Here is a 72,089-nt window from a genome sequence, read left to right on the forward strand (position 1 = left end):
CATCGCTGTCAGAAGAAATATCAATGGATTGAGGCAGTAAAAACATTTTGAGTGCATAGGAGTTGGTTCCTGAGGTGTACAGGCAGAAATTTCAGAGTGGAAGGAAACAGCCTGGACAGACTTATATCGAGTCTGAGAGAGTAAAACAAAGTAATTTTGACCGGTGGATATGGGCATTAAAGGTAGAGACAATATATGCAGCTCTTAGAGAAATAATTCTTTTGGAAGAATTCAAAGATTCAATTCCTTCGGTAGCTAGAACTCATGTGGAGAAACAGAGGGTTAAAACGGTAAGACAAGCAGCAGAGACAGCTGATGGTTATGAGTTAGTTCATGGGCCCAAACCTTTATTTCGTCACCCTTTTAAATCAGAAAAAGATAGAAAGCGGGAAGGTGACAGGAAAGTAGTTGGTCAGGGAACAGGAGGAGCTGTCGGAAATTTTCAGGAAGTTTCTCTTCAGACTAAAAAGGAAGGTGCTGAGGGTAGAAGCGAAACTTGAAAACTGAGCTGTTTTCACTGTAATGAGGTGGGGCACACGAAGTCAATTGCAATAGTTGGAACACAGAAAAGTTCTGGGAAAAGAGTACTGTGGTTTAGGAGATCCAGAAGCAGGAGAAACCAGTGAATTGTGTACAGGTGGAGCAGGAAGAATCAGTAGTAGGTAAAGAAGTGGGAATGTGTTCACAATTTACCCAAGGGAGTTCAGAAGGGCAGGTTACAGAAATGTTTAAAGATTATTTTGTGTGTGAAGGGAAAGTCTTTCCATGTGCGCAGGGTGGAGCAAGTAAAGATGTTAAAATTTTAAGGGATACAGGGGCTGGTTGGTCTTTAATGTTATGGGATAGTGCTATTTATTGTCCAGAAGCAGTATTGCAGGAAAGAATGATAGTAAGTGGAATTCATGGAGATGTTAAACCTATCCCATTGTGGAAGGTAAATTTAAAAAGTAAGTTGAAAACAGGTGAGGTGATTGTTGCAATAGTGGAAAGATTTCCCATTGCAGGGGTTCAATTCATTTTAGGTATTGATACAGCTGGGTCACAGATGGTGGTGATGCCTACTGTAGTTGAAAAGCCTGTGGAGATGCATTCAACAGAGATGTTGCAGGAAGAGCATCCTGGATCGTTTCCAGATTGTGTCATAACGAGACCCCAAACTCACAGGTTGAAACAGGAAGAGGAGATGTCTAAAGACAGGAGAAGGACGCTGACATCCAGTCTGCAGGGTCTGTCTTTGTAAAGATTGTTCAGGAGGAGAATGTTGGAGAGAGTGAGGCTGAAGTGTTTAGCTCAGCGAAATTAGTAGAGTTACAGCAGAATGATTCACGAATAAAGAAGTTATATCAGACAGCTTATTCAGAAACAGAGGCAGAATGTATTCCAGAATGTTATTACCTTAAAAGTAATGTGTTCATGAGGAAGTGGAGACTGTCTCATGTTTCAGCAGATGAGGAATGGGAGCTAGTACATCAAACAATTATACAATTTGGATACAGAAATGAGATATTGAGAGTGGCTCATGTAATTCCAATTAGGAAGTAACGAACATCTTGGGAATAAAACAGTTTAAGTCATCAGCTTATCATCCTGAATCACAGGGTGCTTCAGAGAGATGGCATCAAACTTTAAAAACTATAATGAGAGCGTATAGTCAATACTACCCACAGGACCGGGATCGAGGGATTCCATTCTTGTTATTTGCTATTAGGGATGCCCCTAATGGACCTACAGGATTTAGTCCTTTTGAATTAGTCAATTGTCATGATGTAAGGGGACCACTCAAGTTGATTCAGGAGAAATAGTGGATCAAAGTTCAAAATCTACTTTCCTGGATTATGTGACAAACTTCAGAGAAAGATTGAACAGAGCACGTGAGGTAGTTAAGGATCATTGAAAAATATCACAGCAAGTGATAAAGATAAGTGCAGATAAGAGGGCCAAATCTCATAATTCGTGGTGGGGAAAAGGTGTTAGCTTTGTTATCAATGTTAGGTGAACCATTAAAAGCAAGGTTAAGTGGGCCTTACCGAATTGAAAAGAGACTGAGTGAAGTAAATTATTTAATAAATACCCCAGATAGAAGAAAGAAGCAGAGGGTGTGTCATGTAAATATGTTTAAAAAGTACTTTGACAGGGAAGAGAACCAAAATAAGCTATTAGTTGTGGTAAATAAGGAGAAAGAGGTGGAAATGAAAGATTCTGAAATTGATTTTCCTCTAATCAATCTGGACAAATAGGGGATACTTAAAATTTTAAATGTAATATTGAGTCACCTTCCAGACAGGTGTCAAAGTGATTTGGAAAAGCTATTGCAGTCAGACAAAGCTATTTGTGGGGATAAGCTGGGGAAGACAAATTTAGCTACACATGATGTAGATGTGGGTGATTCAGTTACAATAAGGCAACATCCTTATAGATCAAATCCAGTAAAATTATCTCAAGTACAGAAAGAAATTGAATTCATGCTTCAGAATGACATCATAGAGTCTAGTTGCAGTAACTAGAGTTCACTTATTGTGATGGCACTGAAACCAGATGGAACACAAAGACTGTGTGTGAACTATCGAAAAGTAAACACAGTGACAAAAGCAGATTCATATCCTATTCCATGGTTGAAAGATTGTATTGAGAAAGTGGAACAATCAGAGTTTATCACAAAGATTAACTTGTTGAGAGGTTATTGGCAAGTACCATTATCGGAGGGAACAGAGGAGATATCGGCTTTTGTGATGTCAGATGGACTATATCAGTTTAAAGTCATGCCGTTTGGTATGAAGGATGTACCAGCAACATTTCAAGACTGTCAAGCAAGTTGCAGGGCTGAGCAATTGCGTTGTTTATATTGATGACTTGGGAGTTTTCAGTTAAACATGGGAAGAGCATTTACAACATCAGGAAGAACTGTTTGATCGACTGCAAGAAGATGATTTGATGATGAGCTTGGCTAAGAGTGAGTTTGCAAAAGCGTAAGTTATATATCTATGTCACACCATTGGACATGGTCAGGTGGCCTGACAAGATGTGAAAGTAAAAGCCATCATGAATTTCCCGGTGCCTACAACAAAATGGGAAGTTTTGAGATTTCTGGGCATGAGTGGGTTTAACTGGAAGTTTGTACCAAATTTTAGCAGTGTGGTTGTTCCATTGACTGAACTACCAAAAAGGAACAAGAAATTTCAACGGACACAGGAGTGTCAGAATGCATTTGACAGTTTAAAAATGGAGTTGACCACTACACCAGTTTTGGCAGCACCTAATTATGCCAAGCAGTTTAGGTTGGCAGTGGATGGCAGTGATTTGGGTATTGGTGCTGTGTTGTTGCAAGAAGATGAAGCTTGAATTGAGAAGCCAATAGGATATTTTTCACAGAAGCTGAATGCACATCAAAGAAGATATCCAACCATCGAAAAAGAGACTCTAGGTCTGGTGTTAGCATTGCAGCATTTCAAGGTTTATGTTGCAAGCAATTCTTCAGAAACAATTGTTTATACAGACCACAATCCTTTAAAATATCTGGACAAATTTTGAGACCGAAGTGCAAGACTGGTCAGATGGAGTTTATTATTGCAATCGTTTAATATACAGATTATACATGTGGCTGGACGAGAAAACCTAATCGCAGATGCACTGTCGAGAGTTTAAAGTTCAAAGGAAATTGGACATTTAAAACGTGGACACTGGACTGAAATGACCTCTGTTGATACAAAGGATTTGTATATATATTGTTATGTTAATGTATACAGCTGGTAATGTAATAGTTTGTGTATATAGATAAATAAAGTAATACAAAATGGGTTGAGAAAATGAAGATGTCTTTTAAAATGTTGACAGTTCATTTTTCCACAAGGATGTAGGAATCACAAGCTATCATATTTTTCATAATATTATGATGGGGTATGTAAAATAGGCTTATGTTTGTATGTGTGTGGATGGTTCTGTCTGTGTGGCTGATTTAATTAAACTAGAGAGGGATAGACTGCAAGGTTGACACTATCAAAAGAGTCTAGGTGTAAAAGGGCCAATGAGTGAACTAGGGTAAAGTCAGCAGATAGAGTGTGAATGAAATTTGCATTTTAAGATAAATAGAGAGGTGTTTGGTTTTCAAGATTATGACAGTGAAATTATGACAATAAAATTATGACAGTGAGATTATAACAACGAGATTATGGCAATGAGATTATGGCAATGAGATTATGGCAATAATATTTGACAATGAGATTAGTCCAATAAGGTAATGTCAGTGAAATAATGACAGTGCATACCCACAGATCCCTGAAGGTAGTGGGACAGGTAGATAAGGTGGTTAAGGAGGCAGGTGGGATACCCGCCTTTATTAGCCGAAGCATAGAATTCAAGAGCAGGGAGGTTATTCTGGAACTATAAGATGCTGGTTAGACCACAAATGGAATACTGTGTGCAGTTCTGGCCACCACATTATAGGAAGGATGTGATTGCACTGGAGAGGGTGCAGAGGAGATTTACCAGGATGCTGCCTGGGCTGGAGGGTCTGAGCTATGAGGAAAGATTGGATAGGCTGGGGTTGTTTTCCTTGGAGCAGTCAAGGTTGAGAGGGGACCTGATAGAGGTGTATAAGATTATAAGGGGATAGATAGGGTGGATAGGAAGGCACTTTTTCCATTAGTCGAGGGATCAATAACCAGGAGGCATAGATTTAAGGTAAGAGGTATAAAGCTAAGAGGGGAGTTGAGGATAAATTCTTTCACCCAGAGGGTGGTGGGAGTCTGGAACTCACTGCCTGAAAGGGTGGTTGAGTCAGAAACTCTTGTAACATTTAAGAAGTATTTAGATATTCACTTGCATTGCCATAGCCACCAGGGCTATGGGCCAAGCACTGGAAAATGGGAACAAAAACAAAAAATGCTGGAAAAACTCAGCAGGTCTGACAGCAACAATGGAGAGAAAGACAGAGTTAACGTTTTGAGCCCGTATGACTCTTTTTCTTTGCCTTTAACTGGAAAATTGGATTAGTGTTGTCAGATCTTTGTTGACCAGCACAGACATGATGGGCTGAATGGCCTCCTTCTGTGCTGTAAACATCTATGAGTCTATGAGACAGTGAGATTATCGCCGTGAAATTATCACCATGAGATCATGACAGTGAGATCATGACAGTGAGATTATGACAGTGAGATTATGGCAGTGAGATCATGACAGTGAGGTTATGACAGTGAAATTATAACAGTGAAATTATGACAGTGAGGTTATGACTGTGAGTTTATGACAGTGAGACCGTAATAGTGAGATTATAACAGTGATATTGAAACAGTGAGATTATGACAGTGAGATTATGACAGTAAGATTATAATGTGAGATTATAACAGTGAGATTATGGCAGTGAGATTATGGCAGTGAGATTATAACAGTGAAATTATGACAGTGAGGTTATGACTGTGAGTTTATGACAGTGAGACCGTAATAGTGAGATTATAACAATGATATTGAAACAGTGAGATTATGACAGTGAGATTATGGCAGTGAGATTATGGCAGTGAGGTTATGACAGTGAGATTATGACAGTGAGATTGTAACTGAGATTATGACAGTGAGATTGTAACTGAGGTTGTGACAGTGAGGTTATGGCAGTGAGATTATGGCAGTGAGATTATGGCAGTGAGATTATGACAGTGAGATTGTAACTGAGATTATGACAGTGAGGTTATGGCAGTGAGATAATGACAGTGAGATTGTGGCAGTGAGATTATGACAGTGAGATTGTAAATGAAGTTATGACAGTGAGATTATGGCAGTGAGATAATGACAGTGAGATTGTGGCAGTGAGATTATGACAGTGAGGTTATGACAATGGGATTATGGCGGTGAGATTGTAACTGAGGTTGTGACAGTGAGGTTATGGCAGTGATATTATGGCAGTGAGATAATGACAGTGAGATAGTGGCAGAGCGATAATGGCAATGATATTATGACAGTGAGATTATGGCAGCAAGATTATGACAGTGAGATTGTGGCAGTGAGATTATGACAGTGAGATTGTAACTGAGGTTATGACAGTGAAATTATAACAGTGATATTATAGCAGTGCGATTATGACAGTGAGGTTATGACAGTGGGATTATGGCAGTGAGATTCCAACAGTGATGTTATGACAGTGAGATTATGACAGTGATATTGTAACACTGAGATTATGGCAGTGATATTATGGCAGTGTGATTATGACAGTGAGTTTATAAAAGTGAAGTTATGGCACTGATCCTATAAAAGTGATATTATGACGGTGAGATTATGACTGTGATATTATGACAGTTGGATTATGATAGTGGGATTATGACAGTATGATTATGATACTGTGATTATGACAGTGTCATTATGGGAGTGATATTATGACAGTGTGATTATGATTATGAGATTGTGACAGTGAGATTATGATACTGAGATTATGACAGTGAGATTATGATACTGATATTATGACAGTGTGATTATGACAGTGTGATTATGGCAGTGGGATTATGACAGTGGGATTATGACTATGATATTATGACAGTGAGATTATGATACTGGATCATGACAGTGTCATTATAACAGTGAGATTATGGCACTGAGATTATGATACTGAGATTATGATAGTGTCATTATGACAGTGAGAATATGACAGTGAGATGATGACAGTGTGATTATGGCAGTGTGATTATGATAGTGGGATTATGACTATGAGATTATGATAGTATCATTATGACAGTGTGATTATGGCAGTGGGATTATAACTATGATATTATGACAGTGAGATTATTATACTGAGATCATGACAGTGTCATTATGACAGTGAAATTATGGCAGTGAGATTATGATACTGAGATTATGACAGTGAGATTATGACAGTGTGATTATGACTCTGAGATTATGACAGTGAGATTATAATACTGAGACTATGACAGTGAGATTGTGATACTGAGATTATGAGTGTCATTATGACAGTGTGAGTATGACAGTGTGATTATGATACTGAGATTATGACAGTGTCATTATGACAGTGAGATTATTGCAGTGTGATTATGGCAGTGGTATTATGACAGTGTGATTATGACTATGATATTATGACAGTGAGGTTATGACAGTGTCATTATGACAGTGTGATTATTACTATGAGATTATGACTATGAGATTATGACAGTGAGATTGTGATACTGAGATTATGACTGTGTGATTATGGCAGTATGATTATGGCAGTGGTATTATGACTATGATATTATGACAGTGAGATTATGATACTGAGATTATGACAGTGTCATTATGACGGTGAGATTATGGCAGTGTAATTATGGCAGTGGGATTATGACAGTGTGATTATGACTATGATATTATGACAGTGTCATTATGACAGTGTCATTATGACAGTGTGATTATGACTATGAGATTATGACTATGAGATTATGACAGTGAGATTGTGATACTGATATTATAACAGTGTGATTATGGCAGTGTGATTATGGCAGTGGGATTATGACAGTGGGATTATGACTATGAGATTATGACAGTGATATTATGACAGTGTCATTATGACAGTGAGGTTATGACAGTGTGATTATCGCAGTGGGATTATGACAGTGGGATTATGACTATGAGATTATGACAGTGATATTATGACAGTGTCATTATGACAGTGAGGTTATGACAGTGTGATTATCGCAGTGGGATTATGACAGTGGGATTATGACTATGAGATTATGACAGTGAGATTATGATACTGAGATTATGACAGTGTCATTATGACAGTGAGATTATGACAGTGTGATTATGCCTATGAGATTATGACAGTGAGATTATGATACTGATATTATGACAGTGTCATTATGACAGTGAGATTATGATACTGATATTATGACAGTGTGATTATGGCAGTGGGATTATGATAGTGTGATTATGACTATGATATGATGACAGTGAGATTATGATATTGAGATTATGACAGTGTCATTATGGCAGTGATATTATGACAGTGAGATTATGACAGTGAGATTATGACAGTGTCATTACGGCAGTGATATTATGACAGTGAGATTATGACAGTGTGATTATGGCAGTGAGATTATGACAGTGGGACTATGACTATGATATTATGACAGTGAGATTATGATACTGAGATTATGGCAGTGGGATTATGACTGTGAGAATATGATCGATCTGAGGAACCGTTCCAATAGTTGACTCCTGTCAGAACTCAGCAGGGATAGACAACACACACCAAAAAACAATTTCTGTTTTATTTACATTGTGTAAACATTGGTTGATGGAAAAACAGGAAAAAAAACTCACGGACTGGATAAAAAAATAACAACTTTACAAAAGTGAAATGGTTCTGTAATGAGAGGAGGATGCTGGTAGTAACTGTGTCGAGAACTATTTGAGAAACTAACTGATTAATAGATTGTATAAGAGAGATGTGTCCAAGGTTTTTCCACTCAGTAGCAGATTGTAAACTGTGTGTAAAGTTTAAATCCATGTTCATATGAATTCCCAGGCCTCTTGAGTTTCTGATATGAACAAATCTCAGTGTTGCAATTGAAGAGTAATTCATCAGTGAGGCACCAGGAAAATCTCTTTCCAAAACTGCAGGCCCAGCGAATTCAAACCATCATAAAGTAAGAGCTATATTGACAAATAGGATCGAATTGTTCGCTTGCCTGGAAGCTGATTGGCTGGGCTGTGTAGTTCGGACTCCCCAGATAATACAAATCAAAGCTGTTCAGACCAAATTAGCAAAAACATCTTTTCCTGGTGGAGGGTGAAAGTGACTTTGGATCAAGTAGAGATTAAAAAAAGAATGGTGGAAATAATGCCTTGGGACGTTTCACTGCTAAAGGCGCTATATAAATGCAAGCTGTTGTTGAAACACAGAGTAGGTCTGTCAGCATCTGAGAGAGAGAGGCGCCAAGTTAACATCTCAGGTAAGGTAGTGCCAACTGCATCAGTGCATTCTCACTCAAAACCTTAACATGAGGAACTGGGGAGGACTCTCCAACGTCCTGGTCAATATTTATCACTCAACCAACACCAATAAAAAAGAATTTACCTTGTCATTATCACACTGCTGGTTGTGGGATCTTGCTCCGTGAAAATTGCTTGCCGTGGTTCCTACATTACAACAGTGACTGCAATTCAGAAAAAGCATTTCATTGGCTGTGGAGAACCTTAGGTTGTGAAAGGCGTAATAAAAATGCAAAATCCTCCTTCCTTTCAGATGCTGACTGACCCTCTGTGCATTTCCAATGCTTTCCGCCTTCATTTCAGATTTCCAGCACTGGCAGTTTTCGTTATTGTACTTTGCTGTTTAAACGAGGACATCTCTTGTCCGGAGGCTGAGCTTTTTTTATATAAAAATAAATCAGAAACTCTTCCATTACAGCACTTGGTGCTGGCGGGACTTTTTTTTGTTTTTTGTTTTTTTTCCATTTTAGACATAATTTACACAAGAACTGTAGAAAGTTGATTACAGAAAATATTGATCATAAGTGCATAACTTATTTTGAAAGCTGGGTCCATTTTAAGGAGGGGTCTGCATGCTGGAATATTGTGACTTTCAAACCTTTGCCCAACGAAGATTCCTAGCAGACACACTTAATGTTAACACTGACCTTCAGGAAACAAAATACTTTCATCACTAATTTTTACTATTATTTTATATATTTATATATTTATATATATATTTATATCTATATAAAGGACAGGAAGCTGTCTTGCGCACTTTCACATGTCTTTTAAAGTGTACTCACTATATGTCTTATAGGACAATGAGTCCCATTCCTTGAAGACTAAACAATAGTTTGAATTAAAAAAAAACACATCTTAATGATGAATTGGAACATCACCGACCTTGTGCACTGACTCACCAGTGGTTGAGGGTGGACATACTTTCCCTATATTAAAAAATAGCTGTGTAAACTGTGAAATTCTGGTCTCCCTCTGCACTGGCTTGTTCCATGGACCTCTTAGCCCATGAAACTGAAACCTACTATCGCTAGCAGATCATCGAACTCCGTGTAAAACAACTTGCACTAGAGTGGAATGATTAGATCCAGGCATCAAATTTAGCAACATGGTAATCCCATTCGAGTGTAACGTTTACCATCTTCTTCCTCAGGGGGGTTGCTGTTATTATACATGGTCATGTAGTCCTCATGTTACTGGGCTGATAATTCAGAAAACAGGAATTCAAACCCAACTGCAGCAATTTGAGAATCTGAACTGTAAGAAATTAAATCTGGAATGTGAAGCCTGCCTTGGTAAAAGTGAAGCTGTCAGATTGTCATAAAAACCCAACTCGTTCACTCTTTGCTTATATGAGCTCATTTAGCCTCATGCCCGATAGGGTTAATGATCTATACATATTTCACCTTTGTCTTTTAGCTGAGAAACAGAAGTTTATATTCCCCAATACTCATTGTAGTTTCTCTTTAACCCACTGTACAATCCCCAGGGCCCAGCCTTGAAGTGAAAGCAGCTTGGAGATTGGACAGACAGTTTCTGAGTTGGTGGGTAGGTGAGTGCCGGTCTGGGTATTCACACCCGGACAGTGAGCTGGTACTGGATGGACTTCTCCCTGTTTCCATGTCATTTCATGTTACAACAGGCACTGATCCCCCAGGTCACTGCGTGTGTGTCTAATGTGGCAGCACCTTTAGGTGTTTGTAGATTTCTATCTGTATCTGTTGATAGATATTTGTTAGTCCGTGTCTGTCTCAGTGTCTGTCTCTGTTTGGAGATAACTGCCTGTTTGTGTCTGTCTCTGGGTACCTGTCTGCCTGTGTCTGTATATGGGTAGCTGTCTGTCCGTATCTGTCTATGGATACCTGTCTGCCTGTGTCTGTATATGGGTAGCTGTCTATCTGTATCTGTTTATGGGAACCTGTCTGCTTGTATCTATCTATGGGTACCTGTCTGCCTGTGTCTGTATATGGGTAGCTGTCTATCTGTATCTGTCTATGGGTACCTGTCTGCTTGTATCTATCTATGGGTACCTGTCTGCCTGTGTCTGTCTATGGGTACCTGTCTGCCTGTGTCTGTATATTGATAGCTGTCTATCTGTATCTGTCTATGGATACCTGTCTGCCTGTGTCTGTATATGGGTAGCTGTCTATCTGTATCTGTTTATGGGAACCTGTCTGCTTGTATCTATCTATGGGTACCTGTCTGCCTGTGTCTGTATATGGGTAGCTGTCTATCTGTATCAGTCTATGGGTACCTGTCTGCTTGTATCAATCTATGGGTACCTGTCTGCCTGTGTCTGTCTATGGGTACCCGTCTGCCTGTGTCTGTATATTGATAGCTGTCTATCTGTATCTGTCTATGGGTACCTGTCTGCCTGTGTCTGTATATTGATAGCTGTCTATCTGGGTCTGTATATCTGTCTCAGTGTTTGTCTGTGTCTGTCTCAGTGCCTGTCTGTGTCGGTCTCGGTGTCTGTGTCTGTCTGTAGGTACCTGTCTGTCTGTGTCTGTACCTGACTGTCTCTGCCCAGCTATCTGGCTCTATCTGTGTGTCTGTAGAAATCTGACTCTGTGTCTGTCGGAGTCTTGGTGTTTCTGTCTCTAGGTCTCTGTGTTTTGTAGCATTTGAAAGTCTCCCTTACTTTGCCGGTTGAGTTAATGGAGGGAGTTCTGGGTTTCCCGAATAGCCGCCTTGGCCGCAGGCCCCCCCAAATTGCCTTTGTAACGAGCACCGGGAGGCCGGGGCCCCAGCCGGAGCCCGGCGGGAAAGTGCCAGCGGGTGGGGTGGTGGGTGTTTCAGAGGGAAAGTCTGGAGCTGGGAACTGTGTCTCCCCGGCAGCCGCGGGCGCTGCGTTTTGCCGGAGTTTTCTGTCTCTGAGCGTCTCTCCGCCGCAACCACAACCACAACAACAAAAAGAGAGAGAAATCCGGTTTGTTTTCTTTCTCTGGGACTCCCACGATTTTGCTGAGCCTGTTATTCACAGGACGAGGCCACGGAGGTGACAGAGGCGATCTTGGTGCTGTCGTCAGACCACGGCTGCAGGTTTTGCAGGGCGTACAGGGATGAGTTGTGCAGGCAGATGGGGTCAGGCTGGATGGGCTGGCTGAGGGATTTCTGGAAAGCCTCTTGCTGGAGTTGCATCAGGATGCGGTTCGCTTGCTGTCGCTCCGCCTCTCTCTCCTCCGCTGTCTGCCGCCTTGTTCAAAAACAGCCCGAGAGAACCAACACAGAGAGAGCAGAGAGAGAGAGAGAGAGAGAGCATCAGTCACACACCTTTCCCTGAGGAGCAGCCGCGCCACAATCTACCTTACAGGGGTCAGGGTGGGGAAATCAGCCCCCTTCCCTTTCAGACAAATCAGCCTAAACACCGGGCTCTGGAATTCTCTCCCTGAGCTTCTCCCCCTCTCCTCCGAGCAGACATTCCTTTAAAATCTATCCTAACATCTCCCAGTGGGACTGCGTCAAATCTCTCATCACAACTCCTGCGGGGGTTACTTTGGGGCGTGTTGCTGCGCCAAAGGCGCTACATCAATGCAAAAGCTGATTTTGAAAATGCCTCGGTTGGTGTTGGTCCTCTGGGCATCCACCGGAACTGCCCTCCCCACCCCACCCCTCCCTTCAGCAGGAGAGTAACTCTGGCTGCCCTTTGGGGTGTATCAGGGAAAGCTGGTGTGACACCTGTTAAAAAGCACAGGGCGGGAGGGACGACATGTTGCAGGTGCTGAAAACACAAGATTAAATTATAAATTCACAAGAATCTTACAGCCACTCACTCGCTCATGGTGTCCGTGACAGCTCTGCCCAATTAATCCCACCTCCACCCCACCCCACTCTTTCCCCATAGCCCTGCAAACGTCTCCTTTTCAAGTATTTCTCCAATTCCTCTTTTCAAAGTTCCAACTGAAGCTGTTTCCACCCTCCCAGACAGCGCCTTCCAGCTCACAACAAGATCTTATCTCCCCCTTTGGCTCTTTCACCGGTTCTCCTCAACCTGTGCCCCTTTGGTTACCGACCCTCCTGCCGCTGGAAACACTTTCTCCTGAATTACTCTATCCTTCATGGTTTCGAAATATACTTGAATTAGATTTTAGGTTCAATTATATTAATGCCCCCCCCACCCCCTCCTCAGTTTGAGAGGGTTCTGCAGAGACCCAGTCTCACCCCCAAACAGGAAACGTCAAACCTCCTCCTCGTTTTAATTCCATCATCAGCTACGGTTAACTCTCTATTGGACAATCGGCTGTCGGACATGGACCAATAGCTTCTCTCCACACCGACCCCCCCCCACCCACCCCCAACTCCTCAGCCCACACCCCAACCCCCAGGGAGTGGAATAACTAAAAATAAATACTGAACATCTGGGAATGGACGACATTTCAGGCAGCAAAGACGGGGAATTAATTGGGTGTCATTCCATCTTTCGGACCCTGACCCTTCTTCAGGCTCTGGCCAATGAGCAGGAGTTAACAAGGAGGGTGACCAGGTGGTGGGGAGAAAGGAAAGATAAAAACACGCAGAAGGAGGTGTGACGTGCTTGGAAGGCGAGCAGGAGATGATTAAACGTTGTCATACGAGCAAGAAACACAAAACAACAACAACCTGTATTTATATAGCGCCTTCAAAGCAGTAAAACATCCCATAGCACTTACAGGAGTGTGGTCAAACAAAACACACTGAGCCACGTAAGGAGAGATTAGGTCAGATAATCGGTCCAAGAGGTGGGTTTTAAAGAACATCTGAAAGGGGGAAAGTGAGGTAGAGAGACAGAGAGATTGGGGGTGGGGGGTGGAATTCCAGGGTTTGGGGCTCAGGCAGCTGGACACATGGCCACCAGTGGGGAGCGAGTAAAATTGGCAATGTTCAAGGGGGCAGAATTAAAGGAATGCAGATATCATGGAGGGTGTCGGACTGGAAGATATTCCAGAGATAGGGGGAGGTGAGGCCATGAAGGGATTCCTACGCAAGGATGAGAATTTTAAATTCGAAGCATTGGTGAACTGTAGCCAGTAAAGCTCAGGGAGGACAGATCCGCACAGAGGGGAGTGTGGAGAATCGCAGGGAATGTGCAGAAAGGGAAGTACAGAAGAAGACAAATTTGACAAGGTTCCAGTGGAAAATGGGAAGCAATCAGCAGCAAGCTGTGGATGTAATAATGTAGTGTTGGCGACATCCTACCCAGTCCCTTCCTCATCCAGCCATCCTTCACTAGCGCTGGCTGCTGGGGAGAGGGAGATTGAGAGAGGTGGGCCAGGTATGAAATGAAAAGTAAAGGTCAGTGGAATCACAGAATGACACAGCACAGAAAGAGGCTATTTGGCCCATCTTTGAAGAGCTATCCAATTAGTCCCATTCCCTGTCTTTTTCCCAATAGCCCTACAAATTGTTTCCCATCAAGTATTTATCCATTTCCCTCTTGAAAGTTACTATTGAATCTGTACCCTCTGCCCTTTCCTGTGTAAAGGTGTTTCACTATTATCACCTCTGCTTCTTAAGATTGGAAGATTCTGAAGCATTGAGTAGAGGATGGGATGATATCCCTTGAGCTTGTGTTCAGCTTCACTGGGACTTTGGAGAAACTTGAAGGCAGAGCTGGTGAGGAGAGTTGAAATGGGGAGTGAGAGCGAGTACTTGTAAAAAAAATGGGAGCTTCCACCAACACGATTCTCAATCTACCATTCATTTGGCCAATATAGAGGAGACCCCAGGAACTGTCAAATAATGCCAGTGATTTCTCTTTTTTATTTTCATCTTCTTTCTTCTTGATTAAACTAATATTTATCAGGAATTTAACTCCCTGCGCCAGAAACAAACCATTACATTGTTAGTGTGATTGCTAAACTGTCCTTATCCAAAGACTCACAGAATTCTTGGACACAGGGTGAGTCTACATGGGAAAATAGAACAGAAGAGCCAAGCACAGGGACACAGACTCTCCCACACAAAGGGACAGAAATCCTCACACGCAAAGGAACAGCAACTCTCAAATAAAAAAGGCAAGAGACCTTACAGATGGACAGACACACACACACCCACAGAGTCACAGACATACACACACACATACACCCACACCCACAGAGTCACAGACATACACACACACACACACACACAAAGGGACAGAGAGCCTCACAGTCAGACACAGAGATGCAGACACACAGGAATGGAGAGCATCACAGACACACACACACACACATACGCACACATGCGCGCACATGCACACACACACTCATACATACACAAACACGCACACACACATGACAGAGATCTTCACACATACAGGGACAGAGAACATCACAGACAATACATAGACACAGACACACACACACACACACACAAACACACAGAGTCACACACCCACACCCACAGAGTCACAGACATATGCACACACATAAGCAGTCACACAGAGCCACACACCCACACACACACACACACATAAGCACTCACACAGAGCCACACACCCACACACACACCTATATACACACACACAGGGACAAAGATTCCCCTATGCACAGGGACAAATTACTTTCTCTACCTGTTCATTTGTTTAAGTGATTTGTGTACAAGGACATCAAAATCTATTTGCTGCTCCAGTTTCTAGTTTCTCAACATTTATAAAATAAGCTGATCTGCCTTTCTCCAATCCAAAGTGGATGACCTGGCATTCTTCCACGTTGAATTCCATTGGTTCCAGTTTTGTACATTTACTTAATCTATCTCTGTCACTTTGCAACTCGCTGGCCCCATCTACACAATACACTGTCACTTTGAACTTTGTGTCATCTGCATATTTGGATATCCAACTCTCCATCTCCATCCAAGTCATTAACAAGCACAGTGAAAAGCTGGGGTCCCAGAACAGTTCCCTGGGAAGCATCAACTGTCACGCCCACCAATCACAGTACGCACCCTTTACCCTTGCACTCTGTGTCCTACCACCCCCTCCCCCCATTACCAATCCACATCACAAGGTTATCTCCAACTCATGTTCTTTCACTTTCTCTAGTGTGGATTATTATCAAATATCAAAAACCATATCATGATGTCAAGCTGGCTGAAGGCATTGGATAGTGAAAAGGCTATGGGCCCTGACAATATTCCAGCAATAATACTGAAGATTTATGCTCCGGAACTTGCCGCACCCCTAGCCAAGGCACAAGCCAGGAGTGTGATGAAATACTCTCCACTTGCCTGGATGAGTGCAGCTCCAACAACACCCGAGAAGCTTGACACCATCCAGGACAAAGCAGCCCGCTTGATTGGCACCCTATCCACAAACATTCACTCCCTTTACCACCAATGCACAGTAGGAGCAGTGTGTACCATCTATAAGATGCACTGCAGGAATTCACCAAGGCTCCTTAACAGTACCTTCCAAACCCACGGCCACTACCATCTAGAAGGACAAGGGCAGCAGATAGATGGGAACACCACCACCTGGAAGTTCCCCTCCAAGCCATTCATCCAGACTGGCTGCTGAGTCTAAAACCAGGGGACATAGTCTCAGGATAAGGGGGAGGCCATTTAAGACTGAGATGATGAGGAATTCCTTCACTCTTCCTAACAGCACTGTGGGTGTGCCTACACCACATGGACTGCAGCGGTTCGAGAAGGCAGCTCACCACCACCTTCTCAAGGGCAATTAGGAATGGGCAATAAATGCTGGCCTAGACAGTGACGCCCACGTCCCACAGAAGGATAGGATCATAGGATACTGTAGTGCAGCACACACAGAGGCCATTCAGCCCTCTGACTCTGCACTGGTTCATTCAAAGAGAAACAGTTTGCCCTCCTCCCCAGCTCTTTCCTATGAAATATTTATCCAATTCTCTTTCGAAAGCTACAGTTATATCCGTATCCCCCACCCTATGAACAGTGCAATTCAATCCTAACGGTTTATTGAGCAAAATGGCTTGGCCTCGGGTTACCTCTGGGTCTTTTTGCCAGTCGGGGGCCTTTAGCTCCAGACTTTTCAGCCCATTCGCGGCCGTGATGAAGGGATATCTGTAAAAATATCCTTTCGCAATTGTACATGGCCGGCTTGCCCTTTTCCAGGCTGCACACGGACAGTGACCCTGGCCACGCTGAGCAGGGGTAACCCTTACTGATAGCTCTGCTCTCTGAGGGCATCGCTTCCTCCCCGTGTCCCAGCGCAGTTCCCATGGGAATGTCCATCCAGCAAATCCACAGATTCCACTCCGGCCCCAACCCCTACCCCCTACCAAGTGTTCCCCATGTTGGACTTTACTGAGTTTTAACTGGTCAGTGGAAAGATTCCCCTCAGATTTAATCTGTGTTTTATACCTCCCCAGTCTTCCAGCATTTTCCCAGTTCCAGGCGTTGGATTCCCGGCTCCTTCTGGGCTCGGGTTTGGGAATTCCTGGCTCCTTTCGCCCGGTTCCAGCTGGCTGATCGATTTCCCTCTCTCGGTTTTCATGGTTTCCTGGGCGGGTCTGTGGTTTCCCTCCCACCCCTGCTCCCGGCTCGGGAGCTTTATACAAAAACCATTTTAGTGCCTGTTGTTTTAGTGATGCTATCGAGACAATTGACCTTTTACACTCGGGTCGTTTGACTCGTGGTAAAACCAGACACGTTGGCAGAGCTACTGAATAACAAAACTGAATCCTCATCGGAGACTGAGTGTGTGAGAGAGAAATAAAGAGATTGAGAGACAATAGACAGGGAGGTAGGGAGAGAGAGAGAGAGAGAGAAACAAATTGATAGACAGAGAGAACGAAATAAAGGGAAACAGAGCGCAGGGAAAGCCAGAGGAAAAGAGTCGGGAGAATATTTGCTCTGATATGTTCAATGATGATTTCCCACAACGGAAACTCCCGCCGGAGGCTGAAGTTTAACAGAAAGTGAGCGGGGAACGGGCACCAGGTCCGGCTGTGGGAGAGTGGGAGATAACATTCCCCATAACCCCCAGACTCTCAATCCCTCATAACCCCCAGACTCTCAAACCCCCATAACCCCCAGACTCTCAAACCCCCATAACCCCCAGACTCTCAAACACCCATAACCCCCAGACTCTCAAACCCCCATAACCCCCAGACTCTGACCCCCCCCATAACCCCCAGACTCTGACCCCCTATAATCCCCAGACTCTCAAACCCCCATAACTCCCAGTCTCTCAATCCCACTTAACTCCCAGTCTCTCAATCCCCCATAACCCCCAGACTCTTAAACCCCCATAACCCCCAGACTCTCAAACCCCCATAACCCCCAGACTCTCAAACCCCCATAACCCCCAGACTCTCAAACCCCCATAACCCCCAGACTCTCAAACTCCCATAACCCCCAGACTCTCAAACCCCCATAACCCCCAGACTCTCAAACCCCCATAACCCCCAGACTCTCTAACCCACCCATAATCCTCAGATCCCCCCCACCCCCGCAACAACCCCCAAACTCTCAAACCCGCCACTCATAACCCCGACTCTCAAACCCACCCCAATAACCCTCAGACTCTCAAACCCCCAGACTCTCAATCCCTCTTATAACTCCCAGACTGTCAACCCCCTCCCTCGGCAATTCGCTTCCTAGAGAAATCCCGGCTCCTCAATCACACCGCTTCAAATAACCCATTTTGTCCCGAATGTTGTTCAAAGATTGCGGAAATTTTACAGGTTAATGTGAATCCGAGAGTAACGAAGAGAGAGAAAAGGAGAGAGAGAGAGAGACAGTGACAGTAAAAGCGAATAAAACAACTAGAAAGAGAAGAGAGAGAGAGAGACGCACACAGAGAGAAACCCGGAGCCGGCCGAGATTTTTATGAAGTTTATTTTTTTCAACAAATGATTTCTGGAATATTCCGGAATGGGATAGATTGGGGTCAGTTTGCAACCATCGATCAGTGAGGGTCACCCTGACAGAAAAGGACTGTCCCAGGGAGCGGACGCACCCAGGAGAAATCCTAGTTATGAAATAATCCAATTCTAATTCTAGGTAAGAAGTTTAATTGATGAAACCTGTTGACTGGAGAAGATTATTTTCCCTCTCGGTTTCTGCGACATGTTCGCCAGGCGGAGGGAGAATGAGAGAAATGAGAGAACATTGAATTCACCAATTTCCCCAAATTGGGAAATGTAGTTAATACAGAGGAGGACTGCTGGAAAATACAGAAAGTCATTCATAAACGTGCAGGATGGATGTGCAACTAGCAAATTAAATTCAAATTGATAAGTATGAGGTATATTTTGGTAGGAAGAATAAGGGATCATGTGCTCTTTGGAAAATAAGTGTCTAAATGGGATAGAGGAACAATAAAGTGTGAGGATACAGATACACAACTCACTAAAAGTAGCGATGCAGGTTACTAAGCCATACAAAAACACAAAGCATCTGGGCTTCACTTCTAGAAGGATCGAACTGAAAGCAGAGAATTCACGTTGAACTTGTATCAAACCTTGTTTAGACCACACCTAAAGTACTGTAAACAGTTCTAGTCTCCATGTTATAAAAAGGATTTGGAGACATTGGAGAGGTACAAAAAAGGTTTTTTAAAGTAATACAGAACTAAGGAGTTATGCCTATTGCATAACTTGTTTAATGATGGGTCTGGAACAGGCTGGAGCTCTTTTCTTTAGAAAAGGGAAGGCTGAGGTGACCTGATAGAGGTCTTGAAGATTATGAAAGGGTTTGCCAGGGTAGATGTGAAAAAGATGATGCTACTTGTAGGCAAGATCAGAACTAGGGGCCATAAATATAAGATAATAACTAATAAATCCAAATTTAGGAGAAACTTAACCCAGAAAGTGGTTAGGATATGGAACTCTACCACAAGGAGTACCTGAGATGAATAACTCAAATGCATTTAAGGCGAAACTAGATAAACACACGAGGCAGGCAGGAGTAGAAGGATAGGCTGATACGGTTACGGTGACCTGATTGTATCTTATCATTTTATAAACCATCAAGGTCAGGATTTTGCTCCACTTGACTTTGTCTGAGAGTGATAATTACTGGTTTGACACTTGGATTATTTTCTGGAGTTTAAATACTTCATAAATGTGTCCAAATCTAAATGATTCTGCCCCAGAATCCCGTAACTATTCAACCATTCTCTCCCTCACTTTCCCTCATTCTCTATTCCCCCACTTTCCCCCCTCTCTCTCCCCTCCCTCGCTCCCCTCCCTCTCTCCCCTCCCTCGCTCTCCCCTCCCTCTCCCATCCTTCACTCTCTCTCCCTCACTCTCCCCCTCTCTCCCCTCCCTCGCTCTCCCCTCCCTCACTCTCCCCTCCCTCTCCTCCCCTCTCTCCCCTCCCTCACTTCCCCTCCCTCACTCTCCCCTCCCTTACTCTCCCCTCCCTCGCTTTGTCCTCCCTCACTCTCCCCCTCTCTCCCCTTCCTCACTCTCCCCTCCCTCTCCTCCCATCTCTCCCCTCCCTCATTTTCTTTCCCCTCCCTCTCTCCCCTCCCTCACTGTCCCCTCCCTCACTCTCCCCTCCCTCACTCCCCCCTCCCTCACTCTCCCCTCCCTCTCTCTCCCCTCCCTCACTCCCCCCTCCCTCACTCTCCCCTCCCTCTCTCCCTTCTCTAACTCTCCCCTCACTCCCTGATCGTTGGGTTCGTCCTCTCACTGTTTCCCGGTCCCCGCTCTCTTGCCGGTCGGGCCCCTCTCGGTTGTGACTGGACCCTTTGCCTCCAGGCTTTGCCCGGGTTTCAGCACCTCTCCCTCCGGTGGAAATCACCACGAGTTCCTGGTTTAAATTCGGCGAACCGGTTTGACACAGGGCGGCTTCTCTTGGGTGTAGTTCACATTGAAATGATCCGGATTCTGCCAACCCCGCAGATGAACACAGGAGAGTGAAGAGCTCCGAGCCGGGATAATGTCGCTGGACTGGGCTCCGAGTTCAGTCACTTACAGAATACCAGTTACTGGGAAAAGTCAGGAGTGAACTTTTCACTTCGAGTTTAGTGTTAGAAACTGACTGTGAATTAACACACTGAGCGGGGAATTATCGGCTACAGATAGAGAGAGGGTGGGAATTGGGGAAAAGCTCCTTATGACTATCCTGAAAACGATTCACCTTTACAGCGTTCATTAAAAAGCCCCAAATATTTTATTTTTGATTGAAGTTAACGAGCGAACCGGCGGGAATGGTTGTAAACGAATCCCTTTCTGCCCCATTTCAGGAAATAATCAGTCAAAGAAAATATTCGGTAAAACATTCCGATTTAAAGGAGAATTTGAATAGTTACAGTCGACTGAGGGAACGAATGTAGCAGATTGGGTGGGGGAGAGTAAGGGAGACATTGAGAATTTGGGAGATGGGTTTTATATAGAGAATCACATTCAGCCGACAGCACCGATCAACTGGTTTTAGGAGATTTCTCTCCCCTCCACCCGCCTCTTCATCTCACCCCATCACCATATCCTTCTATTCCTTTCTCCTCCATGTGTTTATCCAGCTTCCTCCTGTCTGTCCTATGGTGAATTTAACCACTCTGTGTGATAGTGAGTTATCGGTGGCGATCTATTATTTATGACCCGGATACTTTGACTTATCCACAAATCATCTTTTCTAACGTCTACCCTTCGGAATTTTATATTGGGGAAAAAAAAACTCCACCAGCTCACTCCCCAGCCTTGTCTTTTCTGGGGAAGAGTTTCAGTTTGTTCAGTCTCTCCTGTTAGTTATATCCTTTCAGTTCTGGCGTCTTCCCCTGTGAATCATGTTTGTACTGTCTCCACCGTCCCTGTATCCTTTGTATCATATAAAAAGCCGACCGGTCACGGCATTCTCCGCCTGCTACAACCAAGGTTTCATACAAGGTTACCACCGCTTCCCTATTTTCCAATTCTACTTCACTAGAAACCAATCTCAGGGCTTTTTGTTTTTAAAAAAAATGGTTTTGTTGACCTGCGACAATGGTTTTAGTTATCGACACCCCCAGGCCTCTCTACTCCTCTATCCCATTTAGACTCGGTCACTTTCCGAGCACTATATTAAATTCAGCGCTTCACTCCTACCTGTATTAAATCCATTTGCCAATTACATGCCCATTCTGCAAGTTTATTGATGTTTTATGGAAGAGGGGTTACTGCAGAGAGAGGAGACGGTGTGGAACAGGGGGCACTGAGGGGCAGACAGAGGTTTCATTACACTCAACCCGAGGTACAAGCCTCTCTCTCTCTTACCTCCACTTGGTCCGCCGGTTCTGGAACCAGGTTTTAACCTGAGCGTCGGTCATTTTCAAAGCCTTGGCCAGGGCTGCCCTCTCGGCTGAAGCCAGGTATTTCTGCCTGTGAAACCTTTTCTCCAATTCGCAGATCTGGAGGCGGGTGAACGAGGTCCGAGGTTTTTTCTTTTTTGGGGGGGTCCTGTTCTGATACGGGTGTCCTATCCGGCGGGTCACGGTGAAAGGAGAGAGTGTCACTGGAACACAAGCAGCAAGAGGAGAGAGGTGGATGCAGAGTAGCTTCAGGGAGAGGAGAGGAGAGGAGAGGAGAGGGGTGAATCTTCCTCCTGTCCGCACAGAGCAAAAAACACACACACAGTCCTGGACTGGGAAAGTCAGAGGGTCAGAGAGTGGCTGCACTCACAATCATTCCAGCAAACTGCTCTCCAGCGAAACCAGTGAATTACTGTTCGCCTCAAATAAACGGAGCTGGAGATTTAAACACGAGACAAGCCCCTCGTCAATTCCCCATTCATTTATCCACATCACCCTGACCATTATCAGAGAGTTCAGAGCTGATTTCTGGCTCCATGTGCTGGCGAGAGATTTAACTCCTGGTGTTTAACCGGCTTTGGCGGGGCTGGGGAGATCGGGGACTTTCCAGCAGCGATTTACAATAAATATCCCAGGCTTTGATTCAAGGGAGGTCAAAGGAGCGAAATAAATCGAGCGCCTGAGAGGAGGGTGGCGAGGGGCCAGGCAGAGAGAGGGAGAGACAGACAGGCAGATTCACCAAGACACACAACAGCAACGAGAGGCTTGAGGGAGTGAGGGAAACCCAGGGAAGAGAGAGAGAGAGAGTGAGAGAGTGAGGAAGATGGACGGAGTGTAAAATAAATAGAGAGCGGGAAGAGGGAAATAGAGAGAGAGGAGCAGAAGCTGAGATGAGGGCAATGGACAGGAAGGAATAATAGAAAACTGAGTGTGAGAATTGGATTTAAAAAAAATAGAGACTAGGATAGAAAATAGGATTAAACAGAGAGAATTAGATAGAAGAGAGAGAATGAGAGAAAGATGGGGAATTTGATAAAATGACAGGGAATTTGATAGAAAGTGGAGAGTATTTGTTCCTGTTCAGTGTCTGTAATAAAATCCAGGGACATCGAACACTCGGTGCGACCTCCCGGCTTCTACCGACCGGGCCAGGGCTTATACTGTCAGGGTGCCTGTGAGTGCTGGCGGTGAGGGGCGGGGGGTGGGATCTTGTATTTAAACTAAATCCTGGCTGCAAACTCTCCAGCTGTTTTGTAAGTAATTCCCGCCCGCTTTCCGGGGGTCTGTGCACTCGGGTGTTTTTTGGAGGTGGGGTGGGGGGGTGTCGGTGGCCCGGCTGGAGACGGGGACGGGCGATGGGCGAGACTGTCCCGAAGATGTGAATCTCCTTGAGTGGAACAGTAAAGAAGTTGAAACCTTCCGATAAAACGCTTTTCCCCGCTAAAGGACACCGAGACAAACTGGCGAGGAGAGTTCTCAGAATAACTCCAGCCTGCCTGGCTTCCCACTTATCCTGTCAGTGAGACATGTGTCCGGCCCTAACCTCTTACAATAGTGCAATTTTTACTATTGCACGTTTTTTTTTTATAAAAAAGAGGAATTGTAAAAAAAAAAGTCATTGTAAAATACTTTAAACAATATCTGTTTTCTAAATTCTATCATCAAGAAGACGGAATTAGAATTATAAAAAGCCCATTTTTAACCAACAGTTTTAGAGACAGGATTTGCCTCAACTCATAATCTCTGCGTAAACCTAGCGTTAAAAATTAGTTACATTTAAAATTAATATATGGCTGAACATTTGTAAATATATTTAAATGTGTGCCAACATTATATTGATATATGTAACCTATTAACACATTTGAGATTAAAATCGTATACACGCTAAATCCTCAAATATATTTGGTTTAATTTGCAAATAAACGCCAAGTTTTTAAAAAAAATAAAAATGTGATTATTAATTTAGCCCCTTCCCCGCCTAAATGTTGTTGATAGGGAGACGTTTCTCTGCCGGATTTTAGTTAAAGTTCCTGCCATTAAGTTTTCAGAATCGCGTTAGCCGATTACCAGAGAAGATTGGAATTAAACCCAAACCGCCCTGGGAAGGGAGAATTCGTTCGGATTTAAATGAATTGACCTTCTGGAGAGGGGATTCGCGGTACCTTGGTCGCTGGGCTGGATTTAACATTGAGGAGTGAGTTGTTTAATCCGGTAGAGGAAGGGTTTGAATCCGGTGATGTTTGCGAGGGTAGTGACGATTAAGGAACATTTTCCAAACGGTGAAGTTTCGGACCCGCGCCTTGCACATCCAATCCTTCCTATCTTTTTAAAAATAACTTTTTATCATCACAGTTTAACCGTTTCTTCACAAGTGGAGAACGAAATAAAGCAGTTAGGGCCTTACAGAAATAGCTTAACTATCGGAAAGAGGTTTATGAACGGGCCCAACATTATTAATAAGAGGGGATTTATAAAGGTGGGTTACACCGAGATGAAGTTGCAGAGACACAGTCTGTTCTGGTTTCCATTAAGATCGGTGAATAAACTACAGATTATTCCAGAGATTTGAGACGTATTTTGAATGACAAAGAATTTAAGGAAAGGAGAAAGTTAAAAGTTGATTTGAGTGGTGACTCGAGGCGGTGTGGGACCCATCCCTCCCTCTCTGCCTTCCTCCCTCTCCCCCCAACCCCACTCCCCCTGTGTCCCTCTCGCACTTTCTGCACTCACCTGAGAATCTATCCTTGGTGTATCTCCTGTTACTTTCCATCCAAGGGAAGGTTAGGTTGCTCAGGTTGCTATTGGAGTTGGGCACGGCTGCCACCCCAGCGCCCATAGGCTGATGCACCCCCGTGGTGATGGGCCGATGGGCCGGCACTCTGATCACACCCGCGGGGTTCAAGCCGCTATTGTTCATGGCCAGGTTGACCCCGTACGGGCCCGCCAGCGGGGCCAGGCTGCAGGCGTTATTATAGCCGCCCCCGCCGCCGTTGTTACTGTAGTTCACGGTCATGTTGCTGTAGTTACCGCCCACCATACATCCCAGGCCATAGTCCACATCCTGGAGTCGGGAATTCGGGATCATGCAGCCCCCTTGATCCGGGTTGTTCAAGATCTGGTCTATTCCAAAGCTAATGGGTTCGTGTTGGGAGTGGGTGTGATGAGCGGCATGGGCCCCTATGTGATCCATTCTGGGGGTGGGGTGGGGGTGGGTGGGGGTGGAGGGGCGGGGGGGGGAAGGGAAACAATGGTTTGATGGTGTTTGAGGCGATTCCGAGACACCAACCGAGCTCCCCAATCTCTTAAGCAAAAAAAAAAGCTTGAATTCTGCCGCTCCTTCCCCTCTCGTGGAAGCTGGCGAGACCCGACTGCACAGAATTTCAGAATCAACTTCCAGCTCAAAGCATCAATCATTGCGGGGCAACAACTGGCAGGCAGAATGCATCGTGCATTGGTGGGCTGGGTCCATCGTCATTGGCTCAGGACTGAGTGACAGAGAGAGAGAGAGAGGGGAGGGGGGAGGCTTGACAATAAAACAGGGCAGCAAAAGAGATGGCGAGTCCCTATAACCTTATAAAGTCAAGTTACAAATTCACGCAACAAAAAAAAAAGGCGCCTCGGATTCTCAAATTATTTATTACAATATCTCATAATGAAATCATTCTCAATAGTCAGGGAGAAGCGGGTCATATTTTACCATCGAATATTCTCAGTGGAAAACTCTGCTCCACAAACAAATCCCTTCGTATATCAGAATTTATAACTCGTCCCCGCCTCAGCCTTTAATCTCCCCTCGTGTCTGGTTCGAGCTCTCAGTTTCTCTCCACCAGTGTCCCGGGGCTGGGAACCCGATCGACAGAAATCCAGAGAATTTCAGCAACAACAACAAAAAAATGATTGCCATGTTAAAAAGATGCAATAAACCCATTCGAACGGTCCTAAAAAGCGCTTTAATTGTTCAGTGAAAATGAAGAATATGAATATAAATTCATATAGTGTCGTGATAGAGCCAATGGGTTTTCGGGTCCAGTCTCTCTCTATATTATATATATATATATGTGTATCATTCTAAAGGCTCACATAATTGCGAATTTGTTCCAGAGAGAGATTGGGAGAGTTACTCCCTGTCAACCCGGAGTCACATCCCCCACCTCCTTCCCCCAAAAAAACACCCTTACAAATAGTTAAATCAGGCAGGAAAAGACATTTCCAAGAATTCTTCAACAAAAATTCATAAAATATAATTCATTCATTCTACATAGAACCTCAGAAAGTTCCATTTTTTAAAATTCAGATATCCAGCAGAAAATACGCAGAGATGAAAAATTACTTCGAAGCAGTCAAATAAATGAACCATTCGAAAAGTTAACGATTTAAAATTAAAACAAACGAATGTTGGGATTAGTCTCTTTGGATTGGAAACGGAAATCGAAAACCTGATATTTCTGGAGAGAGTTTAACGGCGGGAGGAAGAGGGGTTTATTTCAAGTTGTAAAATGTAACGAAAAAGAGGTTTGGATGGATGGAGACAAACTGCCGCCTGTTTTCTGGTCTTGGTTTAATTGTGAATGAATCAAATGAAGGTGGGTATGAACCTCGTATTTTGCACACAAGCCTCTCAGTTTGGCTTTAACACTCTCGGCGGGTATTGTAGTTCAGGACACCTGTCCCTAATCTGTACCTCAACACCGTGTCCACTGTCACAACCCAGATATGCCAATTCGTTCTTAAAAAAACAATGTGAATTTGGCAAGTCTGATGTTTTATGGTCAGGTCACTGATCCGTTTCACTGCTACATTTGGCAGGATATTCCGTGATCCGGCTCTCTCCCTCTCTCTCTCATTCCCCCTCGGCTCTCTCATCCCCTTCTCTCCCTCCCTCATCCCTCATCCCTCTCCCCTCTCTCTCAATCCCACTCTCTCTCTCTCCATTCCCACTCCCACTCTCTCCACCCCCCACTCTCTCTCTCTCTCATTCCTTCTCTCACATCCCCACCCTTTCTCTCATTCCTACCTACTCTCTCTGTCTTATTCCCACCCTCTCTCTCTCACTCACACACTCTAACTCTCTCTCTAACTTATTGTTACTCAGCCTCTCACTCAATTGCTCGCACTCCCTCTCCCACATTTCCCCCCCTCCCACCCCCCCACACACATTCCTGTTTCTCCCACACCCCCTTTCAGCCCCTATTTCTAATCGGTTTTCTGTTTTTCTTTTACACCCACTTATATTTCTCTCAATTTCTCTCTCTATCCCTCCTTTTATTTCATTCTTTTTCACTCCCTCTTCTTTCTGCTCTTTGTCTTTCCCTTCCTCTCTCTCTCTCTCTCCCCCCAACACTGGTCAACACTAGAGAGCAGATTCCCCGGCCCTACCCGACAATGCCATGAGTTAGGATATTGCCGAGAGAACCGTGCCCCATGCCAGGGGCTCACTGAGGGCACTGAGCGTCACCGCAGTGCCAGCTGACAGCCCAGTCCCTATTCTACCCGGGAGCAGACAGTCGGTAAGAGGAGACACTCTCTTAGCGAACCAGGCGGCGGCTTTTGAATGAGTTGAGTTCACCGGAAATGTCACAAATCAGCGCCATTTGACCGAAGCCAAGGGCCCACACGAATATCCAAATGACAATGCTTTCCCTGTCAACACCAGCGATCAACCCAAATAAAGTTTGGATGTGAGTTAAAAGGAGGGTTTGCCACTGAATCAGATGTTTAAGGGCGCTGACTGAGAGTCGGAGACTCCGGGAGAGCCGCGGGTCGCCAGTACCTGCTGCCTCTACACACTTTGTCTCATTGTCTTACACATGGGGCAACTGGCTTTTTCCGTGACCGTGTAATGATCTGAAACCGAGCTCAGCTCACACTCACTGGACAGGGCTTCCGTCTAACGTCACCCACATGAGCACACTCGTACCACCAGTACACAACAGGAGCTGTGTCCATTCATAGGACATCACTGCAGGAGTTCCTCAGGGTGGTGTCCTCAGCCCAACCATCTTCAGCTGCTTCATCAATGACCTTCCTTCCATCATAAGGTCAGAAGTTGGGATGTTCGCTGATGATTGCACAATGTTCAGCACCATTCGCGACTCCTCAGATACTGAAGCAGTCTATGTCCAAATGCAGCAAGACCTGGACAATATCCAGGCTTGGACTGACAAGTAGCAAATAATATTCGCAGCTCACAAGTGCCAGGCATTTACCACCTCCAACATAAGAGAATCCAACCATCGCCCCTTGATGTTCAATGTCATTACCATCACTGAATCCCTCACTATCAACATCCTGGGGGTTACCGTTGACCAAAAACTGAACTGGACTAGCCATATAAATATGGTGTCTACAAGAGCAGGTCAGAGGCTAGGAATAGTGTGATGGGTAACTCACCTCATGACTCCCCAAAGCCTGTCCATCATCTACAAGGCACAAGTCAGGAGTGTGATGGAATACTCCCCACTTGCCTGGATGAGTACAGCTCCCACAACACTCAAGAACTTTGACACCATCCAGGACAAAGCAGCCCACTTGATCGGCACCACATTCACAGACATCCACTCCCTCCACCAACACTCAGTAGCAGCAGTGTACCATCTACAAGATGCACTGCAGCAACTCACGAAGGCTCCTTCGACAGCACCTTCCAAACCCATGACCACTACCACCTAGAAGGACAAGGGCAGCAGATAGATGGGAACACCACCACCTGGAAGTTCCCCTCCAAGACACTCACCATCCTGACTTGGAAATATATTACTGTTCCTTCACTGTCGCTGGGTCAAAATCCTGGAACTCCCTTCCTAACAGCACGGTGGGTGTACCTATACCACATGGGATGCAGCAGTTCAAGAAGGAAGCTACTCAAGGGCAACTAGGGGTGGGCAATAAATGCTGTCCCAGCCAGTGATGACCACATCCCATGAATGAATAAAGAAAACATTCATATAATATACACCCTCACACTGACCATACATAAACAGGGGCTGGACACACGCTTATAGAAACACTCTCAGATATGTAAGATGCACACTCTGTCCCTCACGTGTACAATATGTACTCTCTCTACAACACATTACCAGCGTTCACACACATATATGAAAACAATTAACTCTGCTACAAAACACATTGCCTCATTTGGAAATATTAACTCGTGTTACACAAGTACACTCGATCACATCTACGAACACACACTAACACACATACACACACTAACACACACACACAAACACGCATACACACACTAACACACATACACAGACACACACAAACACACTAACACATACACAGACACACACAAACACACACTAACATACAGGCACACACATACACAAACACACACTAACACACAGGCACACACTAACACACACACACAAACACACATTAACACACATACACAGACACACACTAACACACATACACAAACACACACTAACACACAGACACACACTAATACACACACAAACACACACTAACACACATACACAAACACACACTAACACACAGGCACACACTAACACACACACAAACACACACTAACACACATACACAGACACACACAAACACACTAGCACATACACAGACACACAAAAACACACACTAACATACAGGCACACACATACACAAACCCACACTAACACAGGCACACATACACAAACACACATATACAGACACACACATACACACACTAACACACATAAACAGACACACACAAACACAGACACGGAGGTAGACCCTCCTCACTGTCTTTCTTACACGGGTGTATGGATGTATCTGCCGGTCTGTGTTAATACCCGGACTGTTTCACTAATTCTGTTTATTTAACGATGTCTCTGAGTCTATACCAACTTAATGAAATTAAAAATCAGAATGTTGGAGCAGAAGTCTTGAATTGTAATCAAAGTACAGAAAACCCCTCATGCAAACCTGTAAACAAATCCCCCGGAGCAACAGCTTTCTGCTGTGTATGTGCGAGAGGGAGAGGCTGAGTGACAGAGACAGAGAGAAACAAAAAGAGAGAGAAACAGAAAGAGAGAGAGAAACATAAACACAGAGAGAGTGAGAAACAGAAACAGAGAAACAGAAACAGAGAGAGAAAAACATAAACACACAGAGAGAAACAGAAACAAAGAGAGCGTGGGGGAGAAACAGAAACAGAGAGAGAGAAAAACAGAAACACAGAGAGAGAGAGCGACAAAGTGACGGAGGGAGAGATGGAGGTAGAGTTGCAGGGAGAGGCAGAGGGACAGCGAGTTGTTGAGTTCACTCCTAGGCCGTGTGTGTTGAGGAGAGTTCCTCCGGCTAGAGGTCGAGCCGGAGTTCTGGTCAAATGCTTCTCTTTGCTACAACAGCGAACATGTGTGAAAGTTTCCCCTCAGAGTGCCGGGGAATTCCGCGACACAGCCCCTGAGAGGCGCACTCCTCCCGGCTTCCCTCCAAGCGATTGCCCCGGGAATTGGTCTGGAGAGAGAGGCCGGGAGCCCAGGTCAGGCAATGAGCTGCACCCAGCAACGGGAAAGAGTTTTTTTTTACAAATTGCAGGATGGGATTTATCTCCGAGAGAAAAGAGTGAGAGAGAAACAGAAAGGAAGACACATCGAAAAGTTTCAGAGAGAAACTGAATGGAAAAGGTGATAGAGGGAAAAAAGAGGATGGGGGATAAATGGAAACACACAATTAAACATTCACACACACACACTCATTCACACAGACACACACATTTAAACATTCACACACACACTCAAACATTCACACAGACACACACAATTAAACATTCACACACACACTCAAACATTCACACAGACACACACAATTAAACATTCACACACACACACTCAAACATTCACACAGACACACACATTTAAACATTCACACACACACTCAAACATTCACACAGACACACACAATTAAACATTCACACACACACTCAAACATTCACACAGACACACACAATTAAACATTCACACACACACACTCAAACATTCACACAGACACACACATTTAAACATTCACACACACACTCAAACATTCACACAGACACACACAATTAAACATTCACACACACACACTCAAACATTCACACAGACACACACAATTAAACATTCACACACACACACTCAAACATTCACACAGACACACACAATTAAACATTCACACACACACACTAAAACATTCACACAGACACACACAATTAAACATACACACACTCAAACATTCACACAGACACACACAATTAAACATTCACACACACACTCAAACATTCACACACACAAAATTAAACATTCACACACACACTCAAACATTCACACAGACACACACAATTAAACATTCACACACACACTCAAACATTCACACACACACACAATTAAACATTCACACACACTCAAACATTCACACAGACACACACAATTAAACATTCACACACACACACTCAAACATTCACACACGCAGACTCAAACATTCACATACACACGATTAAACATTCACACACACACACACACACACACAATTAAACATTCACACACACAAGTAAACATTCACACACACAATTAAACATTCATGCACACAATTAAACATTCACGCACACAAACATTCACACACACACTCAAATATTCACACACCCTCAAACATTCACACGTGCACAATTAAACATTCACACATGCAAACATTCACACACAATTAAACCTTCACACACACACACAATTAAACCTTCACACACACAATTAAACATTCACACACACACTCAAACATTCGCACACACACACAAACACACACACAATTAAACATTCACACACACAATTAAACCTTCACGCGCACACAATTAAACATTCACACACACACTCAAACTTTCACACACACACTCAATCACACACACACACTCAAACACTCACACACACACAATTAAACATTCACAGGCACACAATTAAACACTCACACACACACACACACAAACATTCACACACACACTCAGTCACACACACACTCAGTCACACACACACACTCAAACATTCACACACACACACTCAAACATTCATGCACACACAATTAAACATTCTCACACACACACTCAAACATTCACACACACACACTCAAACATTCACACACACAATTAAACATTCACACACACACACTCAAACATTCACACACACACTCATTCACACACACACACAATTAAACATTCACACACACACTCAAACATTCACACACACACACACTCAAACGTTCACACATACACAATTAAACATTCACACCCACACTCAAACATTCACACACACACACTCAAACGTTCACACACACACAATTAAACATTCACACACACACTCAAACATACACACACACACAATTAAATATTCACACATGCACACTCAAAAATTCACACACATACACAATTAAACATTCACACACACACACAATTAAACATTCACACACGCACTCAAACATTCACACACAGAATTAAACATTCACACACACAAACATTCACACACACACACAATTAAACATTCACACACACACATTCAAACATTCACACACACCCTCAAACATTCACACGCACACAATTAAACATTCACACACACACACAATTAAACATTCACACACACACTCAAACATTCGCGCACACAAACACAAACACACACACAATTAAACATTCACACACACACTCAAACATTCACATACTCAGACACTCAAACATTCACACACACCCTCAAACATTCATACGCACACAATTAAACATTCTTGCACACGCGCAAACATTCAAACACAATTAAACATTCACACACACACAATCTCAAACATTCACACACACTCAAACTTTCACACACACACACTCAAATATTCACACACACAATCATTCACACACACAATTAAATATTCACACACACACTCAAACATTCAAACTCACACACAATCAAACATTCACACATGTACACTCAAACATTCACACGCACACAATTAAACATTCACACATAAACACACAATTAAACATTCTCGCACACAAGCAAACATTCACACACAATTAAACATTCACACATGCATACAATTAAACATTCACACACACTCAAACATTCACGCACACACACACAAACAGACACACAATTAAACATTCACACACACACAATCTCAAACATTCACACACACACTCAAACTTTCATACACTCACACACACTCAAACATTCACACACACGCTCAAACATTCACATACACACACACTCAAACATTCACATACACACGCACCGAAACATTCACATACACACACAAACATTCACACACACACTCACAAACATTCACACACAATTACTCACTCAAACATTCGTACATACACTCATTCAAACATTCACACACTCAAACATTTACACATTCAAACATTCACACACATACTCATGCAAACACACACACTCACACAAACATTCACACACAAACACACTCAAACATTCAAACAGTCACACACATACACAAACACACTCAAAGATTCACACACTCACACAAACACATTCAAACATTCACACACACACAGACTCAAACATTCACACAAACACACACACACTCAAACATTCACACACTCACAGTAACACACTCAAACATTCACACACACACATTCAAACATTCACACACACACAAACATTCTCACACTCTCAAACACATTCAAATATTCTCTCCCTCTCACACACACACTCCAACATTCAGACACACATGCAATTATATATATACACACACACACTAACACACTCACTCAAACACACACACACACATACTCATGCACTCCATCATTCATACACACACTCACACACTATTATTCACACACACACACACTCTCTCTCACACACACTCAAACATTCTCACACACACAAACACAGTCTCACACACACTCTCATTCACACACACTCTCTCACACACTAACACACAGACTCTGACACATCAACTTTGCACAGCTACACACTCCAACATTCACACACACTCTCTCACACACCCAATCTCACACACTCATACTCACAAACACATACACTCATCCACACCCCACACACACTCACACACACCACAAACACTCTCTCACACACACATTCTTGCACTCACATACTCACTCCCACGCTCACACATACTCAAACATTCTTACACACACTGTCTCATGCACACACTCACTCATACACTCACTTTCACACACTCACTCATACACAGACACACACAAACTCAGACATCCACACACACTTTCTCACACACCCTCACAGACACACATATGCACACACATGCACACACACTCATGTACACACTCTCACACACACCCATACAGAAACACACACATACACACACACACACACTCTCACACACCCACACAGAAACACACACATACACAGACACACACACACACACACTCAAATACACACACAAACACACTCTCACACACCTACACAGACACACACACTCACATACATGTATGCTCATACATGCACTCACACACATATATAAACTTAACGAAACACATCCAGACACACATGGACCTGCATTGCTATTTAAAACTACATGGAGTCAAATCAAAACAAAAACATGAATATATAAGAACAAAACTTTGTGAAAGAAATGACAGATGTGGTGCTTTGTTTCTGAGTGTGCCTCTGCCAAAATATTAGACTAGGGAGAGGAAGAGGGAGTGAGCAAAATAGTCAGTAAGAATGGGAGGAGGAGGTGATGAAAACAAAGAAAAATGAGACTAAAGCAAAATACTGCAGATGTTGGAAATTTGAAATCAAAACAGCAAATACTGGGAGTATTGAGGAGGGAAGGCAGCTCCTGTGGGGAGAGAAAGAGAGTTAATGTTTCAGGTCAACGACATTTCATCAGAAAAATGAGAGGCAGCTGGGTAGAGAATGGTGGTTACAGAGGTAAGTGAGATGGAGAGAGACTGGAAAAAAAGAAATATAGATTGGGAGAGAAAGAGGGAAGCAAAGCATATAATGGAGGAGATGAGAGACAGATAAGTATAGAAGGGGGAAAGAGAGGGGCTGAGAAATAAAGAGGAAAGAAGTACAAGAGCGAGAGAAAGGTGCAGAGAAATAAAAGGTGGTGGAGGAAAATTATGTTTGTGTGGATATGTAGCATTTCTGGGTAATTATGGTCTATTTATCTTAATATGATGTTTCAAAACTGGCTCCTCTGGTTCACAGAGACATTCATTCCTGGACCAATATGTAACAGGCCACCTGGTAAACATACTGGGGCCTCCGGGCTGAAGCAGGGGGATGAGATCAGCAACTGTACAGTGTGTTTGCTGCCTGCCCAACAGCCCACCAGCCTGCCTGCTCGTCCACCAGCCCCACCCGCCCACCAGTCCAGCCATCTGCCTATCTATATCTGTCTGTCTGTCTTTCTGTCTGTCTATCTATCTGTCTATCAATCTGTCTGTCTTTCTGTCTATCTATCCATCCCTCTCCCTGCTGTGGCAATATGTGTACATGTGTACATGTGTGAATGTGTAAGTGTGTACATGTGTGAATGTGTGAATGTGTACATGTATAAATGTGTAAATGTGTACATGTGTACATGTGTGAATGTGTACATGTGTGAATGTGTACATGTGTGAATGTGTACATGTGTAAATGTGTAAGTGTGTGCATGTGTGAATGGGTAAATGTGTGAATGTGTACATGTGTGAATGTGTACATGTGTAAATGTGTAAGTGTGTAAATGTGTACATGTGTAAATGTGTACATGTGTAAATGGGTATGTGTGAATGTGTAAATGTGTGAATGTGTACATGTGTGAATGTGTAAGTGTGTACATGTGTGAATGTGTAAATGTGTGAATGTGTACATGTGTTAATGTGTACATGTGTGAATGTGTACATGTGTGAATGTGTAAGTGTGTACATGTGTGCATGTGTAAGTGTGTACATGTGTGAATGTGTAAATGTGTGAATGTGTACATGTGTGAATGTGTAAATGTGTGAATGTGTACATGTGTGAATGTGTAAGTGTGCACATGTGTAAATGTGTATATGTGTACATGTGTGAATGTGTACATGTGTGCATGTGTACATGTGTGAATGTGTAAGTGTGTATTTGTGTGAATGTGTACATGTGTAAATGTGTACATGTGTAAATGTGTACATGTGTAAACGTGTAAATGTGTACATGTGTAAATGTGTACACTATAGCCTCCTAAAGTTCTCCTCATATGGCAACCATTCCTTTAGATTGGAAAATTGTATGCCACACTGCTATTCAAGAAAGGTTAGAAAGAAATAAAAAACAAAGAATTAGAAATCAGTTAGCCTAACATCTGTTGTCGGGAAATTGCTAGAGTCTGTAAGGATAGGATGATTGAAGACTCGAAAATGTTCAGCTGATCAGGGAGAGCCAGTGTGGATTTGTAAAGAGTAGGTCAACCCTGATTGAAGTTTTTAAGGAGGTGGCTAAAGGAAGGACAGGGGAATGTCTATGGATGTTATTTACATGGAATTCCAAAAGGCATCTGATAAAGTTCCATATGAGAGACTTTTGGCTAAAGTTGAAACTCATGGAATTGAAAAGGCAAATGATTGACCTGGTTAGGAAATTGGCTGAGCAACAGGAGACAGAAGGTAGGGATAATGGGCAGGTACTCTCATTGGCAGGATTTGACTAGTGGTGTCAGGCAAGGATCTGTGTTGGGGCATCAGCTGTTCACTATATTTATTAATAACTTCAATAATGGGATAGAAAGCCCCATATCCAAATTTTCCAATGAGACAAAGATAGATGGCATTGTAACCAGTGTAGATGGAAGCATAAAATTACAAAGAGATATTAATAGATTAAGAAATGGACAAAACAGTGGCAAATGGATTTCAATTTAGGCAAGTGTAAGATCATCCACTTTGGAACTAAAAAGGATAGAACAGGAGACTTTCTAAATGGTGAAAATCTGGAAACAGTGGGTGTTCAAAGAGACTTGGGATCCAGATCCACAGGGCATTAACATGTTCTGAAGAGATACAGAAAATAACCAAAAAGGCTGATGGAATGCTGGTCTTCATACATAGAGGATGAGAATCCAGGAGGGTAAGAGACATTCTTCAGCTACACAAAGCCCTGGTTAGACCACACATGGAGTTACTGTGAACAGACCTGGGCTCCACACATTAGGAAGGATCATCGGTAAAGTGATGGAAGGGGTCATCAACAGTGCTCTCATGTGGCACTTACATTGCAGTAACCTGCTCACTGACACTCAGTTTGGTTCTGCCAGTGTCACTCAGCTCCTGACCTCATTCCAGCCTTGGTTCAAACATGGACACAAGAGCTGAACTCCAGAGGTGAGGTGAGAGTGACTACCCTTGACATCAAGGCTGCATTTGACTGAGTGTGGCATCAAGGAGCCCTAGCAAAACTGGAGTCAATAGGAATCGGGGAAAACTCTCCACTGGTTGGAGTCATACCTAGCACAAAGGAAAATGGTTGCGGTTGTTGGAGGTCAGTCATCTCAGTTCCACGACATAACTGCAGGAGTTCCTCAGGGTAGTGTCCTCGGCCCAACCATCTTCACCTGCTTCATCAATGACCTTCCTTTCACCATAAGGTCAGAAGTGGGGATGTTCACTGATGATTGCACAATGTTCAGCACCATTCTGGACTTCTCAGATACTGAAGCAGTCCATGTCCAAATGCAGCAAGACCTGGACAATATCCAGGCTTGGGCTGACAAGTGGCAAGTAACATTCACGCCACACAGGTGCCAGGCAATGACCATCTCCAACAAGAGAGAATCCAACCATCGCCCCTTGATGTTCAATGGCATTACCATCACTGAATCCTCCACTATCAACATCCTGGGAGTTACCATTGACCAGAAACTGAACTGGACTAGCCATATAAATACTGTGGTTACAAGAGCAGGTCAGAGGCTATGAATCGTGCAATGAGTAACCCACCTCCCGACTCCCCAAAGCCTGTCCACCATCTACAAGGCACAAGTCAGCAGTGTGATGGAATATTCTCCACTTGTCTGGATGAGTGCAGCTCCAACAACACTCAAGTAGCTGGACACCATCCAGGACAAAGCAGCCCGCTTGATTAGCACCCCATCCACAAATATTCACTCCCTCCACCACCGATGCACAGTAGCAGCAGTGTGTACCATCTACAAGATGCACTGCAGGAACTCACCAAGGCTCCTTTCACAGCACCTTCCAAACCCACAACCACTACCATCTAGAAGGACAAGGACAGCAGGCCCACGGGTACACCACCACCTGGAAGTTCCCCTCTAAGTGTCGCACCATCCTGACTTGGAAATATATCGCTGTTCCTTCACTGTTGCTGGGTCAAAATCCTGGAACTCCCTTCCTAACAGCACTGTGTGTGTACCTACACCACATGGATTGCAGCGGTTCAAGAAGGCAGCTCAACACCAGCTTCTCAAGGGCAATTAGGGATGGGAAATAAATGCTGGCTCAGCCAGTGATACCCACATCCCATAAATCCTTAAAAAGCAAACTGCACCAACAATCCCAGTCCCAATCCCAATCCCTGCCCCAATCCCAAACGCTGTCCTAATCCCAGTCCCTGTCCCAATCCCAGTCCCTATCCCAATCCCGATCCCAGTCCCTGTCCCAGTTCTAATCCCAGTCCCTGTCCCAATCCCTGCCCCAATCCCAGTCCCTGTCTGAATCCCAGTCCCTGTCCCAATCCCAATCCCTGCCCCAATCCCAGTCCCTGTCCCAATCCGAATCCCTGCCCCAATCCCAGTCCTTGTCCTAAACCCTGTCCCAATCCCAATCCCAGTCCCTGTCCCAATCCCAATCCCTGCCCCAATCCCAGTCCCTGTCTCAATCCCAATTTCTGTCCCAATCCCAATCCCAGTCCCTGCCCCAATCCCAGTTCCTACCCCAATCCCAGTCGCAATCCCAGCCCCTGGCCCAATCCCAATCCCTGTCCCAATCCCAGTCCCTGCCCCAATCCCAGTCCCAATCCCAATCCCTGCCCCAATCCCAATCCCAATCCCTGTCCCAATCCCAGTCCCTGCCCCAATCCCAGTCCCAATCCCAATCCCTGCCCCAATCCCAATCCCTGTCCCAATCCCAGTCCTTGCCCTAAACCCTGTCCCAATTCCAATCCCAATCCCTGCCTCAATCCCAGTCCCTGCTCCCAGTTTCCTAGTTTGGGGCTAGCTGCATCATTCCCCCTGCTCTTGTCCCTCTCTCGCTTTCCGCACTGATGCTCACAGCCCATTGGTTTTTCTCTGGGACGATCGCCGCTAATTTCCTACCGTCTGGTGCAGCGAGAATCCGGTTCAAACGGGGTCGTTTCCCCGACACAAACAAGAGAAGCCGGAGTAAATTCAGGATTAGCCGAAAATTGCAGAGTCCACAAATCCCCCTCTCTCCAGCAAACATCCTTCTCGTGGCTGTGATCTCTCAGCTCTCTCTCTCTCTGCTCCGTCTCTCCCAATCAATCTGGACATGTTCTGTCCGCCCTCTCCCTCTCTCTTCTATTTAATGTGCTCCTTCCCCTTTAATCTTTCCTCCTCTTGTTTTCCCAACTGATTGACCTGGGGATGTCTCAGTAAGTGACCTGAGCCAGGTTGCTGCTGCATTATGTATTATGACTGCGAGTTTTAATTATGCATTAAGTCGCGCTGTGGCAGTGGCGTTAGTTTAAGTACAGCAGCGGGGGGATGAAGTGGTCTCCGCCCCTGTCTCGCTCGCTCTCTTCCGGGAACCTCTCTGCGGATTAATTTACCTGCCGAGCCCTTGACTCCTGAACCTTTGGGGAAAGCCTTGGCGCCAGGGGCTGTCAGGCTAACTACGGGCGCTGGCGAAAGAAAAGGCTGGAGTTTCTGTGAAGCGTCCAGGCACTGGTGGGAGGTGTCAAACCTCCCTGCACCACCCCACCTCCCCTCCCCTCCAACCTATCGGGAGGATAGATCCCACAGGGAGCAGAGGAAGACAGTGCATCCACAACAACTTACATTTACACAGCGCCCCTAATGCAGTGAAGGGGTTCAGGGGGAGTGATTCTCAAGCAAACTTTGACCCTGACTCACTAAAGGAGATATTATTAGGACGTGGGGGTCAAAAACGTGGCGAAAGAGGGATGATTTTGTGGATGTCTTAAAGGAGAGAGGCGGGGAGATTGAGGGAGAGCATTCTAGAACATGTAGACAGCGGAATGCAACCCATGAGTGGAGCGATTGGGATCAGGAACGCTCAAGGACTGAATTGCAAAACTGCTGTAATTAGAAATTCAGACTGTACCCGTGGTGAGAGTGATGAATGTCAGACTGTACCTGCAATGAGGGTGCTGAATGTAAAACTGTATGCATGGTCAATGTCAGACTGTACCCGTGGTGAGGGTGGTGAATGTCAGACTGTACCCGTGGTGAGGGTGGTGAATGTCAGACTGTACCTGAGGTGAGAGTGGCAAATGTTAGATTGTGCCCATGGTGAGGATGGTGAATGTCAGACTGTACCCATGGTGAGGGTGGTGAATGTCAGACTGTACTTGCAATGAAGGTGCCGAATGTAAAACTTTACCCATGGTCAATGTCAGGCTGTACCCTTGGTGAGGGTGGTGAATGTCAGACTGTACCTGAGGTGAGAGTGGTGAATGTCAGACTGTACCCAGGATGAGGCTAGTAAATGCCAGACTGTTCCACGGTGTGGGTGGTGAATGTCAGACTGTATCTGAGGTGAGAGTGGCAAATGTTAGATTGTACCCATGGTGAGGGTGGTGAATGTCAGACTGTACCTGAGGTATGGGCGGTGAATGTTAGACTGTACCTATGGTGAGGGTGGTGAATGTCAGACTGTACCTGAGGTGAGAGTGGTGAATGTCAGACTGTACCCAGGATGAGGCTAGTAAATGCCAGACTGTTCCACGGTGTGGGTGGTGAATGTCAGACTGTATCTGAGGTGAGAGTGGCAAATGTTAGATTGTACCCATGGTGAGGGTGGTGAATGTCAGACTGTACCTGAGGTATGGGCGGTGAATGTTAGACTGTACCTATGGTGAGGGTGGTGAATGTCAGACTGTAACTGTGGTGAGAGTGGTGAATGTTAGACTATACCCACTTCAAGGGTGCTGAATGTCAGACTGTACCCATGGTGAGGGTGGTGATGTCAGACTGTACCTGTGGTGAGAGTGGTGAATGTCAGACTGTACCCATGGTAAGGGTGGTGAATGACAGACTGTACCCACGGTGTGGGTGGTGTATGTTAGACTATACCCACTTCAAGGGTGGTGAATGTCAGACTGTACCTGTGGTGTAGCTGGTGTATGTTAAACTATAGCCAAGGTGAAGGTGGTGAATGACAGACTGTACCCACGATGTGGCTGGTAAATATCAGACTGTATCATGGTGGGTGGTGAATGTCAAGCTGTACCTGAGGTGAGAGTGCTGAATGTTAAATTGTACCCATGGTGAGGGTGGTGAATATCAGACTGTACCAGAGGTATGGGTAGTTAATGTCAGAATGTACTCGTGGTGAGGGTGGTGAATGTCAGACTGTACCCGTGGCGAGGGTGGTGAATGTCAGACTGTACCTGCAATGAGGGTGCTGAATGTAAAACTGTACCCATGGTCAATGTCAGGCTGTACCCATGGTGAGGGTGGTGAATGTCAGACTATACCCATGGTGAGGGTGGTGAATGTCAGAATGTACCCATGGTGAGGGTGGTGAAAGTTAGGCTGTACCCGTGTTAAAAGTTGTGAATGTCAGGCTGTACCCGCGTGTGTGTGGTGTATGTTAGACTATACCCACTTCAAGGGTGGTGAATGTCAGACTGTACCCATGGTGTGGCTGGTGTATGTGAAACTATAGTCAAGGTGAGGGTTTTGAATGACAGACTGTACCCACGATGAGGCTGGTAAATGTCAGACTGTACCACGGTGTGGTTGGTGAATGTCAGACTATATCTGAGGTGAGAGTGGTGAATGTCAGACTGTACCACAGTGTGGGTAGTGAATGTCTGACTGTACCTGAGGTGAGAGTGGCAAATGTTAGATTGTACCCATGGTGAGGGTGGTGAATGTCAGACTGTACCAGAGGTATGGATGGTGAATGTCAGACTGTATCTGAGGTATGGGTGGTGAATGTTAGACTGTACCTGTGGTGATGGCGGTGAATGTCAGACTGTACCCGTGGTGAGGGTGGTGATTATCAGACTGTACCTGTGATGATGGCGGTGAATGTCAGTCTCTGCACACAGTGAGGGTGGTGAATGTTAGACTGTATGCATGGTGAGGGTGGTGAATATCAGACTGTACTCATGGTGAGGGTGGTGAAAGTCAGACTGTGCCCATGGTGAGGGTGTTGAATGTCAGGCTCTAACCATGGTGAGGATGGTGAGTGTCAGACTGTACCCATGGTGAGGGTAGTGAATGTCAGACCGTACCTGTGATGAGGGCGGTGAATGTCAGTCTCTACACATGGTGAGGGTGGTGAATGTCAGACACTATGCATGGTGAGGGTGGTGAATCTCAGACTGTACCCATGGTGAGGGTAGTGAATGTCAGACCATACCTGTGATGAGGGCGGTGAATGTCAGTCTCTACACATGGTGAGGGTGGTGAATGTCAGACACTATGCATGGTGAGGGTGGTGAATCTCAGACTGTACCCATGGTGAGGGTGGTGAATATTAGACTGTACCTGTGATGAGTGCGGTGAATGTCAGTCTCAACACACGGTGAGGGTGGTGAATGTCAGACTGTACCCATGGTGAGGGCGGTGGATGTCAGACTGTATCCGTGGTGAGAGTGGTGAATGTCAGACTGTATGCATGCTGAGGGTGTTGAATGTCAGACTGTATGCATGGTGAGGGTGGTGAATGTCAGACTGTACCCATGTGAGGGTTGTGAATGTCAGTCTCTACCCACTGTGAGGGTGGTGAGTGTCAGACTGTGCGCATGATGAGGGTGGTGAAGGTTAGACTGTACCTGTGGTAAGGATGGTGAATATCAGACTGTACCCATGCTGAGAGTGGTGAATGTCAGACTGTACCCATGGTGAGGGTGGTGAATGTCAGTCTCTATCCATGGTGAGGGTGGTGAGTGTCAGGCTGTGCACATGGTGAGGGTGGTGAAGGTTAGACTGTACCTGTGGTAAGGGTGGTGAATGTCAGACTGTACCCATCGTGAGGGTGGTGAATGTCAGACTGTACCTGTGATGAGGGTGGTGAATGTCAGTCTCTACACATAGTGAGGGTGGTGAATGTCAGACTGTATGCATGGTGAGGGTGGGGAATGCCAGACTGTACCCATGGTGAGGGTGGTGAATGTTAGACTGTACCTGTGATGAGGGTGGTGAATGTCAGTCTCAACACACGGTGAGGGTGGTGAATGTCAGACTGTATGCACGGTGAGGGTGGTGAATGTCAGACTGTACCCATGGTGAGGGTTGTGAGTGTCAGACTGTAAGCATGGTGAGGGTGGTGAAGGTTAGACTGTACCTGTGGTAATGGTGGTGAATGTCAGGCTGTACACATAGTGAGGGTGGTGAATGTCAGACTGTACCTATGGTGGGGGTGGTGAATGTCAGAATGTACCTATGGTGATGGTGGTGAATGTTAGGCTGCACCCGTGGCGAAGGTTGTGAATGTTAGACTGTACTTGCGGTGAGGGTGGTGAATGTCAGACTGTACCCATGGTGAGAGTGGTGAATGTCAGTCTGTACCCGTAGTGAGGATGGTGAATGTTAGACTGTACCTGTGGTGAGAACGGTGAATGTTAGACTGTATCCTGGTAATTCCCCCCTTTTACCATCGTATTTCTTCACTGATCACTAATTCTGTTCCAAGTTGTACGAAGGATTCTTTCTGTGAAGCTGATATTCCTGCATCGTCCCGGATTTCTCCCAGATTCCATCACAGTGACCATTTGGACATAGACCCGTTATTTAATCCAAACCCATGCAAGCTGCCCTCAATCACCAGATCAAAGTCTTGTTGGAAAACTGGAGCTGAATCAGGGGGAAGATAATGACAGTTTTGAAAGAAAAAAACAATTGATCATTTATTTATAATCAATGAATAAACAATTGGTGGATGATGAGGCAGATTCCCCTTGTGTACAGGATGTTGTTCATCAGTAAACACATTAGACAGAACATTTCCCCTCCCCCGACAGGCTGCTGCATTTCAAATTACAATTCTATAGCATCTTTCACAATCACAGAATGTCCCAAAACACGACATAGCCAACAAAATACTTCTGGAATATCCTACCGTTGTCATGTAGGAAACTCAGCAGCCAATTTTCACACAGCAAGATTCCACAAACTTTAATAAGATAATGATGAGATTAACAGTTTTAGCGATGTCAATTGAGAGATAAATATTGTGCAGGGCACTAGGGAGAAGTCCCCTGCTCATCTCCAAATGGTGCCATCAGATATTTGATATCCACCTGAGAGGCCAGATAGAATCATAGAATGGTTAAGCATTGAAGGAGGCCATTTGGCCCATTGTATCTGTGCTGCCCCCGAAGGAGCAATTCACCTAGCGCCACTCCCTTGCCTTTTCCCTGTAGCCCTGCAAATTTTCCCTCTTCAGTTAATTATTCAATTCCCTTTTGAAAGCCTCGATTGAACCTGCCTCCACCACAGTCTCAGGCAGCGCATTCCAGATCCTAACCACTCGCTGCCTTCGTTGCTGTCGTCATTGCTTCTTTTGCCAATGACCTTAAATCTGTGCCCTCTGGCTCTCGATCCTTCCACCAATGGGAGCAGTTGCTCTCCATCTACTCTGCCCAGACCCCTCATGTTTTTGAATACCTCTATCAAATCCCCTCTCAACCTTCTCTTCTTCAAGGAAGACTTCTCCAATATCTCCACGTAACTGAAGTTCTTCATCTCTAGAACCATTCTCGTGAATCTTTCCTGCATCCTCTCTAACGCCTTCACATCCTTCCTATAGTGCGCTGCCCAGAACTGGACACAATACTCCAGATGAGGGCAAACCAGTGTTTTGTACAGGTTTAACATAACTTCCTTGATTTGTACACTATGCCCCTATTAATAAAGCATAGGATACAGTATGCTTTATTAACCGCTCTCTCAACCTGTCCTGCCACCTTCAATGATTTATGTGCGTATACACCTAGGTCCCTCTGCTCCTGCATCCCTTTTAGAATTGTAACCTTTATATTATATTGTCCCTCTGTGTTCAAAATGAATCACTTCACATTTCTCTGCATTAAATTTCATCTGTGACCTGCCTGCCCGTTCTACCAAATTGCTTACGTCCTTTTGAAGTTCTACACTAGCCTCCTCACAGTTCACAATGTTTCCAAGTTTTGTATCATCCACAAATTTTGGAACTGTGCCCTGTACACCAAGGCCTGAATCATTAATATACATCAGGAAGAGCAGGGGCCCAACACGTACTGTTGGGGAACTCCATTACAAACCTTCCTCCAATCTGAAAAACATTAACCATTACTCTCTGTTTCCCGTCGCTTAACCAATTCCATAGTCATGTCGCTACTGCCACATTTAGTTCATGAACTATAACCTTGCCCACAAGTTTGTTGTGTGGAACTTTATCAAACATCTTTTAGAAGTCCATGTATACCACATCAACAGCACTACCCTCATCAAACCTCGCTGTTACCCCTTCAGAATGCTCAAGTAAGTTAGTTACACACAATTTGCCTTTAACAAATCTATGCTGGTTTCCTTAAAAATTAACCTAAATGTCCCAAATTGGTTATTCATTTTGTCCCAAATTATCATTTCGAAAAGATTCCCCACCACCGAGGTTAAATTGACTGACTTGTGGTTGCTGGGCTTATCCTCACATCCTTTTTGAACAAGGGTGTAACGTTTGCAATTGTCTAGCTTGCTGGGAACATCCCTGAGTTTAAGGTAGATTGAAAAATTAAGGCTAGCACAGTTTCGAAGAAGTTATATTCAACTCAAAATGTTAACCCTGTTTCTTTCTCCACAGATGCTGCCACATCTGCTGAGTTTTTAACAGCACTTTCTGTTTTATTTCAGATTTCCAGCACCCACAGTAGTTTTCTTTTATTGTATGCTTTCTCGTTGGACTGGACACATACTGCTGTAGAAGATTCTCCTGAACACACTCTAGGAACTCTTGCTCTTCCCTGCCCTTTACACTACTGCTATCCCAGCCTATATCTGGATTATTAAAGATCCCCATTATAACTACTTTATAACTTTTGCAGCTCTCTGTAATTTCCTTGCAGATTTTTCCTTCCCACTCTCCATCCTTCCCACTAGTTGGTGGCCTATGGACTACGCCAAGCAACATAATTGCACCTTTCTTGCTCTTTGGTTCTAATTGATCCTGTCCTCAAACCCTCTGGGATATTCTCTCATCAGCATGGCAATGTTCTCCTTAATACTACCACCCCTCTTATTTTTCCTGAACAGCTTGTATCTAGGAATATCCAACACCCAGTCCTGCCCTTCGTTGAGCCAGGTCTCTGTTATAGCTACAATTTCATAATTCCACCTGGCAATCTGTGCCTTTAACTCATCAATCTTATTTACCACACTCCGTGCATTCACATATGTGCCCAGTAACCTTGATTTAAACTCTATTACTTTCTCCCTTACTCTGACCCCATGTTTTAACTTAATATTCTCGATTTTAGTGCTATCTGACTCTCACAATGTACCTGGGTATCCCTCTCCAGTATTACCTCCTGGTTGCCACTCCCACTAACTTGCCCCCACCCCCCGCCAAGAAAGTTTAAACCCTCCCCAGTAGCACTAACAGATAAACAAGGCACTCAGTCCCGGCTCTGTTTAGGTGCAACCCACCTGCCTTGTACAGGCCCCATATCCCCCAGAGCCAGTCCCAGTGTTCCTCCCTCTTGTACCATCTTTCCAGCCACACAGTCACCTGTCATATCCTCCTATTTCTGTACTCGCATACGTGGGAGACTGGGAGTAATCCGGAGATTACTACTTTTGAGGTCCTGCTTGTTAACTAGCTACCTAGAACCCCAATTCTGACTGCAGGACCACATCCCTCTTCCTACCTATGTCATGGGTACCAATGTGGACCATGACTGTTGGCTGTTCACCCTGTCCCTTGGGGTGCCCTGCAGCTACTCAGTAACATCCTTGACCCTGGCACCAGGGAGGAAACACAACATCCGGGATTCATGTCAGCGGCCACAGAAAAAATGTGTGTATTCCCCTAACTATTGAATGGCCCATTCTATTGCTCTTCCAGAATTGCTTGGAGTCCCTGATTTAATGCCTCATCTGAAAGATGGCAAGTCTGACAGGGCAGCATTCCCTGAGTACTGATAAACAGACAGTCCAGCACTCCCTCAGCACTGGCCCTCTAACAGTGCAGCACTCCCTCAGCACTGACCCTCTGACAGGGCAGCACTCCCTCAATACTGACCCTCTAACAGCGCAGCACTCCCTCGGTGCTGATAAACAGACAGTGCAGCACTCCCACAGCACTGACCCGCTGACAATACAGCACTCCCTAGGTACTGACCCCCGACAGTACAGCTTTGCCTCAGTACTGACCCCCCGACATTGCAACACTCCCTCAGTACTGACTCTCCGACAGTGCAGCATTCCCTCATTACTGACTGTGACAGTGCAGCACTCCCTCAGCACTGACCCCCTAACACTGCAGCATTCCCTCGGCACTGACCCTCTGACAGCGCAGAACTCCCTCAGTACTGACCAACAGACAGTGCAGCATTCTCTCAAGTACTGACCCTCTGACAGTGCAGCACTCCCTCTGTTCTTATCCTCCAACAGAGCAGCACTAATTCAATCATGACCCTTTGACAGTACAACACTCCCTCAGTATTGACCCTCTGACGGTGCAGCACTCCTTCAGTACTGACCCTCTGGCAGTGCAGCACTCCCTCAGTACTGACGCTCCGACAGTGCAGTACTCCTTCAGTACTCTGGTAGTGCAGCACTCCCTCAGTACTGACCCTCTGGCAGTGCAGTGCTCCCTCAGTACTGACCCTCTGACAGTGCTGCACTCCCTCAGTACTGACCCTCTGACAGTGCAGCGCTCTTTCAGTACTGACCCTCTGATGGTGCTGCACTCCCTCAGTACCGATCCTCTGACAGTGCAGCACTCCCTCAGTGCTAACCCTCTGACATTGCAGCACTCCCTCAGTACTGACCCTCTGACAGTGCAGCACTCCATCAATACTGACCCTCTGACAGTGCTGCACTCCCTCAGCACTGACCCTCCGACAGTGCAGTACTCCTTCAGTACTCTGGTAGTGCAGCACTCCCTCAGTACTGACCCTCTGACAGTGCAGCACTCCCTCAGTACTGACCCTCTGACAGTGCTGCACTCCCTCAGTACTGACCCTCTGACAGTGCAGCACTCCCTCAGTACTGACCCTCTGACAGTGCTGCACTCCCTCAGTACTGACCCTCTGACAGTACAGTACTCCTTCAGTACTCTGGTAGTGCAGCACTCCCTCAGTACTGACCCTCTGGTAGTGCAGTGCTCCCTCAGTACTGACCCTCTGACAGTGCAGCGCTCTTTCAGTACTGACCCTCTGACGGTGCTGCACTCCCTCAGTACTGACCCTCTGACAGTGCAGCACGCCCTCAGTACTGACCCTCTGACAGTGCTGCACTCCCTCAGTACTGACCCTCTATAGTGCAGCACTCCCTCAGTACTGACTCTCTATAGTGCAGCACTCCATCAATACTGACCCTCTGACAGTGCTGCACTCCCTCAGTTCTGTACTAGCTGTATTTGGTGGAATTTTGTGCTTGGGTCTCCGCAGTGGAATTTGACCTCATCACTTTCTGATTCCGAGGTGGATGTTGTGCTCTAGCTACAGCTGGCACCTTCAAGAAGCTTTAAATGAAGCAAGGAAGAATGCTAAACATTGACAAGTGTTTTTTAACTTGCAGGATCACCAGTTCCAACCAGAGATGGATTTAGAATCTTTTGTACCTTTCCTTCCATCATAAGGTCAGAAGTGGGGATGTTTGCTGCTGATTGCCCAGTGTTCAACACCATTTGTAACTCCTCAGATACTGAAGCAGCCCATGTCCAAATGCAGCAATATCTGGACAATATCCAGGCTTGGGCTGACAAGTGACAAGTAACATTCGCGCCACACAAGTGTCAGGCAATGACCATCTCCAACAAGAGAGAATCCAACCATCGCCCTATGACATTTAATGGCATTACCATCACTGAATCCCCCACTATCAACATCCTAGAGGTTACCATTGACCAGAAACTCAACTGGTCCAGCCATATAAATACTGAGGCTACAAGAACAGGTCAGAGGCTAGGAATCTTGCAACGAGTAACTCACCTCCTGACTCCCCAAAGCCTGTTCACCATCTACAAGGTACAAGCCAGGAATGTGATGGAATACTCCCCACTTGCCTGCAGCTCCAACAACACTCAAGAAGCTTGACACTGTCCAGGACAAAGCAGCCCGCTTGATTGTCACCCAATCCACAAATATTCATTCACTCCACCACCGACGCACAGTAGCAGCAGTGTGTACCATCTACAAGATGCATTGCAGAAACTCACCAAGGCTCCTTAGACAGCACCTTCCAAACCCATGACCACTACTATCTAGAAGGACAAGGGAGGCAGATAGATGGGAGCACCACCACCTGCAAGTTCCCCTCAAAGTCACTCACCATCCTGACTTGAAAATATATCGCCGTTCCTTCACTGTCGCTGGGTCAAAATCCTGGAACTCCCTCCCTAACAGCACTGTGGGAGTACCTACACCACATTGACTGCAGTGGTTCAAGAAGGCGGCTCACCACCACCTTCTCAAGGGCAATTAGGGATGGGCAATAAATGTTTGCCTGGCCAGCAATGCCCAATGTTCCCATGTATCTGCTGCCCTTGTCCTTCTGGATGGTAGAGGTCATGGGTTTTGAAGGTGCTGTCTAAGGAGCCTTGGTGAATTCCTGCAATGCATCTTGTCGATGTTACACGCTGCTGCTACTGTGCGTCGGTGGTGGAGGGAGTGAATGTTTGTGGATGTGGCACCAATCAAACAGGGCTGCTTTGTCCTGGATGGTATCAAGCTTCTTGAGAGCTGTGGGAGCTGCACTCATCTGTCTGATCCCAGCGTAAGAGCCTCTAAACAATAAGGTCGACAGGGATACATTAATTCACCCCTGTGAACTTCCAACAGTGGAGATGCTTGACTCAGACAAAAGGCACAGTCCCTCAGTTTGTATCTCTTTGCTCAGCCCCACTTTCCCCTGGTCATCAGCAGTTGATGTGAAGCTGATAGATGTTTAGTGGGGAATGTTGGTAGTGTCCGGGCCTCTTGCTGCTGCTGTGGTGCCTGAGTTGTGATCTCCTGGTGCGGTGTCCATCAGCCTGTGGGATCCCCCCTCTCTCCAGCTGTGGATGTTACTCTATTTCCTCACTGAGAGCAGCAAGATCTTGTCTTTATACAGCACCTTTAACATGGTCAAATGTCCTCTGGCATTTCACAGGAATATCAAATAAATGTTGACACTGTGTTCCATGGGGAGCATCTGGTGATCAGGTGATCAAAAAGAGTTTGGTTTATATAATGTCTTAAAGGAGGCGAGAAAGGTCGTGGGGTTATGGAGGGAATTCCAGAGTTTAGGCCCTAAACAGCGGAAGGCACAGCCAACAATGGTGGATCAATTAAATTTGGTCTTCACAAAATGCCGGAAGCGGAGGAGCGGAGAAACCTGGGAGGTGTGTAGAGCTGGATGGAGATTCAGAGAGAGGGAAGGAATGAAACCATCAAGGGTGGACAAGACTGAGAGCTGGCACTGGGGCCCTGGAAAAGGTTTAACATTTATTTAAACTATGGACAGAGGAATCCCATTGCATAAACCAACAATGGCAGCAAAATTTAACTTACAGCTGCTTAAATAAAAAATCCAAGGCTCATCACGTTAAAAAATAATGTACAAGGAACAACCACAGTGTATCAGAAACCCTGGCATCCTTACCGATGAGAGCATTTACTGGCTGAGTGAAAGAGCCTGAGAGTGATTACAGCGAGAGTAACAGAGACTGGGAGTGATTACAGCGAGAGTAACAGAGACTGGGAGTGATTACAGCGAGAGTAACAGAGACTGGGAGTGATTACAGCGAGAGTAACAGAGACTGGGAGTGATTACAGCGAGAGTAACAGAGACTGGGAGTGATTACAGCGAGAGTAACAGAGGTTGGGAGTGATTGCAGAGAGAGTAACTGACACTGGGAGTGATAACAGAGAGAGTAACAGAGCCTGGGAGTGATCACAGAGAGAGTAACAGAGCCTGGGAGTGATCACAGAAAGTGTAACAGAGACTGAGCGTGATAAAAGAGAGAGTAACAGAGAGTGGGAGTGATCACAGAGAGAGAGAGAGTAACACAACTCAGAGTGATCACACAGAGTGTACCAGAGGCTCAGAGTGAATACAGTGAGAGTAATAGAGACTCGGAGTGATCACAGAGAGAGTGACAAAGACTGAAATTGACCACAGAGAGAGTAACAGAGCCTGTGATTTATTACAGCGGGAATAACAGAGGTTGGTATTGATTGCAAAGAAAATAACAGAGACTCAGAGTCATCACAGCGGGAACAACAGAGACTGGGAGTGTTTACAGAGAAAGGAGCAGAGAGTGGGAGTGATTACAGAGAGAGTAACAGAGACTGAGCGTGATCACAGAGTAAGTAACAGGGACTCAACATGAAGACAGAGAGAGTAACAAAAATTGAGTGATCACAGAGAGAGTAACAAAGCCTGGAAGTGATAACAGAGATTGTAACACAACTTGGAGTGATCACAGAGAAAGCAACAGAGACTCAGAGTGATCAGAGAGAGAGAGTAACAGAGACTCGGAGTCATCACAAAGAGAATAACAGAGACTGGGAGTGTTTACAGAGAAAGTAGCAGAGAGTGGGAGTGATTACAGAGTAAGTAACAGAGACTCTGAGTGATCACAGAGAGTAACAGAGCTGGGAAGTGATCACAGAGAGAGCAACAGAGACAGTGTGATCAGAGAGAGTAGGGGAGACTAAAAGTGATTACACTGAGAGTAACAGAGACTCGGAGTGATCAGAGAGAGAGAGAGAGTAACAGAGATTGGGAGTGATTACAGTGAGAGTAGCTGAGACTCTAACTGATCACAGAGAAAGTAACAGAAACTCAGAGTGGTCACAGAGAGAATAGCAGAGGCTGAAATTGACCACAGAGAGAGTAACAGAGCCTGTGATTTATTACGGAGGGAATAACAGAGACTGGCATTGATTGCAAAGATAGTAACAGAGACTGGGAGTGATCACAGAGAGTGTAACAGAGCCTGAGAGTGATCGCAGAGAGAGTAACAGAGATTGACAGTGATAACAGAGAGAGTGACAGAGAGTGGGAATGATTACAATGAGAGTAACAGAGACAGGGAGTGATCACAGAGAGAGTAACAGAGACTGGGAGTGATCACAGAGAGGGTAACAGAGACTGGGAGTGATTACAGTGAGAGTAACAGAGCCTGGGAGTGATCACAGAGAGAATGACAGAAATTAGGAGTGATTACAGAGAAAGTAACGGACTGTGAGTGATCACAGAGTGAGTAACAGAGACTTTAATTGATCACAGAGAGAGCAACAGAGACTGAAGTAATTACAGAGAGAGTAACACAACTCAGAGTGATCACACAGACAGTACCAGAGGCTCAGAGTGATTACAGTGAGAGTAATAGAGACTTGGAGTGATCACAGAGAGAGTGACAGAGACTGAAATTGACCACAGGGAGAGTAACAGAGCTTGTGATTTATTACAGTGGGAATAACAGAGGTTGGTATTGATTTCAAAGAATGTAACAGAGACTCAGAGTCATCACAGAGAGAATAACAGAGACCGGGAATGTTTACAGAGAAAGTAGCGGAGAGCGGGAGTGATTACAGAGAGAGTAACAGAGACTGAGAGTGATCACAGAGAGAGTAACAGAGACTGAGAGTGATCACAGAGAGAGTAACAGAGACTGAGAGTGATCACAGAGAGAGTAACAGAGACTGAGAGTGATCACAGAGAGAGTAACAGAGACTGAGAGTGATCACAGAGAGAGTAACAGAGACTGAGAGTGATCACAGAGAGAGTAACAGAGACTAAGAGTGATCACAGAGAGAGTAACAGAGACTGAGAGTGATCACAGAGAGAGTAACAGAGACTGAGAGCGATCACAGAGTAAGTAACAGAGACTGAGAGCGATCACAGAGTAAGTAACAGAGACTGAGAGCGATCACAGAGTAAGTAACAGAGACTGAGAGCGATCACAGAGTAAGTAACAGAGACTGAGAGCGATCACAGAGTAAGTAACAGAGACTGAGAGCGATCACAGAGTAAGTAACAGAGACTGAGAGCGATCACAGAGTAAGTAACAGAGACTGAGAGTGATCACAGAGTAAGTAACAGAGACTGAGAGCGATCACAGAGTAAGTAACAGAGACCCATCATGATCACAGAGAGTAGCAAAAATTGAGAGTGATAACAGACAGAGTAACAAAGCCTGGAAGTGATAACAGGGATTCTAACACAACTTGGAGTGATCACAGAGAAAGCAACAGAGACTCAAAGCGATCAGAGAGAGAGAGTAACAGAAACTCGGAGTCATCACAAAGAGAATAACAGAGACTGGGAGTGTTTACAGAGAAAGTAGCAGAGAGTTGGAGTGATTACAGAGTAAGTAACAGAGACTCTGAGTGATCACAGAGAGTAACAGAGACTGAGAGTGATAACACAGGGAGTAACAAAGGCTGAGAGTGATCACAGAGAGAATAACAGAGACACTAAGTGATCAGAGAGAGAGTAACATAGACTCGGAGTGATCACAGAGAGTAACAGAGACTCAGAGTGATCACAGAGAGCATAACAAAGACGGTGAGTGATTCTTGGGAGAGTAACAGAGACAGTGTGATCATAGAGAGTAGGAGAGACTAAAAATGATCACAGAGAGTAACACAACTCGAAGTGATCACACAGAGTTCCAGGGGTTCAGTGATCGCAGAGAGATTAACAGAGGCTGGGAGTGATTACAGAGAGAGTGACAGAGACCAGAATGTTCACAGAGAGAGCAACAGAGACACAGAGTGATCATAAAGAGAGTAACAGAGACTGGGAGTGATTACAGTGAGAGTAACAGAGATTGGAAGTTTTCACAGAGAAAGTAACAGAGACTGGGAGTGATCACAGAGAGACAAACAGAGACTTGGAGTGATAACAGAGAGTGTAGCAGAGACTGGGAGTGATTACAATGAGAGTAACAGAGGCCCAGAGTGATCAAAGAGAGAGTAACAGAGACTGTGAGTGATCACAGAGAGTGTAACAGAGACTCGGAGTGATCACAGAGAAAGTAACAGAGACTCAGCATGTTCACAGAGAAAGTAACAAAGATTAAGAGTGATCTCAGAGAGTAACAGGGACTGAGAGTGATAGCAGAGAGAGTAACAGGGACTCAGACTGATCACAGAGAGACTAACATAGACTCGGAATGGTCACAGAAATTAACAGAGATTGAGAGTGATCGCGGAGTGAGTAACAGAGACTGGGAGAGTAAAGTCACAGAGAAAGTAACACAGCCTGGAGTGATCACAGAGAGAGTAACAGAGCCTGTGATTTATTACAGAGGGAATAACAGAGCCTGGGATTGATTACATAGAAAGTAACAGAGGTTGGGAGTGATTACAGAGAGAGTGACAGAGACTGAGAGTGATAACAGAGAGAGTAACAGATGCTGAGAGTGATCACAGAGAGAGTAACAGAGACCCTGAGTGATCAGAGTGAGAGAGTAACATAGATTCAGAGTGATCACAGAGAGTAACATAGCCTGAAAGTGATCACAGAGACCGTAACAGAGATGGTGTGATCAGAGAGAGTAGGAGAGGCTAAAAGTGATCACAGAGAGAGTACCAAAGTTTGAAGTAATTACAGAGAGAGTAACAGAACTCGGAGTCATCACACAGAGTTCCAGAGGCTCAGAGTGATCACAGAGCGATTCACAGAGGCTGGGAGTGATTACAGAGAGAGCGACAGAGACCAGAATGTTCATAGAGAGAGCAACAGAGACACTGGATGACCATAGTGAGAGTAACATAGACTGGGAGTGATCACAGAGAGAGTAACACACAGTGGGAGTGATTACAGTGAGACAAACAGAGACTGGGAGCGATGACATAGAGAGTAACAGAGAGTGGGAGTGATAACAGAGAGTATAGCAGAGACTGGGAGTGATTACAGTGAGAGTAACAGAGGCCCAGAGTGATCAAAGAGAGAGTAAGAGAGACTGGGAGTGATCACAGAGAGAGTAACAGAGACTCGGCATATTCACAGAGAGAGTAACAAAGATTGGGAGTGATCTCAGAGTAACAGAGACTGAGAGTGATAGCAGAGAGAGTAACAGGGACTCAGAGTGATCACAGAGAGACTAACATAGACTCGGAGTGATCACAGAGATTAATAGAGACTGAGAGTGATCGCAGAGTGAGTAGCAGAGACTGGGAGAGTAAACAGAGAAAGTAACACAGCCTGGAAGTGATCATAGAGAGAATAACAGAGATTGAAAGTTATCGGAGAGAGAGTAACAGGGACTTGGAGTGATGACAGAGAGTGTAGCAGAAACTGGGAGTGATCACAGAGAGAGTAGCAGAGGTTGGGAGTGATGACAGAGAGAGTAGCAGAGACTGGGAGAGATGACAGAGAGAATAACAAGATGTGGAGTGATCACAGAGAAAGTAACAGAGCTTGGAAGAGATCACAGGTGAATAACAGAGACTGAAAGTGATCACTGTGAGAGTGAAAGAGACTTGTGATCAGAGAGAGAGTAACAGGAACTCGGAGTGGTCACAGAGAGTAACAGGGACTTAGAGTGATCAGAGAGTGAATAACAGGGGCTGGGAGTGTTTGCAGAGAAGGTAACAGAGTCTGGAAGTGATGACAGAGAGAGTAACAGATGCTGAAAGTGATGACAGAGTGTGCAACAAAGACTGAGAGTGATTTCAGGGAGAGTAACATGACTCGGACTGATCACAGAGAGAGCAACAGAGATACAGAGTGAACATAGAGAGAGCAACAGAGACTGAGTGTGATCACGGAGGGTAAGAGAGACTAAGAGTGATCACAGAGAGATCAACAGAGATTGAAGTAAGAGAGAGTAACACAACTCAGAGCGATCACACAGAGTGTACCAGAGATTCAGAGTGATCACAGAGAGCATAACAGAACCTGGGAGTGATTACAGAGAGAGTGACAGAGACCAGAATGTTCACAGAGAGTAACAGAGGCACGGAGTGATCACAGAGAGAGTAACAGAGACTGGGAGTGATCACAGAGAGAGTAACAGAGGCACGGAGTGATCACAGAGAGATTAACAGAGACTGGGAGTGATCACAGAGACAGCAACAGAGATAGAGTGAGCATAGAGAGAGCAACAGAGACTGAGTGTCATCACAGAGGGTAAGAGAGACTAAGAGTGATCACAGGGAGAGCAACAGAGATTGAAGTAAGAGAGAGTAACACAACTCAGAGCGATCACACAGAGTGTACCAGAGATTCAGAGTGAAACAGAGAGCGTAACAGAACCTGGGAGTGATTACAGAGAGAGTGACAGAGATCAGAATGTTCACAGAGAGAGTAACAGAGGCACGGAGTGATCACAGAGAGAGTAACAGAGACTGGGAGTGATCAAAGAGAGAGTAACAGAGAGTGGGAGTGATCACAGAGAGAGCAGCAGAGAATCAGAGTGATTACAGTGAGATAACAGAAACTCGGAATGATCAGGGAGAGAGAGTAACAGAGACTGGGAGTAATTACATAAAAAGTAGCCAAGGTTGGGTGTGATTACATAGAAAGTAACAGAGACTGAGAGTGATTACACAGATTGTAACAGAGACTCAGAGTGATCACAGAGAGTAACAGAGCCTGGCAGCGATCACAGAGTGAGTAACAGAGACTCAGCATGTTCATAGAGAGAGTTCAAAGATTGAAAGTGATCTCAGAGAGTGATAGAGACTCAGAGTGTTCAGAGAGAGTAACAGAGCCTGGAAGTGATCACAGAGAGAGTAACAGAGATGGCAAGTGATTCCAGGGAGAGTAACAGAGGCTTGCAGTGATCACACAGAAAGTTCCAGAGGCCCAGAGTGATCAGAGAGAGAGTAACATAGAGTCGGAGTGATCACAGAGAGCAACAGAGAGTAAGAGTGATTGCAGAGTGAGTAACAGAGACTGGGATAGTTGACAGAGAAAGTAACACAGCCTGGAAGTGATCACAGAGAGAATGACAGAGATTGAAAGTTATCAGAGAGAGAGAGTAACAGGGACTTGGAATGATGACAGAGAGTGTAACAGAGACTGAGAGTGATTTCAGGGGGAGTAACAGAGACACGGAGTGAACATGGAGAGAGTAACAGAGACTGGGTATGATCACAGAGAGTAAGAGAGACTAAGAGTGATCACAGAGAGACTACCAGAGATTGAAATAATTACAGAGAGAGTAACACAACTCAGAGTGATCACACAGAGAGTACCAGAGGCTCAGAGTGAGTACAGAGAGGGTAACAGAGCCTGGGAGTGATTACAGAGAGAGTAACAGAGACCAGAATGTTCACAGAGAGAGTAATAGAGACATGGAGTGATCACGGAATGAGTAACAGAGACTGTGAGTGATCACAGAGAGAGTAACAGAGATTCGGAGTGATGACAGAGAGAGTAGCAGAGACTGGGAGTGATCATGGAGAGAGTAGCAGAGACTAGGAGTGATCACAGAGAGAGTAGCAGAGGCTGGGAGTGATGACAGAGAGAGTAGCAGAGATAGAGTGAGCATAGAGAGAGCAACAGAGACTGAGTGTCATCACGGAGGGTAAGAGAGACTAAGAGTGATCACAGGGAGAGCAACAGAGATTGAAGTAAGAGAGAGTAACACAACTCAGAGCGATCACACAGAGTGTACCAGAGATTCAGAGTGAAACAGAGAGCGTAACAGAACCTGGGAGTGATTACAGAGAGAGTGACAGAGATCAGAATGTTCACAGAGAGAGTAACAGAGGCACGGAGTGATCACAGAGAGAGTAACAGAGACTGGGAGTGATCACAGAGAGAGTAACAGAGAGTGGGAGTGATCACAGAGCAAGTAACAAAGAATGCGAGTGATCACAGATTGACTAACAGAGACTCGGGGTGATCATATAGAGACTAGCAGAGACTCGGGGTGACTATAGAGAAAGCAACAGAGCCTGGGAGTGATCACAGAGAGAATAACAGAAATTAGGAGTGATTACATAGAAAGTAACAGAGACTGACAGCGATCTCCGAGAGAGTAATAGAGACTTTGAGTGATCACAGAGAGTGCAACAGAGATTGAAGTAATTACATAGAGAGTAACACAACTCAGAGTGATCACACAGAGTGTACCAGAGGCTCAGAGTGATTACAATGTGAGTAACAGAGACTCGGAGTGATCACAGAGAGAATAACAGAAACTGAATGATTCCATAGCAAGTAACAGAGAATGTGAGTGCTCACAGATTGAGTAACAGAGACTTGGAGTAATCACAGAGAGACTAACTGAGACTCAGAGTGACTGTAGAGAAAGTAACAGAGCCTGGGAATGATCACAGAGAGAATAACAGAAACTAGGAGTGATTACATAGAAAGTAACGGACTGAGGGTGATTACAGAGGAGGTAAAGAGACTTGGATTGATCACAGAGAGAACAGCTGAAATTAGGAGTGATTACATAAAAAGTAACAGAGACTGAGAGTGATCACCGAGAGAGTAACAGAGAGTGGACGTGATCACAGAGAAAATAGCAGAGACTTTGAGTGATCACAGAGAGAACAACAGAGACTTGGAGTGATCTCAGAGAAAGTACCAGAGCCTGGGAGTGATTACAAAGAGAGTAACAGAGACTGTGTGTGATCAGAGAGAGAGTAAGAGAAACTGGGCGTGATTACAGAGAGAGTGACAGAGATCAGAATGTTCACAGAGAGAGGATCAGAGACTGGGAGTGATCTCAGAGAGAGTAACGGAGCCTTGGAGTGATCACCGAGAGAGTAACAGAGCCTTGGAGTGATCACAGAGAGAGTAACAGAGCCTCGGAGTGATCAAAAAGAGAATAGCAGAGTCTCGGAGTGATTATAAAGAGAATAACAGAAGCTAGGAGTGATTATAAAGAGAGTGACAGGGACCAGAATGTTCACAGTGAGAGTAACAGAGACTCGGATTGATTACAAAAGACTAACAGGGACTCGGAGTGATCACAGAGAGAATAACAGAAACTAAGTGATTACATAGAAAGTAACAGAGACTGAGAGTGATCACAGAGTGAGTAACAGGGATTATAAGTGATTACAAAGAGAGTGACAGGGACCAGAATGTTCACAGAGAGAGTAACAGAGACTTGTGTTGATCACAGAGGGATTAACAGAAACTGGAAGTGATTACATGGAAAGTAACAGAGAGTGAGAGTGATCATGGAGAGAGTAACAGAGAATTGGGGTGATCACAGAGAGAGTAACAGAGACTGTGAGTGTTTGAAGAGAGAGTAACAGAGATTGCGAATGTTTACAGAGGGAGAAACAATGACTAGGAGTGATCACAGAGAGAGTAACAGCATCTTGGAGTGATCTCAGAGAGAGTAACAGAGCTGGGAGTGCTCACAGGGAGAGTAACAAAGATTGGGAGTGATCACAGAGAGAGTAACAGCGACTGAGAATGATCTCAGAGAGAGGAACAGAGACTGGGAGTGATCACAGAGAGAGTGACAGAGACCAGAATTTTCAGAGAGAGTAAGAGACTGGGAGCGATCACAGAGAGAGTAACGGAGCCTTGGAGTGATCACAAAGAGAATAACAGAGACTCGGAGTGATCATAGAGAGAATAACAGTGCCTTGGAGTGATCACAGAGAGAGTAACAGAGATTTTGAGTGTTTACAGGGGGAGTAACAAAGACTGGGAATGATCACAGAAAGAGTAACGGCAACTTGGAGTGACTCAGAAAAAGTAACAGAGACTCGGATTGATTACAGAGAGAATAACAGAAACTAGAAGTGATTACAGTGAGAGTAACAGAGAGTCGGAGTGATCACAGGGAGAGTAACAGAGACTGGGGCCAGGAATTTCTGTACCCTCCGGCATGGGGTGTGTTCGATGGTGTGGCTCTGTTACTCTCTCTGTGATCACTCTTAGTCTCTTTTACTCTCTGTTATCACTCCCAGTTTCTGTTACTCTCTGGCATGTTGGGTGGTGCAAGTGCACAATACACCTTCAGCTACACGACCAGGTGGTGTAGTTACACCCCGGGCGTACCCACACCAAATGGACTGCAGCGGTTCGAGAAGGCAGCTCACCACCTCTTCTTAAGGGCAGTTAGGGATGGGCAATAAATGCTGGTGGGAATGGTTTCACAACGGCGTGAAATGAGTTTGCAATTATCCACTCAGCCCACCAATGGCGGGCAGCACTCCTCAGACATCAGGAACCTCATTGTAATATATCAGCATATCATTATTAGGCCAGCCCACCACAATCATTCCCCCACTGGATCGTCTGCCCACGTCGGTGGGAAAACACCGATTGTTTCACAATAGCACATAGGCGACATGTACCTGGCGGGCTGCACTTTGCTCAGGACTTCGAGGTTTGTTTACCAACCTTGCTTTGGGCAGCACTCGCAGTCATCAGCGCCAAGCTTCACAGGCAGCACCACATCACTTTTAGGGGGGCTCACGGGCAGGTCTCTACCTACCAGACCAGCCGTAAGGCGGAGGTGGCTTTTCAATGTCTGCAGGGATAGGGCTTGCTTGGGGCAGGGGGAGAAGTGGCCTCAGGCAAGGGAAAAGGCTACAGGATGAAGGCTGTACAGGGGAAGGAGGGTATCCCAGGGTGTGTGTGTGTGTGTGGGGGCACATGTTGATCTGTGCAAGTGGCCTCAAGATGGTGAGGGCTGAGGAGGCAGTCTCCAGAGGAGATGAGGCCAGATGGAGATGTGAGTGTATGTGTGTGAGAATGGGTGGTGATGTCCCTTGAGCTGCCAGTGAGTGAGATGCCAGTGAATGTGTGATGGGCTTGAGTGTGTGAGTTTAGAATGATGAGATGGTTGCCTTACCCTGGCTGTATGGATGAGACCATTCACCCTCTATCGGTATTGGATGGCCAGCCTCTTCTGTGCAGCATTGGCACTGATCACCACTGCCATCGCCTACCAAGCCGGAGTGGTAATGCGGCCAGAACAGAGGTAGAGGATATCACAGCGGCCTCCACAGTGTCCATAAGGACCTCGAGGGCTGCAGTCTTCTTGCCTTTCGGGGCCATGTCTTCTTTGCTGCGGTCCTGGGCTGGAAGCGCGGGTGCGGCTGTACTTTAAATGTGGTGCCAGGCGTGATGAGGTGGCGAGGTGACAGTGTGGCAGGCGAATCAGAGCCCGCTCGCCATGGAAACAGCGTGTATCCCGGGAATGCATGAATAATGTTGTGGGTTTGGGATGATACGGCGTGAAAACCACCATCTCAGCTGGTGGGTAAAATGTCGTTTTATACGCTCACTACCGCACTTAGTGCAAATCTGGGATGATTCTGCCCTGGGAGTGGTCACAGAGAGAGTAACAGAAACTGAGAGTGAGCACAGTGAGAGTAACAGAAAGGGGAGTGGTTACAGCAAGAGTAACAGAGACTCTGAGTGATTACAGAGAGAGTATCAGAGACTGAGAGTGATCACAAAGAGAGTAACAGATTGGGAGTCATTACAGAGAGAGCAACAGAGACTGGGAATGATCACAGGTTGAGCAAGGGAGAGTATTTACAGCATTGGAAGATGTCCACATGCCAGACATCCTAAGGAAACTATTATTGAATGAGGGATAACAAGATGACAGTAACAGAAAAATTAATAGCATGAAAGAGCGACCAGCCCCCTGGACCAGGTGGGTTCCATCCCAGGACTTTAAAGGAAGTTGGTGAGAACATTACAGATACTCTAACCATAAACATTCAAAATTCCCTCCATTTTGGAATCTTCCCTTTGGGTGGGGAAACAGTGCATGTTGCTCCAATATTTTAAAAAGACTTTAGAGAGGTATCAGAGAATTAGAAATCAGTTAGCCTAACATCTGATGTCGGGAAATTGCTAGAGTCTATAAGGATAGGATGATTGAAGACTTTGAAAATATTCAACTGATCAGGGAGAGCCAGCATGGGTTTGTAAAGGGTAGATCACCCCTGATAACCCTGATTGAAGTTTTTGAGGAGGTGGCTAAAGAAAGGACAGGGGAATGTTTGTGGATGTTATTTAAATTGACTTTCAGAAGGCATCTAATAAAGTTCCATATGAGAGACTTTTGGCTAAAGTTGAAACTCATGGAATTGAAGGCAAATGATTGACCTGGTTAGGAAATTGACTGAGCAACAGGAGACAGAAGGTAGGGATAATGGGCAGTACTCTCATTGGCAGGATTTGACTAGTGGTGTCAGGCAAGGATCTGTGTTGGGGCGTCAGCTATTCACTATATTTATTAATAACTTCAATAATGGGATAGAAAGCCCCATATCCAAATTTTCCAATGAGACAAAGATAGATGGCATTGTAACCAGTGTAGATGGAAGCATAAAATTACAAAGAGATATTAATAGATTAAGAAATGGAAAGAACAGTGGCAAATGGATTTCAATTTAGGCAAATGTGAGATCATCCACTTTGGAACTAAAAAGGATAGAACAGGAGACTTTCTAAATGGTGAAAATCTGGAAATAGTGGGTGTTCAAAGAGACTTGGGATCCAGATCCACAGGGCATTAACATGTTCTGAAGCGATACAGAAAATAATCAAAAGGCTGATGAAATGCTGGTCTTTATACATAGAGGACGAGAATCCAAGAGGGTAAGAGTCACGCATCAGCTACACAAAGCCCTGGTTAGACCACACCTGGAGTTAGTGTGAACAGATCTGGGCCCCACACATTAGGAAGAACATACTGGTCTTAGAGGGAGTACAGCGTAGATTTACCAGGATGATACCTGGACTCCAAGGGTTAAATTACAAAGTGAGATTATACAAACTAGGCTTGTACCCCTGGAGTTTCCAGGTTTAAAGGGTGGTTTGATTCGAGTTTTCAAGCTATCATGGGGACCAGGCAGATAGAAAGAGAGATTAATTCTGCTTGTTGGAGAGCCTAGGATTGGGGGGCAGAGTCTAAAAATTTGAGCCAGAGCTTCCAGGAGTGAAAGTAGGAAACACTTCACACAAACACACACACGCACGTATGCACACACACATGCACACACACACACGCACACAAACACACACACGCACGTATGCACACACACATGCACACACACACACGCACACAAACACACACACACACGTACGCACACACACGTGCATACACACACGTGCACAAACACACACATGTACGTACGCACACACATGTGCACACACACACACGTGCACACACACACGCGCGCGCACACACACACACGTGTGCACACAGACACGGTGGGAGAAGTTTGGTACTCTCTTTCACAAACAGCAATTGATGATAGCTTAGATCAATTGTTAATTTTAATTCTGAGATTAATAGATTTTTTTTATCCAAAGATATTAAGAGGTAAGGGGCAAAGGCGGGTGCATGGAGTTACCTGTCATGTCAGCCATGATCTCAGTGAATGGCAGAAGAGACTGGAAGGGCTTAAATGACCTCCTCCTTGTTCCTAAGTTCAGAGACGGGGGGTGATTATTACAGACTGAGTTTCAGAGACTGGAAATGAAGCCTTAACTCCCAGCTTCCTCGGTTTGAATTGAGCTGTTTAAGGTTGAGTTTGGAATTTATTAAGAGCTTTGGATTCAGGCTTCAGACAAGGTCTGAGTAACGAATTGGGAATTTTCTTAAGCCAGTCAGGAGAATTCTATTTCAGAATGGAAACCGCAGGCTGGCTGCATTTCCATTCCATTAAATAGTCATTAATCAATGAGGTTAATTACCTTTCACTGCCACTGACTCCATCCCACTATTAGCTAATGATATACTGATATTTACTTTATGATACACGCAAAGTTAATTCCTTTTCCAGGGTTTAACACTGAGCATATGAGGACGGTGTTGTTATAAACTAAACAATCTGACACATCCCGGGAGCTGTGTGAACTCTGAAGAATGTCAGAGGGTGACATCGATGCAGCAATTTGTGAAACATTAGCCCAAACTTCACCAAAAGTTTCTAACCAATATTAAATGGAATTAACATTATCAATGTCGTGATGTCTAGTTGGGGGGTGGGGGTGGGGGGGATGGTTACCCTGGATTTAGGAATGGAGTTGGAAATCCACTCCTCCTCTTTTGTCTCTTTTCCTCTTTCTCCCACCTTCTTTCTCGTTCAACTTTTTCTTCTCTCTCTCTTTTTGTGTTAATACTTTACATGACTTTTTGTTCTAGTTTCCATTTTGGAGGAATTTCTGACTTTGGCGTTGGATAGAGATCTTTCAAAATTTAATATAACGGATACTTCTCTCTAAGGTGCAAGAATTGAGCACGGATTTTCCACTCTGTCTGCTATCAGCCTGGGCCCTCTGCGTTGGTACTCTGCTCCCTTCTTCCGCTCCCAGTCACCCCCTGAGCAGCCTGCAGCAACCAGGAAATAGGGAAATGTGGGAGATTTTGAGAGATTGCTGGCACTTTCTGCCCGTCTGCATTTCTATACCAGCATAACCAATGTATTCATACTAAACAGCATCTTTGCTTGGAAAAATTTATAGACCAAGAAGCGTAAATTGGTTCTGAAAAAAAGTCTATTCTGCTGAAACATGAAATATAAATTCTGCTGAAATATAGGCCAGAATGTGTAACAATGTGAAAACGTCAGAGATTTGGAAAGCATTTCTTTACCCAACATTTGAATGGGGGGACTAACTCCTTAAATAAAGGGGTATTAACTCTTGAATGAAGGGACACCCCTATGCCCTTTGGATGAGATGTGTGCCCTCCCAGATGTAAAAGATCCTGCCGACACTATTTTGAAGAACAGCAATATCGACCCCTCAACCAACATCATTGAAACATCACTAAATCTGCTCATGCTGTTTGTGGGATCTTGCTTTGCGCATATTGGCTGTTGCATTATAACAGTGACTGACTACACTTCAAACAAAACATTGGCTGGAAAGCTCTTTGGAATGCCCTGACCCCATGAAAGACGTTTTGGAAATGTACCTTCTTCCTTTGTTTCCATCTCTCTTCCCTTCCTTTCTCTCTTGGAGAATTAGCCCTATAAATGGGGAAGGACTCAGGTGATCAGTGCTCTGATGTTACTATTCCTGTATCAAGGAGTGGGCTGCAATGAAACTTCCTGTGATCTTGGAAGTGCTGAGATGATGTAAATTGAGTTCGGGGAGAACCCAGGATCATTCAGCAAAGCAGGTGGATTAATGTCCAGATATTGTTACCCAAAGCGATGAACTCTCCGAAGCTTTCATTAAAACAACACGTGTTTGGAACACATTCCTGTCCCGGGAGAGGCTCTCTTGGTGTTATTGCTGGTACAGTTCAATCAGGTCATTTTTGTCATGACCTTTCAACAGCAGTAATGTTCTATCTGTTTTTATTACATTTTAATTATTTACATTTTTTGGTGCTGAGCATCGGGTTGGGGAGGAGCCTGAGTAATTATTGGAGAAACAAAGGCTGCAGTAATATCACTGCCGAATAAGGAGATGGTTTGGCCCATCGTGCCCCTGCTAGCTATTTGGCAGATTAACTAATCCCACTCTCCTGCTCTTTATGAACATGCGAAATAGGAACAGGAATAGACCATTCAGCCCCTCGAACCTGCTCTGCCCTTCAATAAGATCATGGCTGATATTCTTGTGTTTCAATTTCCACATTTCCATCTAACCCTGATAACCTTTGATTCCCTTGCCTAACAATAATCTATCTACCTCCGCCTTAAAAATATTCAGTGACCCCACCACCACCTCCTTCTGAGGCAGAGAGTTCCAAAGCCGCACAACTCTCTGAGTGAAAAAAATTCTCCTCATCACTGTCCTAAAAGGGCGACCCCTAATTTTAAAACAGTGCCCCCTAGTTCTGGACTCACCCACAAGGGGGAAACATCCTTTCCACGTCCACCTTGTCAAGGCCATTCAGGATCTTGTAAACTTCAATCAAATCACCCCTCACTCTTCTAAACTCCAGTGGAAACAAGCCCAATCTGTACAACTTTTCCTCATAAGACAATCCCTATAGCTCTGTAAATGTTTTCCCTTCACTTATTTATCCAATTCTCTTTTGAAAGTTCCTATTGAATCTGCTTCCACCACCCTTTCAGGCAGCACGTTCCAGATCACAACAACTCGCTGTATTAAAAAAATGATTCCTCATCTCCCTCCCTGGTTCTATTGCCAATCAGCTTAAGTCTGTGTCCCTCTGGTTACTGACCCTCCTGCCACTGGAAACAGTTTCTCCTTATTTACTCTATCAAAACTCCACATGATTTTGAGCACCACAATTAACTGTCCCCCTAACCTTCTCTACTCTAAGGAGAAGTGAGTCAAAGCCAATCACTGTTATGGGTCATCACGGTCCCATCACAGCCTCAACTGAAATCCATGTGTCTGATAGAAATCCTGGCTGAATTTTGAATCCCATTAGACATTGAGGCCAGCTCACCTGTCCTGTGCCTGTGCTGCCCCAGGGAGTTTAAAATGACACCCAGTTGACAAGCCAAGTGTGGGCTCATGTAACAATTAGTGTAAGGGCTATAGGAGCCATTCCCTTGGGGTGATGGCTAACGCTGCCAGGGAAATTAAAAATCAGACTACAGCCATTCCAATTATTACATCATGCCCCCTTGACTGTCACCGATGTTATAGAATAGGAGATTCCTCATGAACTACCCAGCTGGATGGGTATATGAGCCTTGGAAAGGCTGCAGTGAAGGTTTAGCAGAATGATAGCAGGTCTAAAACAGTTAAATTATGAAGACGGATTTCATAGGCAAGGCTTCTATTCCCTTGAGTTTAGAAGATTAAGGGGTGATCTGATTGAGGTGTTAATGATGATTAAAGGATTCGAGAGGGTCGATGGAGAGAAACTATTTCCTCTGGTGGGGGGAGCCCAGAACAAGGGGGAAGAGCCTTAAAATCTCAGCCAGGCCATTCAGGGGCAATGTCAGGAATCAATTCCTCACACAAAGTGGAGTGGAAATCTGGAACCTTCCCCCCCCAACAAAAAAATCTGTTGACACTGGGGGGTCAATTGAACATTTCAAAACCGAGCTTGATAGATTTTTGTTGGGTAAGGGGGTTAAGGATTACAGAAGCAAAGTGAATACATGGAGTTCAGGTGTAGGTCAGCCATGATCTGACTGAATGGCAGAACGAGCTGGAAGGGCTGAAAGGCCTCCTCCAGTTCGGTTGTTACGATAAAAATTGCACCACTTGCTAGGTGGTCTCTGAACAGCAGGAACTGTCAGGTTTAGAACAAATCATTAGACATCACTCAGTGGGAAACAACAATATGAATGAAAAGTGTAAAACGTAAGACAGGAGCAGGTGGTACTTAAGATGACACAATTCTCACTAATTTGGGTGTTGGGATGTTTACATGAAACAACAGGACATGGGCAGAATCTATGGTTCCTCTGAGGTTCCCAGCCTGAGTTACAGCTGCACTGCCTACTTTCCAAACAGAATCTATCAGCTTCTGTAAGCTCCAACACACCAACAAATAACAAAATGATTGTTGGATTCAGACTCCCCAGGGAATATTTAGACTCTATCATTCAATCAATTGTAATCAGGATACATGAGGGATGTCTGTCAAAACGTAACAGACAGCTCTTATCTACTTCATTTCCTGCCAGTCTCAGTAATCTAAGGAGGCTATGCTGTGGCTTCCTGAAGACCTGTTGCTTTTTACATCTTCTTCGCACTCTTCATTTGGAGAGAATAGGGTAAAGGATTCAGAGGCTGATTGACAGTCTGACAATGTGAATTCACAATTTGAATTCATCTTTTATAGCCTATCACCACCAAAAACAACGAATGGATGGATTAGTCCTGAAAATTTAATGAGTCCTATAACACCAACTTGGGCCAAATTTGAGATATTAGAGTGGATGAACAAAAGCTTGGTCAAAGAGATAGGTGCGTCTTAAAGAGGGAAACTGAGGTAGAGAGGTGGAGGGAATTCCAGATCTTAGGCCCCAGGCAGATGAAGGTGGAAAGATTGGGGATGCTTAAGAGGCCAGAATTGGAGGATTGCAAATACTTCGGATGGTTGGGGGCTGGAGGAGCTTATAGAGATAGGGAGGGGGGAGGCCATGGAGAGATTGAAAACAAGGGTGAAAATTTTACATTTGAGGCATAGTCAGTCCAGGAGCTAATGTAGGTCAGTGAACACAAGGTGTGATAGGGGAACAGGACTTGGAGTGGGTTTTATAGACCCCCACATCCCATAGAGTGGGCAGGGTGGCGGGGGGGGGGGGGGAGATACGCAGGGGGTCGCCCACATCCACCGAACATGAGCATCTTACTGGATGTTAGCCCGGAATTCAGAGCTGAATCTCCAGCATAATGGTCAATGGATATTTTTCAGGCTGGAGGGAGGTTTGTAGTGGAGTTCCCCAGGGGTCGGTCTTGGAACCCTTGCTTTTCCTGATATATATTAATGACCTAGATCTTGGTGTGCAGGGGACAATTTCAAAGCTTGCAGATATACGAAACTTGGGAGTGTTGTGAACTGTGAGAAGGATGGTGTAGAACTTCAAAAGGACATAGACTAGTTGGTGGAGTGGGCAGATAGGTGGCAGATGAAGTTCAATGCGGAGAAGTGTGAGGTGATGCATTTTGGTAGGAAGAACATGGACAGACAATATAAAATAAGAGGTAAAATTTTGAAGGGGGTGCAGGAGCAGAAAGACCTTGGTGTATATGTACATAGATCATTGAAGGTGGCAGGACATGTGGAGAGAGCAGTTAATAAAGCATATAGTATCCTGGGCTTTATTAATAGGGGCACAGAGTACAAGAGCAGGGAGGTTATACTGAATTTATATAAGACATTCATTAGACCTCAGCTGGAACATTGTGTACAGTTCTGGTTGTCACATTATGAGAAGGATGTGAACACATTGGAGACAGTGCAGAAGAGGCTTAAAATAATGGTTCCAGGGATGAGAAACTTCAGCTATGAGGATAAATTGGGACTGTTCTCCTTGGAGAGAAGAAAACTAAGAGGAGATTTGATACAGATGTTCAAAATCATGAGGGGGCTGGACAGAGTAGTTAGGGGAGAAACTGTTCCCACTCATAAAGGATCAAGAATGAAAGGGCACAGATTTAAAGTGATTTGTAAAAGGAGCAAATGTGACGTGAGAAAAAACTTTTTCACACAACAAGTGGTTGGGCCTGGAGTGCACTGCCTGGAAGTGTGATGGAGGCAGGTTCAATCGGGGCATTCAAGAGGGCATTAGATGATTATTTGAATAGAAGCAATGTGCAGGGGTACTGGGAAAAAGCAGGGCAATGGCACTAGGACATAATGCTCATTTGGAGAGCCAGTGCAGACACGATGGGCTGAATGGCCTCCTTCTGTGCTGTTAAAATTCTGTGATTCTGTGATTCTGTGGCAGGACTGCCTGGAAGGGGTTTGAACTTGATTTTCACTCAGAAAATTATAAATGGATCAAAGACTCACTTGTTCCAAACAAATTAATACTGGTACAGGGCAAGGAGGGGCTTAGCTAAGCATGAATTCAGGCATCAAAGCTTCAAATAATGAGTGACTTTGATGTGCAGCCATTGTTATTTAGTCAATCTAAGCCAGCAACATCACTTGAACAGCAAATGAGAGGAGTGACCAATGTCTTTCAGTGATCTTGATTGAGGGATAAGTATTGGCCAGAAGACCAGAACCTGCCCCATTGAACCCAAAACCTGGTCCATTGAACTTGGAATCTATATTATGGAACCAGATGGTCTTACAGATATGACCCCACATAGACTAACATGAAGTTAGTCTAAAGTATCAGGCCTAGATGTTGTGGTAATATGCCAGACACCCCATTCTCTCAAGTAGATGTGGTACGCAAGGAAGACTATTTCCCTGGCTGCTGCCTCGGGCTCTAATCCACATTCTTGAAGGTCGGTGATGTTGTGGTCATTTCATGTCCTGTAATGTGAATTTAACTCAATACCATTGTCTCAATATAAAATGATGCAAATCACTCATAGAGCAAATAGTCAAAAATCACAAAACTCAACCTTCTGTATCTCTTTATTAGACAAAGGAGTGAACCGTTTTGAGAAAGTTACATCTAACTGGGAAGGATTAGATATCTAATTAGCTGAAAACAATTAATCCTTGTTAGGACTGACAGTTCAATTAAGAAAAATAGCCCCTTTATTATATTAACCAAGTTAAAATCAAAAATCATGAATGGTAATTGCCTGTGGATAGCAGACATGTTCAGAGGAGCAGCATGAAGTAGGTGGAAGGCAGATGGACAGTATAAACTGTCCAGCCCAAATTCTGCAATTTGTAAATGTTCCTCTTTCAGCTCCCCGACTCCAAGATCAGGCACAAAAAGACTTGTTGGAGGAAGGAAAACGTCCAAACCAGATAACAAGTATTTCCTGCACTGATCGGAGGATCACATTGAGGGAGTGCTGCACTGTCAGAGGGTCAGTACTGAGGGAGAGCTGCACTGTCAGAGGGTCAGTACTGAGGGAGTGCTGCACTGTCAGAGGGTCAGTACTGAGGGAGAGCTGCACTGCCAGAGGGTCAGTACTGAGGGAGTGCTGCACTGTCGGAGGGTCAGTACCGAGGGAGTGCCGCACTGTCAGTGGGTCAGTACTGAGGGAGTGCTGCACTGTCAGAGGGTCAGTACTGAGGGAGTGCTGCACTGTCAGATGGTCAGGAGTGAGGGAGTGCTGCACTGTCAGAGGGTCAGTACTGAGGGAGTGCCGCACTGTCAGAGGGTCAGTACTGAGGGAGTGCTGCACTGTCAGAGGGTCAGTACTGAGGGAATGCTGCACTGTCAGAGGGTCAGTGCTGAGGGAGTGCTGCACTTCCTGAGGGTCAGTGCTGAGGTACTGCTGTATTATTGAAGGGTCATGCTGAGGGAGTGCTGCACAGTCAGAGGGGCAGTTCTGAGGGAGTGCTGTTTTGTCGAAGGCACCTCCTTGTATTTTTATACAACCGAGTGACTGGCTCGGCTACACAGTGTTACACATGTAGGCCAGAACAGGTAAGGACGGCAGATTTCCCTCCCTCGAGTACATTAGTGAAGCAGGTGGGATTTTACAGCACCCCGAGTGCTTCATGGCCACTTTTACTGGGATCAGCTTTTGAATTTCCAGATTTTAGACTGAATTGAAGTTGTCAAAGTGCCCAGTCCGGGGTTTGAACTCGCCTTCTCTCGGTAAAACTATAGCGGAACAAATGTGCTTCCCGCTCCATTCTTTAGAATATTTATGGAAATAGTGAACAGTAAGGGACCCAGGACTCGATTGGACCCTGCATGTACTGGGAGAGCTTTGACGGTTTAATTAGTGAAAGGTAATGATTTAGTAAGAGGCCAGATTGTGTGCCACCAGCTGGGTTTCAACTGCTGTCTGCACCGCTCCAGGAGCCGCTCCAGGCTCCCCCCTTCTCCCTCTGTCCCAGTTATACCGATTCCCCTTGCCCCTGGGTGGGTTATCCAGCCGCTGCAACCCGGCGGGAGCTGCCTGCTCGCTGGGGACTCACTCCCTACACCGGTCTCTCCTCACTCTCTCTCCCTGCTATTCCCTACCCTGCACTTAGCTGAGCCTCTGCCGCTACCTGGCGTATATCCGGGCCCGACAGGCCTGGGTTCCATTATCCCAGTGTCAGAAAACGGCCAAACATATCCTGGGCCAATGTGAGAATCCCAGCGGCCCAGTCTGTGTCCCCTCTAATATCCATTTATCCACCTCTTTAATGACAGACCCCCTCCCTCTCTCCCCCTGTCCACATCTCTCTGTCTCTCTCTTTCTCTGTCCCTCT

The 72,089-nt window shown here is 45.0% G+C and overlaps 1 protein-coding gene across 1 annotated transcript; it reads right to left on the reverse strand.

Moving 5' to 3' along the window:
• Positions 1–11,934: 11,934 nt before the first annotated feature.
• On the reverse strand, positions 11,935–25,325 carry tlx1 (T cell leukemia homeobox 1). Its single transcript, XM_078565282.1, has 3 exons — positions 24,866–25,325; positions 22,101–22,338; positions 11,935–12,157 (listed from the first exon to the last, which is right to left on the reverse strand). Exons 1-3 carry the CDS (start codon positions 25,323–25,325, stop codon positions 11,935–11,937), a joined length of 921 nt encoding a protein of 306 aa, XP_078421408.1.
• Positions 25,326–72,089: the final 46,764 nt, after the last annotated feature.

This window comes from Cetorhinus maximus, chromosome 20 (genome assembly GCF_964194155.1).
Source record: "Cetorhinus maximus chromosome 20, sCetMax3.hap1.1, whole genome shotgun sequence".
Taxonomy (NCBI): domain Eukaryota; kingdom Metazoa; phylum Chordata; class Chondrichthyes; order Lamniformes; family Cetorhinidae; genus Cetorhinus; species Cetorhinus maximus.

What these genes read in the sequence shown, in the direction of transcription:
- tlx1 (XM_078565282.1), bottom strand. Translation starts at nt 25,325, where the DNA reads ATGGATCACATAGGGGCCCATGCCGCTCATCACACCCACTCCCAACAC. An exon ending in CACCAAGGATAGATTCTCAG is followed by an intron (nt 22,339 to 24,865) that starts GTGAGTGCAGAA and finishes CTTGTGTTCCAG; the next exon opens with TGACACTCTCTCCTTTCACC. An exon ending in AACCGGCGGACCAAGTGGAG is followed by an intron (nt 12,158 to 22,100) that starts GTAAGAGAGAGA and finishes TTTTTGAACAAG; the next exon opens with GCGGCAGACAGCGGAGGAGA.